We start from the raw sequence: 63,213 nt of genomic DNA on the forward strand, positions 1-63,213 counted from the left end.
CTCCATCTCCTTTTCTTGACAGGGTTAAGCTCTAATTAAATTATTCTAGTGTATCTCAATAAAGAAGATTCTGTTGTTTGTCTTGACATGTTCTAAATGATTGTCTGAGTTCAAGAAAAAAAAAGATCATGGTTTCTCTTTTTTTAAATAGGATAATTGCACTGAGCTGATTTGAAGCACAGGCACTGAAACAGTCAAATCAGCCCAAACTCTGACTCAACATCCATAATACTGACAAAGTGGCTGCTTCTGTGCTCTAAGGTCAGGAAGCATTTTTAAGTCAGAAATTTATAACAAAAAAGAATTTTTAATAAAGTGACATAAAAATTAACACAACAAAAAGAAAGAAAATTAAGTAGAGAGTGACCGGTGTATCCCAGGTGTGCCAGGCTGCTAACTGCAGTGGCCCACTAGTATTCCAGACCAGAGACTTCATGTCTCTTGTATACTCATTTGCACTCTCCACTAAAATGGATAATGTGATTTTCCTGAAATTCAAACTGTTTAACAAACAAAAGACCCAATATTCCTTGAAAGTTACATGTTACCGGTTATTCTTTGTCACTGGAAACAATTCTGGGTGGTAGACAGCTTGACAATTTTTAGCTCCTGCTGTCACAGGTGACAGCTAATGGATTATGCTGGTGGGAAGATGTTGGGGTCCCTCCCCTGCCATGGAGCCCTGGGAGAGGGGCCCTGAGGGCACAGACACGGGGTTTCCCTGCCCCTGCTCAGCCTCGTTCCCATTGGTTGGTTTGTGTTCCCTGCGCGGGCAGAAGGACCCTTGGTCCCGTGACTGGAACAGTTCCTCAGCAGAGCCCCGGCCATGCGGCTGGAGAAATAAACATCTCTGAAACATCTAGCAAGAATCTGTCTGTCCATATATATTTCCTTTCCACGGGACTCCTGGTTTGATATATGCATGTTGCAGGATCCCCACTGCAACATAATGGTAGAGAATGCGGGCAGAACAATCCCCGATCCCTAAGCGACTGATTTGTGTGAGTAAACCCTGGAAACTTTGGATTCCTCTTCTTGGTTTTGCTTTGCTATTCCATATCTAAACTATGGAGGAACCGTGGGAAGACTCTTGGCTCTCAGAGCCGCATATGGACATTTATCTTAAACTTAAAATGATTCTTGAACAACGATTTGTAAATTTTAGCTTGATTCAAGCTCAAAAAGAACTGAAACACTTCCTGGCATGGTTGTTTAAGAACTTTTTCTATGTTTCTTGGGATTTAATTCTTACCAAGGGCTTTTGGAAAACCGTTTGGACACAGTTAATACTGGAGTCAAAATATATGCCGATGGAAGAATATTTTCGTGAATATTATTTAGTTACCGAGAGTGTTGAGCAATGTCAGCTGTGTCCTGGCGAAGGGAAGCCTGGCGCAGGGACCGTGCGGCCCAGGCCACGTGCACCGAGCGCTCTGCGAGCAGCAGCGAGGCAGTTCCCGCGCGCGGGCGGAGCCACGCGAGCCGCAGTGTCGGCGGCGGAGCAAGGCGCGGCGGGAGCAGCGGGACCCGGCGGTGCCCGAATGGCCCCATGCAGCGCGTGGTGGAGCGAGCCCCGGGAACGCCCGGCCGAGAGGGGCGGCATGCGGGCGGCGGCTGGCGGCGGTGGCGATGGAACGGAGCCGCGCCCAGCCGAGACGCGCGCTGGAGCAGGGCGCGGGGGGGTCGTCGCTCGGGGGCCCGGCCGAGATGTGGGTGCAGCGCCCGACAGCGGCAGCGAAGCTGCGACCAGAGGAGGCGACGCACGGAGAACTGAGCGGCGCGGCCCGGCCCGGCCCGCGCAGCCCCGAACGCGACCCCGGGAAGAGCGCGCAGGCACCAGCAGCCCCGACAATTCCAACATGGGAGCGACCAAAAGAGAGAGCAAAGATGCAGCGAGACAGAAAACAGCAGCCACTCGGAAAAAGGGAAAAGATCATAGCAACTAAGACCTTAGGGATAGTAAAATGGTATCATGTTAAGCAAAATTATGGTTTTATAACAAGGTGTGACAACCAGCAAGACATATTCGTGCATAGAACTGCTATTAAAAAGAATAACCCTGAAAAATGCATCCCAAGCTTGGGAGATGGAGAGGTGGTGGAATTCAAAATTGTACTAGGTAGAAAAGGGTTACAAGCATCGCAGGTCACTGGGCCTGATGGTGTTCCTGTAAAAGGCAGTATATATGCAAAAAATCGTAGTCATGTTAGACAATATCTCCATTGTAAGTCCCCCCTACAGTCTCCCTTTCCTAATCCCATCTTTCCCTTTTACCCTATGTCCTATTACCCCCAGTGTATTCCCAATCCGTTTTTTCATCCATGGTTTTCCTCACAAAACCATGCTTTTGCCAATTGTTTCCCCAAAAATCCCTTTCCAATGCCGAGTGGGGGATGAAAAGGGGGAGGGAAGAAGTTAAACCCTCTCCTGCCTCAGTTTCCCCAAAAAGCATGCTCAGAGTTCTGTCTCCCTTCTGTCAGCCCTAAGATGTTCCACAGAATCTGATTGGACATTTAAAGACTCAGGAGGGTGGCTTGTTTTGTCTTGAAACGGTTCTTGTTATGTTTATCCAGTTGTTTTCATTCTCCTTTTATTAAAATAAAACGAGTGAGGTGTTGGGGTCCCTCCCCTGCCGTGTAGCCCTGGGAGAGGGGCCCTGAGGGCACAGACACGGGGCTTCCCTGCCCTGCTCAGCCTCGTTCCCATTGGTTGGTTTGTGTTCCCTGCGCGGGCAGAAGGACCCTTGGTCCCGTGACTGGAACAGTTCCTGAGCAGAGCCCCGGCCATGCGGCTGGAGAAATAAACATCTCTGAAACAGCTAGCAAGAATCTGTCTGTCCATATATATTTCCTTTCCACGGGACTCCTGGTTTGATATATGCGTGTTGCAGGATCCCCACTGCAACAGGAAGACCCCTTTTCACAAATGTCAGATTTTTTTGACCATGATGCTTTCAGATAGAAAAAAATTTCTTCCCTGCCTAGAACTTTAAATACTACTGGAAAATAAAATAAAGAGTGAAGGCTTTGGAGAAACTTTTCTTTGTTAACTGATATGGAATTTAGTATAAGAGAATATCAGAAAAGATTTAAATATATACTTTAAAAATAACAAAGAATATCTTGAATGTGAAAATTACAAATGCGTGCCTTAAAAGCTATCTACTGAGTTCAAAACTTTATATTCTTTCTTGAAATGTGGCTACTGGACTTTGATAAGAGAAGTCACAAGGGGTCGTTCTACAAATAAGATATCTTTGCATTAACAATTTATTGAGTCGAGACCTTTCCATCACAAACAAGAGTCTATTTGCTGTACCTGTTGGAATCCGAAAGAATAATGCAAGTGATGCCTTTGAAACTGAAATGTGCTTATTAACACCATCTCACAAAGTCCCTGAGTGTTGTTAGGGAGAAATGACAGTGTATGGCTCAACTGCACATACTTCACTGCTGTGAAATTGCTCAGTATATTGGGCACCCAGCTAAGTGAATTCTTTGATTTGATTGGACTTTCACTGTTTGTTATTTCTGAGGCTTTTTGCATCATGATCCAAATCTTGTTAAATTCAGCAGAAATGCTGCTGAAATTTTCATCCAGCCTCAGAAGCCAATGAAAATGAAGAGCAGGAAACACATAGATGGGTTCTGATCCAAATAATAGTACAGTAAATTATACTAATTGATCTTTTCAATTACCTACCTAATTTGGCAAGAGGGTTGATTACTATTTGCTTTTAAGATAAATCTCCTGTGTAAATGGTCAGCAACCTTTTGATTAATGCTTTTCTGAGAAGAAAAAAAAATAGTTATCCATTTTCACAATTGCAATTAGTCAAAATTCTGGGGACTTGCAGATTATCCCAGCTTGGAAGATAATCGCTGTGATTCTTGGCAAACAGCTCACACTCTGGATTCCTTCTAGGTTAATAGAAGTGAAACAAGAGACTTTGCTTAAAAGTGTAAACTCCATCTTAAGACAGAATCTAGCCCAAAAGCTTCCACTGCACGTGGAATGGTACAATACCACCATGACCAGGCCATGTAATATCTTTCTGGTGATTTTTATGGTTTCTGTAGTCTCTATGCTGAAAATCAAGAAAAGTAGACCATTTTTCCCAGCAGGGTCAGAGAAATAATACATAAATAGCATAACTTATCTGTCAACTTTCAAACTAACAAAAATACATTAAGTCTGGCAAATATCATTATGGTGGTTTCTTGGGTTTATTGGGCCACTCTGGATCTGAGAAGTATCTTCATGTCTTCTCTTTCTCACTCATTGGCATTGTTTTGCTTTCATAAAAAAAGGAAAAAAAAGAGGGGAAAAAACCCACACCTCTGGAAATACTGACATTTTTGCTCGATGTAAATTCTTGTTTTCTATCAAGCCCTTGTCCTCCATCATTTGGAATGAGAACTTTTAGGACTACATAATAGATTACATTCTAGACTTAAAGAACTTTTGAAAAGTTTGCATTGGCTAATGCCTTGTAAAAAAAATGCACACACAAAAAAACCCTAAACAAACAAACAGAAAAAAAAGAGGAAAAAGAAGAAAAAAAAAAAAAAAGAAGAAAAAAACCCACAAAAACCAAACAAAGTAAAAAAAAAAATCTTTAAAGAGCAATAAAAGAACAATTTGTAAGCACTGTTTTGAAACGTGCAAATAGTAATGTCAGTAGGTAAGGGGGTTTTTTTCATTTTGAACATTTATATTTTCCAACTGCAGTTTTAGAATATTTCACTGTATGCTGCTATCAATCATCCTTAACCTAGGAATGTACTGTACATTAGTAATGCTTAATTGGCATATTTTAAAGTAAATAGGTACTTAGTTTTGCTGTAAAATCTTTGGGAAAAATTTTATAATACCACATGGCATTGTTTGTTCCAAAAGCAAATAGTCAAGTTCTGAATGTTAACTCTGCTGGGAGACAATTATGAGTTTTGAAATACTTGTCTTGCCATACAGGCTACATTGTTAAATACAGGTCATTGGGATATTGCCTGACAATGAAATAAATATGTCTCCTACTGTATGGTATTACCTTATTTGGTAATTAAGAAGAAAAGGTTAGATTAAAGGAAAAATAGTAATTAAACAATCTTTGACATGACAATATTTGACATGACAGTGAAAAAGAGAAAATAAACATTTATAAAAATCAGAAATTAAAAACAAAAAGAGAAATGAAAAGAGAGGCAGTAAGAACATCAAGTTGCAGAGCAGGAGGAGGATAACAATGGCATGAGGCCAGATCCTGCTCCCTGTTACACCCAGGCAGCATTGCAGGCTGAAACTGCATGGGCGTAACTGAGAGCATGCTTCCATATACGCTTGTTTATACCAACTCCCAAAGGTCTATATCTGCATCAGGTATAAACACCATCCTCTCCACATAGAATTTCTGCATTTTCTTCTGTGTAACTGTAGAGAAGGAAATTTGCTGTAAATAAGCAATGTGGAATGACTTTTTAGGAGGGTATAGCCAGTCCACAATTTCTTACTAGACAGATTTTGGCCTGATTCTCCTGTATGATGTCTTGTAACTGTGCCACAGACTTTCTCCCTAACAAGTTTCCCTGCCACTCTCATCCATGCTTCCAGATAAAGGAGGAGATGCGAGGCACATGCCACACTGTGCACTGGCAGTCAGACCACTGCACGACTGGCAAAACATGGATGGCACCCTCCCTACTAAAGTGGTACATGATGTTTCATTTACATTTGCCAGCTGGCTAATAGTAGCCAAATGTTTGTTGCAAAGAGTGAGTGAGAGAGAAAAATAGCCATATCCTTTGGCACACAGAATAATAATAATCCTCCTCCAGAACAGGCTGGCAGTGCTCGAGCCAGAGCCATCTTTCCGACTCTGAGACACTATTAGATTCTCCACCCTTCTCTTCTAAATTCTGCAGCAGATTGTTTGGGCTGGAGAGAGATGGAGACAAGAGGTCCCATCTGGTACCAGTTCCTTATTTCTTTGTAGCTCTATAATAGCTCCAGGTCTTTTCACAGTTCATTTGGGAGAAAAGGGTAAGTGTTGGGTGAGGGGAAGTGGTGGTTCCAGGGATTCTACAGGCTAGTCATATTTTTATTTTCCTCTGTATTTCCTTTTTTCCCTTTCCCTCCAGACTGACAGGAGTTAACAGGCATCTGCTCTCCTGCACTTGAAGCTCTATAGTGCAGACCTGTCAATAGTTTCCACACTTGCTGAGATTATTTTATGGGCAAGACATTTTACAGGGCTAGGCAGAGCTAGTGTGAAAAATAACTTTTACATTGCTTTTTTTCCACACCCCCCCCCGCCCCCCATGACTATGTGCCTTGTTTTTCTTCATAAGAGCTAGAACAAAACTTTTCATTCTTTTCTATTTCTAAGCTTGCCTTTTCCAACAATTTGCCTTCAGAGAGGACTAACTGTATATCTCCAAAACCTTAATTCCAGACACAGATTCTGCCAAATGACAGTCAATTTCTCCTGTTTGGTTGGATGAGAGTAGTTTTTGTTCTGTAGGTCTATGTTTCAATACCATGTGTTACCCCACAGACAGAGATGATGAAGTAGGCTTGTAAGATGCCCAATACTCATTGGCTTTTTCATCCCTCTCTGTTCAAGCACTGACATTCACTGGGTGAATCCAGAGCCTCAGTAACACTGAGTCCTGTCACTGCAATTTGTCAAGAAACATCAGCAGAGTGAAAAACCTTTCTTGAAGACTGCTCTGGTTTAGACATTGAGATGTGGGCTTGCAGGCTCTGCTGGGAAGGCAAGAGCCAAACACCACTATCTCAGATTTCACAGATGAATTTGCAGACATTGCTAAATGCAGACGACTTTCTAGGCTCAACAGTCTCTTTTTTCATTATTTCCCCTTTTCAATGAGCTGAGAGTGTCTTGCTGTTCAGAGGAAGATGCTAGGCACAGACTGTGAATTAGCAGGACTGAATGGCAGATTGCTTGTTGGGCTAAAGATGTTGAATTTGGCTTGTAGTCCTGTCTCCAGACCAAAGAGCAGGAAGGGAGAAAGTCTTGACTGTTCTTCAGCCTGCTTCTTGTTTTTTTTTTTTCTTAAAATTTCTTTGTGTGGGGGGAAAAAATGGTCAGAACCTATTTAATGCAGCAGTATTTAATTACAGCAAGGGGTAGCTTTGGTCTGATTTCTTTATCAGTTAATATTGTGCACTAATTATTCATGGAGGTCCTGAGATATCACTTAGATACATTTAAATTAAAAGATGAAAGGCCAACAGCTTATTTTATGAACAGGAAATCTAAAACTTTATCCTGCTCTCACAACTGTATCCTTGAAAAATAGAGGTTTAATTATTTATGAGATCGATAACAAATATTTTGGAAGAGCAATCCATTGCTGCAGGAAGGAAGGAAATAGGAACAAAATAAACAGAATTATGTTACAATTAAAGGAACTAATCTGAAAGATTCTGACTGCATTCTGAGTAAAACTGAATGCCCTAAGGGTTGATTGGATTGGACAGGACTTGAAGTTGTTTACCACACTGAAAGATCAGAGTCCAAAAACACACTAAAGCAATTTTTTTTTTTTAACTTGAGTTGGAAAAAGTTTACATTGGACCCACAGTAATTTCCCCTTAACGCAATGTTCAGGTGCATGTATGACTGCCTGAAAGAGGGAGTACAATGATGACTCAAAATTCAGATTTTCAACTCCATGTTTTACTATATTTTTGGCTATAAAGTGTCTGAAGAAAAAAAATAAGATCTTTATTGCAGTTTTAATTTGCAGCATGCAAGTGATTACACCTTATCAAAACCTTGGAGGGCAGTGGGAGAAGCAATAAATCCATTGACTAAATTTAGGATGCGTATACCTTGACTCGTAGCTAAATTTGCCCTGTTGAGCCACTAGCACTGATTTGTACATGGTTTTAGTGCTGATGTTTAATTCTGAACTTAAATGCCAATTAAACACTCACTGACCATCCAGTAGTTCTATTTTGACTATTAAATTGTAGTGCATTGTGAATACTAAGAAACTAGGAACATAAATACCATGCAAATGGTAAGAGGAAGTGGAGGTGAGAAGTGAATGAATCTATATTGGTCTCCCAAGCCAGTTGCTCTCTGATTTGTAGGCACTTTTCCCGTATGCTTAATATTCCATAGAACATACCCAATCTAATGTATCTGAAAATATTTCTGAAGTGACAAGGCCAGTTATTGATTATTGAGTCTGCTGTAATGCTGTAACCCACTGAGACAAAACATTGCTGGGAAGCAATAAGAGCTGGAGGGCACCTGGTTTTTTCAGGGAACAGAGGAAAAGCATGACTTCTGCTGCTATCTGATTTAAATTGACCACTTTAAAACAAGGTTTTGAATGTGGCTTTTTGGGAGGAAGTGTGAAAGAGCTCCGGGGAGACCAGGGAAGGTGAAAAGCAAGTATATGTAACTCTAATGCTCAAAGAGAATGAACCTCTTGTAACTGTATGATAAGTATAAATATTTTGAAATCACTTCATTATATCTGAAGAATTATTTTCTGCAAACATCTGCCAGATCAGATAAAACTACACTGAGATATTTCACTTCAAATAAAACTTTATGATGAGAAGCTTTTTGGAGAAAATACTTCTTATTTTGATCAACCTGTATTCATGCATCCTACCTTACTGCCTCCCAAAATTAGTGAAAAGTAAAAATTATTCTTCCTTTTACAAAAATATATTTTTTTACTGAAAGAGGTATGTTTGTACAAATTGGCATAAAATACTGATACCTAAACAGTTAAAACTGAGTGTTTTGATGTAGCTGTTGGAAATCTTCAAAACCTCTTCAGATCAAAAGAAACATTTGTTCTGCTACAGAAAATTGTTACCACGAACTGGTCCTTTTAATAATATTTCATATCTACAGCCCCTTTTTTTTTTTTCACTGCTCACTCTCACTCTAGACAATACATGTTCAATTCCTTGAAACACCCAGCAATGTGAAGAGTGCCAAAGTAGGCTAAACTGCAGAAAAGGACACTCACAGGAGGAATGTGAGGCAGGAGTACAATTGTCTAAACTTGTAATTGCTCAGCAGATAGTGGAGACCTATATTTCTGTGCACACAAACACATTTTAGCTCTAGCACTTCTGGCCTCTTTTTGCCTCTAGCCTCTGTCAGGAAGATTTGCTAACTGTATCCTATGGGAAAACTCATATGAGTTTGACTCAACTCCAGCTCTGACAACTGGGATTCCTTGCAGTCACAACTCCTGTCACTCAAGTCCAGTGCTCTGTCTGCCCTAAGGAAAAGATTCGCATCTTGCAGAAGTTTGAAAATTGCTGACTGATTATGTTTGAACCTTAAATGGTACCCAGAGAGCCAGTTAGCAATTCAAAGTGGGTGTTAAAGCATATATAAAGGGCATGTGCATTAATTCTATTATTTCAGATGGACAACTGAAGGTAGAAAGGAAAAACAAGTCTCCAGCAATGGAGAGCAAGCACTTCCAAATCTTAATTACCTTTTCTAGACAATGTCTTATTTAGGTCTTTGTTTAGAATGGGTATCTTTTTATCCTTTTCAAGTAATCAGGTAATTGTATCCATCTTTTCTAGACAAAACAAGGTTAGGGTGTGCTGTTGGGTTCTTTTAAGCTGATAGTAAGAATGTGCTCAGAATTTTTCTGCAGCTATAACCAGACACTTCTATTAACTATGTGTTTTAAACCCTGATTTGTATAACGCATAGATTTTCAGATCTTTCCAGACTTCAGTTGTGTAACATCAGTCCTTAAGTGACTCTACAGTAGTGTCTGGTGCAGCTGTTAGGATCATTAGGATTTCAAATATATTTCCAAATTAAAGCAAGAAAAAGATTTAAAGAGAAAAGAACTCTTGGCCTAATTAAGAAGAGTGAACTAGATTTAATGATGAACAATTTATTGGCAGTTAATAGAGCTCATACATGGTAGCCAGGAGCTAGATAATTTATCATTAAAAAGAATCTCCATTACATATAAAATCCCTTCTCTCTTGATACAGTTAGCAACTGCACTTCACAATTACCATTTTTATAAGCCTGACTCACTGGCAAATGAAGCTGTATTTCACAGAGTAGCAGCAAAACTTGTAGGTGCTGTGAATATTTAAATATGCACAATTCAAGTTCTTTGTCAAGAAGTTTATTTTCTCTTCAGTAAATGACCCTTTGCAATCATGACCTTGATTTTCAAAGCTTCGTAGCCCAGCCTCTTGTTACTTTATTATGCATCTGGAAAAGTCCTTAAAATGCTTCTGGTTAATGCAGTCAATAAAGTACATGGTAGGAAAGTGCTTTGTAGGAAATATGCCCCAGATATTTCAGCACCCTGTGCTTGCACAAGAGGCAAACTGCTGCTCTCATGATCAAAGTGACCACCTCCACCAAGCTGGTGGGAATGGTGCTTGTGTCATTCAGGATAGTTTATGACAAGAATTAATTTGGCTTCCTGTTTTGCCTTTAGGATTCAGAAGTGAAGGAATATGTGCTCCACACGTTGGCTGTTAAGATGTGAAGATGTATCAGTGTCCCTGAGTCCACACCTCTGAGGCTGCCTGTGGGCAGCCATGTAGAACCAGACCTGAGGCTTTCTTTTTGGTAAATAGCACCTCTGAATGTACAACATTTTCCAGCATTGTTTCTTCCAGCACTGTTCCCCTCCAGGTAAGGGAGAAGGTAATTTCACTCTGCAATAAGGTAACCTACGTAGAGCAGTGTTGAAAGCAGCAATTTTGTCCTCTTTGGAGTTTTGGAGGCAATGATGAGGACAGCAGCATTACCCATCAACTTGATGAGTACAGGCATTCTCCTTCACTCACAGGCAACAGGAGAAGATGGAGTACTTTGAAGAAAACTGCATTTCCTGATAAAGACATCAACTCCTTTTTGACATTGCTCCAGCGCTTGAAGCATGTGTGAGGCACCTCAAAGTTAAACTCAGCTGGAAAGCCTTGATGATCAGGACATGCAAGACCTGTTTTTTGGTTGCTTCTCTGATTCTTTTTGCCCTACTGTTTTCTTCCAAGAAGATCTTTGAGGTCTGTAAGTGCAAATGTGCAATGCCACTGCTCAATGTTACTACTCGATGGTGAGAAGGGTACAAAATCTAACCGTATGAAATCTAGGATCAGACTTAGGAATTAGTGGCTTGAGCCATTTTTTAAAGAGAGGGGTTCCAAATTGCAGGACAGTTTTCAGTTAAAAGCTCTCCTGATAGTTGGCTTCTTGCTTGCCCGAAGACTGCAGTCTAGCAAATTCAGCAACGGTATCCTGGTGTCATTGTCGACCAATGAGAATATTTTCAGAGCTTCATCAGAAAGACCAACAGAAGGTGGGAAGAAAGTCCCATGCATACAGAAACAGACAGATAAAGGCAGTTTTTTCATACCATCTAATGGGAAGAGTGAAGCACACTTGCTAAGTACAGGTTTTTGATCCCCAACATGAATGGAAGGTCGTTGATGCAATGGGGTCTGTCTTTGTGGAGACCTTCAGATTTGGGGCACCTACATTGGCACCTTTTTTTACACAATGCAAGATGAAGACAAGAAGGTCAGAAGTTCCTTTGGCCACCTGACAGCACTGGACACCTCATCACCTACCACATTCTTCATAATTTGTTTGAACTCACGTTAGCATCTCTTCAACAAAGCTGTTCACCTGACAGTCTCCTTCATGGAGAAAAATCTTTGACCTAAAATCCTGTGACAATTCTTTGAGTATGGTAAGGGATATCTCATCACCCCTGTCACATCTGCAGTACAAAAAAATAGAGTTCTGGGAGAAGAGCTTAAGTATTCAGGCTCCTAAGCATCTGAAATGTCACCTTTCTATCAGCTGTTTGGTATTTATAAGGAGGTTTGCAAGACTAAGTTGTATTTTAAACATATTTTCCTTCATTATATTTAATTGAGGGGAAAAATGTTCTTCAAATTAAAAAAATACAATTTTTCTTCATTTAAGTATTATCTTTAAAAAATTAGTATCTGCCAACAGGCTGCAAGCTTGTTTTCAAACAGTAACAATTCTAACTTTCTCTGTTATACAGTACTGGCAGAATACATATTTTAAAGGTCTAACAAAATTGGAGATAATTAATCTAGTCAAGGTAATAATGAATAGCTGCATCAATCTGCACAGAGATGACTGGTGCAAAAAATGATGTGAACATGGGTCAGCCACAAAAACAGTCACTTGGAGCAGCAGCCCATAAAAATTCAGATCTTGAGAGACTATCTGAATCTAGAATTTCAAACAGACTGCATTTTCCCCTTTCCTCTAAATTTGAAGAACTCATTCTTTTAATATATAATTTTACAATAATTTATGAAAATGAAGAGCAATGTAGAATGCAATCAATCATTCATACTTCTGAATGGGAACCCAAAAATAGCAATGCTGTTCTGCAACTTTGTCAAGAACTGCTGCTGACATCATGTTCGTCCTGCCATACTGGTGAACTTTTTGTCTCATCAGCAACTAAAATAAACTTTTACTTCCCAAAAGCTTTACATTTAATTGTGGGTTTCAGCCATTTGCAGGAAGGGAGGGGTAAAATATGATTTGCAAACTTATCACAAGCCTGTGTTCATTCTTTCCTTTGCTCCACTTCAACATTGTTTTCATGGCAATGGAAGAAGAAAAAAAAATATAATATTTATAACAAAAGTAACTGAAGGAAATTTAAACGCCAAAAAATTCAGGTTTCCCTGTCAAAAATAGGAGGTAGAGTTTCAAGAAAAATTATTTCAGCATCTTCTCAACCTAGAGATATTGTTTTTGAAAAGTCCAGCATGTTTCATTCTGACATTCTTAACTTGGGATATGTTTCATTGTGAATTCAAAAAGGTCTAAGGAAAATTACTACAGGTCACAATATTTAACATTAAAGCAAACTGTTCATGAGTGTAGCCAACAAAAAATTTCACTTAAAAAAAAAGAGAAAACCTTAATTTTTTTTCACTTCCTTCCTGAGTTTTTTCCTAGTTCTGTATCAGCCAGAAATTATTTACCCAGTTTCATATATAACAGTGCAGCACAGATGCCTTATTCCTTATAAGTTTCCCAACACAAGGAGAAGGATGCCATAGTGAAATCCTACATGAACACAACTTACATGAAGTGCAGGGAAAGGCATGTCCCTATCAGCTGTGAGACAAGAACGTCATCTGGCCAGCATCAAGTAAATCAGACAACAAAGGGCATTTCCTGATCACACATGTCCCAGAGAAGTATAATTTGTGGACAGCTTGAACAAGGGTGGATTTTTAGTGCTATTAATGAGACTTTAGTTCAAGCAAGAGATATTGTCTGTACAGAGTGACTGCATGGACCAAGTCCCAAAATAAAGCAATATTTTTCAACAATAGTGTTCTCTGCTTTAACGTGTTCTGTGACTCTGAAGCTAATAAAGATTTTTCCACTGGCAGGGAGATGTTTGGAATCAGGCCCTGAATGTGAGTGGAGAAATCAAATTCTGGTCAATTCAAGACAAGGCAGTCTGCATGAAAAATATTGCACTCCCATTTCAAGAAGCACTTTAATCTTTTCACAGCTTGTTTGGACTCATGCCATTTCATTTCACTTAAGAAAATCTACCATTAAATAGGTGTTACTCAAATAGAGAGAAGTTTATTTTGTTTTGTTTTCCTGAATATTACTATTGATACTTTCCAATCACAATTTTCAAATCCTCTTAAATGAGTAAATTGCTTTCAAAAGTTTAAATTATCCTGATGTTTCCTCTACTCTACAGAGATTTGGCAGCTCAGTTCTTCATAAGATCAGTGTCTTGCCCTAACAGATTTCCAGCTTTATGTATAAAGTTAGTGAATGCCAAAAAAGAAACATTCACAGAACTGCTTTGTTGATGCTCTCTATTCTGGAGATTGGTGGAATGAAGATGTAACACAAACTTGCAGTCAAGCTCTATCAAAGTAAGCAAATGTATATGCTTTTGATGGCTGGCTTGATGATGTAATTGCAAAGCATTTGTCATTATTTTCAGACAATTCTTACAGAAGAGAAGTCTTGTCTTCTTGGGAAAGGAGAAAATAAGGGTATTCTAATTTTAAAAAAAGTTTGTAGCTAGCTAGAACTTTAAATACCAAGCCCAGGTACATAAATGGAGTTGGAAGAAATTTTTCCATTAAATATATTGATTTCCTTATAAAATTTTTCAGTTTTCAGAGTCTTCGTCAAAAATTCCTGTTATCTAAACATATGTGAAATCAAGATGAGAACAAAGTAATTGTATTATAGCAGGATCACTGGTAAATTGTAGAAAGAAAAAGAAAATGTTTTTTGCCAGATTTTGATATGAAATTGTCTATCTCCTACCATTTTCTGAAGGAGCAAAATAACCCTCTGACCGACTCTAACTGCTATATTATCTTCACAGTAAGGACTCCTCATGAAATTGGGAATACATGTAATGATTTGGAGGCAAGAGTGTATATTCAGTCTATTTTTAAAAAGTAGCCTGAAAAATCTTTGCCACTGAGCAAAACAACTGATTTCTGAGGTTGTTATAAATCGCCAGCTACAGTTTCTTTTCTAGCACTATCATTAGACATGTGGCACACATGTAACTTGCTGACCTTGGAGAAAATAAATTTTGCAACACTCTACAGTCACAGAGAAAACTAGACTGCAAGATGGGAAAAGCTATGAAGTGGGTGCATGGGGTTTGACTACTTGCCCTCAGAAGAGAGTTCTGTTGGAAACGGAGATATCGAAGCTGTCGTATCTGACTGAGCATCTGGTCTGTTTCCTCCATTCTCTTTGTAAGACTTTGGAAGTCTAACATGCTGAGGCAATAAAACCTCTCATTCTATCAGCTTCTGTGTAGGAAAGCTGAAACATTTCAGCATGAAGGAGAGTAATGAGCAGATCAAAGGGTGATCTGTTAGGAACAGGATGGAAATACAAGACATGTATCACACACATGGAGTCTCTGTGTGTAAACTTTCACTGTACTTCACTGTCATGGGCTGGCCTGCTGCATAGCATGGATTCCAGGGAAAGCTTTTGATGTGAATCATTTCCTCACAGACTTGTACACAGTGGTCACCTGCTGAAAAAAGAAAAAAGAAAAAAGGAATTATATTCATTTACGCACATGCATCAAGAAAATGCAAAGCTCAGACTTGGCAATCACCTACTGCTGATTTCACCCAAATTTTACTGAGTCAATGCGCAGGAAGTTGTGCATTCCCTGTTAACTGCAAATTAATCCTTTCAGCTAATGCTTTTTGAACAGTGTCTTACACAGTAAAGAGCCAGGATGAAACAGCTATCTGCCTGAATAGTGTCAAAGGGGAAAGTGAGCAGCTCTGGCTTTCACACAGGAATTGGGGCATTTACCAGGAATGATGCATCCTGCCACTCAGTTTTATTCTCAAACTTTTCAGCAGCAGGTCCTGGTCAGTGGTATGAAATACTGAATGTAAAAGAATCATTATGTCTTATTCCACAGCCAAAAGGAGATAAGTCAGCAAAACAAGTCCAGTGCAGAAAATGAATGTGAATATTGCAAAGGACATGGGTCAAAACTTAGTCAACTTTTGAAAGAAGAGCTCAAAGTAAGTGGCACTTGGAAGTTTCAAGCAATCATTTCTTGTTCAGGCCATCAGCAATCATTTTCCTTATGGAAGCTGTTCTATTCTGATGCAGCATTTAAGTGTCAGAACCAGGCATTAAGTCACTGCCAGTACAGATGCCAGTGTATCTCTACGGACAGGACCAGGAGATCATGACTCCTGACTCCACCAGTCACCCAGGAGGTCCACAAGCAACACTGGTTAATATTCTTGGTGAGAAACCTGTTCTTCTCACAAGCAGAAATGTCTCGGGTACCATAGACATGCAATTCCAGACTGTCCTTCTTTAAGTATTTCAAAAACCCAGGGAAAACAACATAATTATATATATATATAACAACATAATTTATATATATATAAAAATATTATCTTTGTTTATTGCCCGCTTGTCAACCTATGCTCCAGCTGATGAAACTGATATACAAGGAATCTCCTTTCATGAATAACTAGCAGTTAGGTTTGTTTGCTCCTTCTTGGGAGCATCACTGAGCTGCATTACAACTTCATTCAGCTCTCCCCTCCAGTCTGCTGCAGCAGCTGCAAAAAACTAGCTTCTCATGCTTTCCAAATACCAACCTTGGATTATGGACACTTTCACTTTTTTTCTGTAGGTCTTGAGGTTCTTTCACCTTATGTCCATTCAAATGGTAAATAACAATGATATGTTTTATTTTGGATGCTGTGGATGTTCAACATGTTCAGGTCATGACTGGATGAGATCATATGAATTCTTCGTCTAGCTGGGTAAGCCATCCAGTGGAGACCAAACACAGCTTTGACTTTTCAGTCCAGCCTGCTAATGTTGCAGGTGCATTTTATTCTCAGAGTTTATGCACATTTTGCATCAGAAAAATGGGAAAAATATGCAGCTGATTCCTGAACTAGCCAATATCTGAGTCTGCTGTCTGGTCCTCTAATGCCTTGCTCTTTTAGTCTTTTTGGATTTATCAATAAAAACACGTGAAATAATCGTAGCTCTGACCCTACCAGCTACCTCTGCTTCCACTAGAACAAAAAGTCCTCTAGGAATCAATGAAGCACACACAGAGGGACTAATTAAACCCCTGTGTCATTTCCTTTGAAATGGTCATACTGCACTTCTTATCTTGTATTCATTCAACCCCAGTGGTGGTGCAGTAGTTTTAGCAGGGTTGTACTTAAGCAATAATACAGGGCAGCATGACAGTCATGATGAGATCACACTACATTAAATTGCTAGTTTGAAAACTGAAGACCAGGAACACCAGACAGTCAAGATATTCTTGTGAGTGTATAAGAAATACTGGAGTGCCTGAAGGATATTATAAATTAGTCTTGTGTGTTATGGGAAGAAGCTGAAATCATGAAGAATAATGAAATCAAATAACATGGGGTTTATATGTTTTATACCAACATTAGATCTCCATATTACAAAAGAGGTCACCCTGGCTCTGAGCACAGGCATATCCAGCTTTTACCTGCTTTCCACTAGTGATGGGAAATCAGTGTCTGCAGACAAGTTACAGAAAGGGGCATGTGGCCAAGACTTCCTCAAATATTCCTGCAGCTGCTGGTGATTCAAAGATAATATCCTCATAACTAATAGTCTGGATCCTAAAGCCCTCAGAATAGATGAATGCAATAGAAATGCTCTGAAATTATTGCTTGAGACTAAGAAACCCCAAACTGCCTGCAATAATTCACATTTAATTTTACTATTTATCTAGGAAATGCACATACACCCACATGCCACTTCTGCATTTGAGCTTTTGAGGAGTATCTCCATGCTGACTGTGCTATGTGAGTTTACCACTACTCTATACTCACATCAGCACAACCACAATGTGTTTTTTAATGAATTGAATGTTACAGAGCCAGAAGTAGTCACTTTGTTTTTTCCTTCCTTTTTCTCCTTTCAGGAGGATTGTTTATAATCATCCTGTGCAATATAAACACTGAGAACGGGTCTTTTACTCTCTTCCTCCTTGTGAGAGACTGGAATATCAATGGTTAATCACTCAAAACAGTCAGATGTTTTCAAAAGCAGTGGTGCTGTGCTGACCATATACAAAGCAACCATGCAGGTGCAAAGGGGTTGCACACCTGCCCACCACAAGGCTACAAGCTGGGTTTTGAGCCAGGTAAGGGGAGAGGCCGAAAAGCAGATCCCGAGAGACTGGAAAATGCTTTTCATCATGCCACTGTCCTCCCTTCCACAGGTGTCAAAACTTCCCTCCGGAGGACATACTGGGGCATTCTAGGTAGGCCTGAGGGTATTCATCCCTTCTGATGGAACAAAATTGCTCAGCAACACTAACATGAGAGGCAGTTGTCATATCTTAGAAGGGACCATGAACCATCAAAGACCCCAGAGTGTGCTCATGATCCACAGTGTTAAATCAGACACTGTAAAACTCCCTATCCCAGGGAGTGTACCTGGGCATTCCCACAGAGCCTGAGCATATATCAACCCATTGAACTTTGTGTTTCATGGGCTTCCTCTATCCCTGACAGATCAAGACTCTGACCATCACTTCAACCAATATGTTGTCGCTGGATCCACAGGTGGTATCTTTCTACTCTTATCCTTTCTATTTATTTCTTTCTTTTCTGCTTATAAATTTTCTTAAGTGTTATTTTTATGCTTTATATTGTTGCATTTCTAACCAAAATGGCTACATCTTAAAATTTGCTGAGTACCTTATTCTACCTTAACGTTCTAAAGTTTGCAAGTAAGAGTTTGTTACTGAACCTCCTGAGAATTTCATTGTTTCTCTCATGCACCATCCAGAGTGAAACAAACAACCTCCCCTAAACTCACTGTCGTAACCAATTTCTGTAACATTAGAACAAATCTGTGGCTATTCTTTTATCTGTTTCTCATGAATACAGATGCCTCTTGCTGATAACCTGCTTCTATTAATTGCTGTCCTTTAGATTACCTGTTTTACAGTTTTAATGATGAACTTTTACAAGGATCTGGTATACAACACTGAAAAGTTTTCTTATACCATCAGAAGGTCATGAATTGCAGTGTATTAAATACCATCCACAAACTGCTCTCACCTGCTTTGAATGCTCTTAGGACACCATAAAGAGTAATCAGTAAATTATTTAACCATGTGCATAAACTGAAAATACCATATACTAAGGACTCAGAAATTTATTTTTGTGAATTTTACTGATAGCCAAAAATTATGAATCAGTTTTAAAGATGCAACCTAAGCTATAGAATTCCTAGGATTAGCAAACCTGAAAAATTCTACTTTTGAATGTTTAATCAAGTTGCTTTATAATTTTTGCCTCAGTTTCCTGCTGTATAAAATGAACTTATCGTTTTTTGTGTATACAGGGCCATTCTGAAAGCACTAGATCAGAACTGTTTGAACTTCTGAGTATCACTCTGTTTCCAGTAAAGTCAGTGACCGATTTCAATATGAAGATACTACTGAGGATATTTGTGTATTCAGCTTTGGAAAATAGAAACCAGTTTTGAAATCCTTATAAGGAGAAAATAATAATTCTGCAATTGTGCAGCCATCTCTCGTTAGGGTTGGACAGATCATGGCATTGTATGGAATCCCACTGCAAAGAGCCATTTGCGAACAGACTTACTGTGCATTGGCCATATCCAAGGCATTTTACAAGTCTGTGCATGGATAACTATGGAGTCCTACTGGCTGTCATGGCTTTGCAACAGTCCAAATGTATCTGGATAAATTAGCAAAGAAAGATTCAGTAACGTCCTAAAAATAAATAAGGTTACTACAGTATAAGCTGGTTTATAATTAAAAATAATTATTATTATGCAATTAGTCTCTGTTTGCATTAAATGAATGCAAGATATATGCAGATCTCAAGATAACACCTGAATTACATAGATAAAGTAATGTGAAACTTGTTAAGGGCTCTGTTCTTTTAATGAGAGTGCTGTTGAGTATTGAAATATTTTTGGTGTATTCTTGTAATTCTGGTAGCAAAAATACAGTTTCTTTGCTGAATTCCAAGTACATGTAAGTTAGAAAACAGTTGATGTTGTGTGTAACTGGACTTGAATTCAGCAAAGGATGAAAGAATTCAAATACTTAGTTTTAGGTTTGCCATATTAGTAAAGTAACAGCACTTTTCAGCATGGACAGTAAATACCTGTGTCATTGAGGACTTCTGTATCAGGATCTAGGCTGCATAAAGAAGACACAGTTTGATAAAATTACAGTTTTAAATCTTTTTGACACAGCTTCAAAAGGCCAAACTCTGACTGAGCTATTAGCTGCCTAGAGTGTTCAATCTTCAGAAGAATTATGCAAATTCCCAATATTCATTCTGTCAAAAATAAAGAAATATGTACAAAAAGACAATAACATTTCCCAACAACAACAGTAATAATGTTGTTCTAGTTAAGAATTCAACCACTACTGCCAGACACAGTAATTTTGACAAAGCAGGGTCAAACCAACACAGCTTTTTCAGAGAAACTACAAGGTGCAAAACAAAGGACAGGAAATGCTGATTCAGGTAAAAATTCTAAGTTTAAATCCAGTTGCTGGAGAAGTTTCTTTTCCTTCTTTAAGTCCTACTTCTGGTATCATAAGAGACTGGAAAGCTGGAAAGGGCTCCAGACTCTGGAACATAAAACTCATTGGACAATTGAACAACATCGTGTGGTTTGCCCCTCACTGAGGGCTGTGGTGCGAACACAGGACAGTAGGGGTAGCAGAGTTAAAGTTAGGAAACGATGGAAAATTTCCTGAACTCTGTAGGGCTCAATGTGGATGAGCCACAAGGCACAGTCAGTTCCTAGAGATGTTGCTAAAAGCCAAAAGTGCTAAGCACCTCCCAGGAAATCTTAACACCACAGATTCCACTTTTTCAAGTCAGTTGTAGGTTCTTTCACTGGGCATTGATTTAAAGTATAAATATATATGAGGTCTAACTCCTAATCATATAAATAAATCAATATCCTGGGAAATACAAGACTTCCTTGTTTTCACTTATCTTTATTTTTTCAACTGCTGTACATTATCTGAATTTAAATGCATATAATCATAATAGGAGCTAAGCATGAAGTATTGAGCCATTGCCACTCAAACAAAAGATGAATCTTCTCTCCCAAGATAAAAGCATTTACCTCAGCTATTTTATAACACTCGTCTCTGTTTTATCAAATCACTTTGAAATAATTCCTTCCAAACAAAATTGATTTCTAATCTCTCCTGTTGCCTACTAGCTGGCTCCAGGTCTAAGAGACCTTGGGATACTGTCATCCTACAGACTCTACTCTGTTTTCAATTCAGATGGTAGCAGCTCTTTAAAAGTACCTTGCTCCTAAAAAAATAATATGTGTATATGGCCCTGATTGATAGAGCTCTTATTTTACTTTCAAGTTTCTGCAGCCACACAGAATTCTTCTAATAGTAACTTCATTATTGGGGGAAAAAACAGTTGAGTAAATAAAACACCAATACATATACATTTCTTTCAGCGAGAAAATGTGTGATTTTCCATTTACAATGATTACCTGGGAAGTGAAGACCCCAATACTCCAGTTTCTTCTACCATTCAGACATAATGTCTGAGTACTACTCTACCATTCAGACATAATGTCTGAGTACTACAGTTTCACATGCTCATGAGGAAGGATTTATGGATGCATCATATTGTTTCCTTTGCTTCAGAAACACTTGAATAACAATACTTCTGGTTCTCAGATGGATGCCATGTGTGCAGCGTTCCCTCCAAACAAGTCCCCCAGGGATCTGATGCACATTTGTTTTACTGTTGATAGCATGTTCCCCATAACTTCAGATGCTCCACACTGAAAGGAAGAACTTGGTCTGCATCCTCATGGAACCCATGAATCTTGTGTCTCCACAAAATATCATCAGTGGAGAAGATTAACTTGCAGGGAGGAGGTAACAACACAAGAAGAAAACACCCTGTTGGAGACAGACTCCAGCGGGTCTCCTTTACTCGTAGAGCTCCTGTGGGACACAAACCCACAGCCTATACATCTGCAAAGGCAGAAGGAGAAAGCATCCAGTCTCCATTTTTTCATCCTCTAGAAATATTTCATCCTCTTGAATAATTTTAATTCCAAAATTTTTGAGGTATTTGTCCACTGCAGAGGGAAAAAAAAAATACAGAACAGGAAAACCATCACAGTCTCCAACTTGCTGCCAGCCATCCTTGGCTGGAGTCCTGAAGCTTCACTGAGAGCCAGCACGTGATGCTCTGCACAGAGCACAGCAGCCACTGCTGTGTATGGCAACAGCTGGGCTGTAACATCCGCCTCTCATTGTAGTAACACTTCATTAAAAAACATAGAAAATGCTCAAAATATTTCCATGCCTCACAGCCTGTATCTGGTAAACCGATTAGAAAATTAAATGATCTGTTTTCTTCAGGTTTTCTGGATTAAATATACATCATAAAGTGTGCAAGAACTACTTGAGTGACATTCAAATCCCAAATTCAACTCATGAAATGTAATTAAGTGTCATAGTTATGAGCAGTGATAACACTGCATGTTACAGCCTGCATTTGAACAGATAGGAAATAAAAAGAAAAACGTGGTTTGTGTCTTCATTTTTTTAAGATATATACAGTATCAGATTACACATCAGAAAGTGATGGGAACCGTGTGAGGGTATGAAATACCGATCGCAGCTTCATTCCATGGAGGAAAGGATGACTCCTGAAGAGCTGCTACTTGATTCACTACCAGCTGAAAGTACAGGATTAAATATCAATACACTGATATTTCATCTTTCATCCTGACTCAAATCCTATCCTGGATTGAAGGCAAAGTCCTCACTGCCATTCATGGAACTTTCTATGGACAGGGCCTCAACTTGTCACAGAAAACCTGTTTCTAAGAGTCATTTAAAATGTTATCTTTCAACAGCCTAAATGAACTCATTCACTTGAAAAATAGTTTAGAAGAGCTTTAGGAAGTCTTTTTATTTGCTATTTCAGCTAAGTAACATACGAAACCAAAGTGCATCCTCAACTCATTGTGAAGGGCTAAAGAGAACAACTGTGATAGGGACTGATCTCCTAAAATAACTAAATCAAGAGTGACTTCAATATGCCATTCAGCTTGCCGAGCAGACTGTGGCTGATCTTTCCAATTTAGATCAGAAGATCTTTTCTTGGTTATTGCTGAGATATTTACATAAAAGACGCGACATTTTCTGAGGGAATAAAGACGTACGTACCAAAAGGTTGAAAATAATTGCAGACTCAAAAACTAGAATCTCCTGTTTCTAGTGGCAGAGTTACAAAATTAGCTTGTGATGCTCCTGTTACTCCATCACTGTCAATTGTGAGGGTTAATAATGATGCAATCCCTGTGCAAACTCAGCCTGGTGGTTTGCATCAAGCAGTGCAAGATAGATTACTATCAAGTGCAGAGTCCTCTTCCTCACACACCAGATCTGGAAAATCATTGCAATTTCATTCTGGAAAATCACTGCAATTTCTGTGTCTCCAAAGAAAATTGTTTAATCATCCACATTTCAGTCAATGATATAAAGCTGACTTACTGTTACACTAATTGCACTAGTTATATAGATTAAAACAGAGTGCCTAAGAGCTTTATTTTTCTCCCCAAATGTGATACAAGAATTGAGGAGGAAAACAGCAAAAAGAAATTTTGCAGCTGATTCCCTGGAACCCATTTTGGCCTAGCCATGCAGCTCATCTGCCATCTAGTCTTGAGATTAATAGAAGCAACTGAATCTGATCACATCCCGGCAGTGTGTGGTGAGAATGAAGGGAAATGGGTGCAGATCTCCCCACACAGTTGTGGTGCTCTTCGGGGCAAAGGCACTTCCTGAACATGGAACTGTATCTCCCCACTGGACAATCTGTTTCTCCTGATAGTCTAAACCCCATGAGGACTCCAGGGTGCATTTCTGACATTTTCCATTAAGAAAAGGATGCATTACTATAGCAAGTCTTTGCACAGCAACAGCACCTTATTTTTAAGTACCCTATGACTGGGGCACACTGTGACTGATTCCAGTCTTCCACAAAGAAGTCAAATGCCATCAAGGTGTCACAAGGCTAAATGAGTGCAGGATGGATCCAGTACCCTACATTTTATTTATGGTATATCTGTGTTGCATATAAATTGGCACAAGTATGAGGAAATATGAGCATCTTAGCATCCTTCAGTGCCAAATGCAGACATGATGCAACATAGTCATTTTCTCAATTCAACACAACATACAATATGCCACTCTCCATCAAGCTAAGCAACTGAAATGCGCTTCAGGCCAATGGAAAAATCCCTAAAAATAGCTAAGCTGTTTCTGGGCAAAAGGAGAAGTATTCAAAATTTCCTTGAAATGGTTCCCACCTGGATTTGCTGGAACAGCAACATGAACGCTCAGTGACAGGAAGCTCACTGGTAAGGAATTGTCCCCTGAGTATTACCCTGCTTTTCCAAAAGCAGTGCAAACATGGCTTGTAGCAGTTCTTTAAAGCACTGTACATGAAAGCTGCTCTCTAAACTGTTTAAATGCTCCATTGTGAAGCACTGTAATAGCAGCTTTCTGCTGCTCAAACACCTTCAGATTGTAATATATTATAATAGTGCTATTCTCATAGAGATCATTTTACAAATACAACACAAAAGACTGTCACATGAGAATCGACTAAACTGTATCAAGGAAAATAAACACTCACTGCAGAGGGACTTGCTTATTTTGCTAAGACATTTTATAGTGCATTAGCATAAAAATACTACTTCTGTCTTTCAGGTTCACCCACAGCAATGCTTAAGAGCATTAGATGTGTTACAAATACAATTATTTTGGCATCATGATTATTTATTAATACATATTTGCAAACTTTCTAGGCCACTATTCAGCCCTGACATGCAACCTGAGTAAATTACAGAATTTTCATAATTGAAAGCAGAGGGAGAGATGGTTCTTCCACTTCTCATACTTGTCACTGGCATGCAGGTACAAGAAAGCATGTTCTGCCAGATCTCGTCTTCCCAGAAGCTCATGGAGGTCCTGAAGAGGCTGGAGGTGTCTAGTTTTCCTGATGGATATACATAGAAGCATAGCATTGATCATGTCAACCCTCCCTGGAAACCGTGTTATCTGGTATGGGATAGTCTTATCCCACATCCTTCCTTCCTTTTTTTTGCAAATGTCCTTGCTGCCATTCTCCTTGAGGCTGTTCTCCCCATTATATGGTCAACCACCATGAGTAAGAGATACGCCCAGGGCTTCACCAGAAACCAACAGCAGAAGAGAAACTACAACACAGATTGCCCATATTTTAAACAGTTGCATTTATCTACTGAGCCATTCTTGTCCTCATCCTCTTCGGTGCCACTTAACCCACCATCCTTCAATACAGAGCCATCCTATCATGAAAGCTTCTGCAGGCTTTTGTAGGTCCCTGGATGGAGCAAGGTCTCCTTGCAAAGATCCTTTCATGAGCAGGACTCATGGGTTCAACCAGTGTGGATGAGAGGATTGCTGCAAAACTCCTCAATTTTCAGTCATAGTCTCTTTCAGGTTCAGATAGCTTCACTGCAGAATGTAAAAACCTTACACAAGATTAAGGATAAAAATTTCCATTTTTATGGTATTTTTAGCTTATATTTCATTTTCCAGGCTCCAGTTGGCTTGAACTGGAGCCACAATGCTTGTGACGCTTCAAACACAAAAAGGAATTAAAAAATGTGACAATTCTTAAAATGTGTTTCTTGTTGTATAACAAATTCCCAGAGTTGTAGATTAAACTAAAGGGAACAGGAGTCATAATGTGGGGATTATATAGAATTTCACTTTGTGCTGTGGCAAAAAGTTAATGCTTGCCTTTTTCTAGTCAGTAAGTACAAAAGATATTTTGCAAGAGCACAACACATAGCTTAGCTGATTGGAAAATTCAGGCATATATGAATCAAATATTTTCCTGCACAATTTAGTGAAAACTAATAACAAAAAAGTGTGAGGTACTTCTGCTCCTCATCTGCTCAGCAGAATTTAGGGCAGAACTACGGGCACAACTCCTTATAATTTTATCAATATTTTTCTATTTGATGTCCCTCCAGATAGCTCATCCTAAGGAATCTACCTGCACACCTTAGACATACAAAATTCAATACCTTGGTTATTAGCTTTTTCTTTTCTTTTGTGCTAGTTTCTTAAAATTATACCTTGACCAAGTTCTTATGTGTGTCTCATAGAATTCTGTTAACAAGAAAATGGATCAATAGCTGGAAATCACACTTTTTCTTATTACAAACCCAGTCATTTCTGTTTAAAAGACAGAAGCATAAGTAGGAAAGCTGAAATCAAAGGGAAAGAAACGAGGTTTATTTCATTTGGGCTTTTTGGATTTTTTACTGCAATTCACTTTTAATCACATCCTGAAGTAGGGTAATAGCTTAAAATCTAAAAGAGCTGTTGAACCCAAACTTTGCCATGAAGGCCTTCAAGCTTTTCCATGCTTGTTTACGCGTGAATGGATTCATCTGCCCATCTTGCTCTCAGCGGCTGCCCTTTAGTTGCCTGTTTAAGTCTTCGGAGCCTAAATCGCATTTGGAGTCTAAATTGATTGAATCAAACAACTTACACTAAAAATTGTATTAAATTGTCATGTACATTGTCTGTTGTCTGAGACTGCAAAGGCTTTGGAGCTGGGGTGTTCTTTTTATGTTTAACCATCATTTTGATTCAAGCAATTCTCTAGCTTGTATGTGCATTCAAAACAAACGTAATATATGTTACTGATTGTCAAAAGTACCTGAATCCTCTGTCTTACACCAGCAATATGAAATGAAGAACAATAAACAGTTGTTCAACTGCAGGCAACGAGCCTAAAAAAGTAGTGTTTTGTATACTTATACTGGCAGCTAAATGGGCAGGGAGTGAATTAGCAGAACCCCACCTGAAGGAATGCACGTAGAAAAACAAACATTTATGATAATTTTTTTCTTTTATTTTTTTTCTCCTCAAGTCTAGGAAAAATCAGACTGCTATGAAATGAGGTAGAAGTCCAATTCCCATTTCCCCATGCTTATCAACAACAAAAGTTGGATTTATCTCTTTTTTTTTGATAAATCTTTCATTAGGTGGCATACATGTGCATTTTCTTTAGGAGACTGACTTTCCCCTCCCTCTTTAAAGGCAATCCCTGTGAAGGAAATTCCTTGGGCAGAAAGATATGGCTTCTTGGTGAATGCCAGAGGACAGTATGAGCAACTTTGGAGTTGGTCTGACCTGTGGTTAGGCTGTGGATGGACTGTCTGGGCCATCCATCTAGTTTTGGATCCAGGTGCTAGTTTTGTGGGCACCTTACTGCCCTTGAAATGTTGAAAGTTTGTTTGATTTCATATGGCCTCCTATCAAGACTATCTCTGAAGTTAAAAGGCTGTTCCACCTCTCATATGCAGCATGCAGTGACAGAAAAGCAAATTAAGTAGTGGAAGGAAAGGGAAAGGGGTTTAACTTTTGAAGTGTCAGTGTACACTGGCTTACCGGAAAAGAAAAAAGGAATTACACAGAGAAGCCTCACTAGGACAGAGAAAACATAAAGTCCCCAAGGCAGGCAGTCACAGTGATACTGGCTTTCTAAGAAGCTGCATTTAAGTGTTTGTTTTCTAAAGTCACTCAAGTACTTCTTCCACGTGGGGAGTGGACGTGCCTTTTCCTGCAGGTAGGATGGGTCGTTGCAGTTTTAACAGATGAGGCTTTAGTTGCTTTATTCTGTGGGACCATTGAAAAGCTGTATTCTTTAAGGAGAGCCAGTCACTGATTTAATCTATCATTTTAATAATAATAGGATGATGCAATTTATTAGCACCATAATATTGATAGTGGGTTAGAACTGGCTGTTACTTGATGGAAATATTTAGGCATATATTTTCAGTTTTGTTACTATTCCTCTAGCAAGTTCATCTATTGCATTATTTTCTAATACCAAAAAACACCTGAAGACTAGATATAAAGGCTGGTTTTTATTACAAAGAACTTAACTGCAGCTTTTAGAAGTTATTGAGTTAACTCACATATGTCTGAATATACTCAAAAGGTGGATGTGTGGGTTCAATACTTGTCAAGAATGGTAAGACTCAGTCTGTGTTTGCTGTATTTTGTCATCCAGGTTTTCTTATCTCTAATTCCATTCTCTCTCCCAAAAGCTGAGAAACATTCATATTTTTTCAACAATATCTGGATGCTGGGATTTCTGGATGTCTGACAGTTGGAACAGAGCTGAAGTGCAGAGGCACACAGCAACGTGGAGGGAATGCAATCCTCCTAGGAATGGGTCACTACACCTGCACAGAGACATGATAGAGTTAAATTAGGTGCTACACACTCATAGGATGATACAGAAAATGGTGTCCCTGTGGGTATGTTTGAGTACCTTGTTTTAGGAGTAACCTTTAAGAATTTAGTAGGAAAGTTTCCAAAATGTTCTTCCAAAATAAGTGTAAAAATGTAGAAAGCTTCGAACAGGAATTGTTATGCATATATGCCTTTGTCAAAATACAGGTTACTCTGGATCTTGTACAATAAGACGATATTTCTTCAAGAAAGACAAGTTCTTTTTGAGTATTAGCAGTTTTTCCATTGCAGAACAGTCAGACAGTTCCTCCATCTAAACAATTTCCTGTATAAGTTTTTTATACTTCCTGTACATTTGAAAGTAGTGGAAAACAAAATATATTATTTTGTTAAAGGAAAGCATTAACCTAGAACTTGCTGACACCGTCTTGTGGTTTATACAATATCCCCAGCCTTTAGCTGATTTGCAAAGTTCAAATAGGAGCAATAAAAGATGACCCTTGCTTGGACAACTAGTGTACTACAGAAACTGATCATGTGGCTATGTAAGCAGCTTGGTATGAGGGGGAGGGGAGAGGCTGAGTTTACCAAAGCAAAACAAGAGAAAGCACAGTCAATTCTGAGTTAAATATACTTCCTTGTGTCTTGCCCTGAAGGCCTTCAAACTTTAGCATCAATGAGCTCCAGTGCAGGAACTTGGTATTGTTTGTGGCTGACAATGTTTCTGGAGAAGCCTGTCTCACAGAACACTCTGCTGACATTGTCCTTAAGAAGTCAATAACATTATCAAAGGAGTCTTTACCAGAAGTTAGATGATTAGCTTCTAACAACCCTAATTTCTCTATTCATAGGTTTGCTAAAGGTGCTTGGAGGACTCTTTGAGAAGTATGATGCTATTAATTAGTTATTATTTCTTACATGAAACTGATGGAAAAAGCCAAAATTCAGTCCATTGTTTTTAATCAGATGTGCTAGTGATCAAGATCTGACTGAAACAATAAATTTCAAGAGCTGCATATGTTAAAGAGTTATTAAATTTGTATAATGAGTCTCAGTGAATGGGCTGTCTCCTAAGGAGAATCACTTCCACATCTCATGAACATTGCTATGATTTTTTCTGTGTGATCTCTAGTCTGCCAGTCCCTCCAAGGTCTTAGAGTTTGTTTCTGCTCTTCAAAGCCAATAACACAATGTTTTAATATCACCTCTAGTATCAATGGTGACTGTTAGTCCAAGTAGATGTGGGACCTGTCCTGTAAACCAACCATGTTTATCAGTGTCCTGGAAGAGTTGCTGGAGTACTCTTCCATGAAATTTGCAGATGTCACCAATTGAGGGTGACCACTGCACCAGGGGCCCATTTAAGAGATGGAGACAGGTCCTCCAAAATAGTATATGTTGGGAGGACAAGAGATAATCAGAAAGTTTTGGGCTGGATATTGGAAGAAAATTGCTCCTCATGAGGATATTGGGGAGTGGGATAGATAACCAAGGGAGGCTGGCTGGTATCCAGAAGCGCAGCCAGAAGTTTTAAAAAGAGCTTAGAAAAATCCTGAAACATTCCCCTCTAATTTTCAAGCTGGCACTACTTTGAGAATGAAGTGAGGCAGGAGACCCATTTGCTCAATTTGCTTTGATGTTGCATCTTCTGTGTATCTATCAGATATAATTTGGTTTTATTCCACTGTAAAGTATGCTAAGAGCTTTGAGATGTGAAGAATAACAGGGCTGAATGATTTCAACAGTTGTTGAGTCTTTTTTTACCCTTAGTCTTGTTTATGTACTTGGTACCTCTAATGAACATACAACCCATTGCTGGATCCTGAGTGGGTCCTCCTATTCTTCATTGACAAAACCCATTTTCAGCAGTTTTCTAATTTTTTGAAGATTGAGCACAGAAATATCACCATTCCCAGTAGCACAGAGTGATATGAAAATATCACAGAAACAGAGTTCATGTTACACAGGGACAGCACCATTGAAAACAGTGTCTTATTTCAAAAGTATATTTAAAATGGCCTGAAACACTTACCCTGTTGAGAAAATAAGACTCTTTAGAGTAGTGAGCTACCTTGTGAAAATTCTAACACATAGCTTTTGAAAAATCCTTGCTCCTGACACAGTTATTTCTCACTATACGCCTCCAGGGCCCAGCTGCTGCTCTCGGGAGTCACAGGTTTCTGTGTGGTCCTCTCCCACCTCTTCTGCGGTATCTGGACCTTCCTCAGAAAGGCATCTGTCCATGATTACAGATCTTCCTCATGTCATGGGTCACATCACCAGGAAAGTGGGAAGGTTCAAGATGACAAACTGAGAATCATCTTTCGCTGTCAACTCCATGGGATCAAAGGAAAAACAAACCCTATCTGTTCTGGCAAATGATGAAGGAAAGAGGAAAAGCACAGGCTATTAGGTTAATGTAGGCAGACAGGGCTGACCTCTGACATCTAGATTAGTTTGTTTTGCTGCAGTGTTTTGCGTACTGAAATCACTTTTATCAGGGAACCTCCGAGCACTTTGAAGAACATGTAATTAAGATCTGTGACAGCTCTGTGAGATACAATTGCAGTTGTCCCACAGTGGGGCAACCCTCACAGAGATACTAAGTTGCTCAGGTAAGTACCTAAAAGTAACTGAAGTATATTGGCTACAGTAGCCGCCAGATGTAAGAGTAACAACAGCACAGGGATTTGGTGACAGCACTACTTATACTCGGTCCAAGTGCCGTGAATGCACAGGTCAGAACTGAGAAGAAAGTTCACTATTGGTAAAGCAGTCTGGAGGATGATGACCTCAATCCAAGAGTGGAAAGTGAGGAACTTCTGACACCAGTTTTCACCAGGTAAACCTGCACAGAAAGAAACGGGAGTCATTAACCGTTGGAAACTTTATTGTGCTACAAAGTGCTTCTGAATTAGAAGTGATAATGAAACTGCCACTGCTGAAAGTAGACTTTGCTAACTGAGGTATGTAGTGAGAAAGGGGGCTATATAACCCACAAAAATAATAACTGTGTTCATTTTTAATATGCCTCATTCATCTTTGCTTAAATTAGCAGAACACCAAATTAGAGTTTAAGATGTTCCTTTTAATTTTCATTAATTAAAATAAATAGATGTTTAACCATTTCCGCTAGACTCTATTAAATCCAGTATATTTGACAAAATTTCTTTTAGGACCAAACTAAGTAACATTTCTAATGCTCTTTGGAGAGCATGAAATTATTTAGTCCTACAAATCCAGGTTCTGATCTGCAAAGGCAGCTTACCACTAAATTACTTGGACTTCCGTGACAGATACTGATGTTACTAGCTGAGATTTTCTGTTTTCCCCTAGCAGCTAAGTAATGATGAGCAGGAAGAGCTTAAATGAGGAAGACTGATAAAGTTAGTGTCCTTGGCTCTCCATTCAATGCCCATTCAATGACTTGGGCTGGGAATCAAGAGGCTTCCATATTCACAAAGCAGCCCCACTTCACAAGCTAGCATCAGAGGTTCTTGCAGGTATGAACTCCTATAGGGTTTTTTTTAAATCTTACAGGTCCTTTTATTGAAAATTATTTTCAGGTCCTACATGGTGGACCCAGCACTTCAGTCAATGAGAGATCAATAGATGAATTCAGAGGAAACCATACTTAGCCCAGAAGGACTCACTATACAAATATATAACTATTTCCACAGAGGTTTTCAACATAACACTGAGAAATTGTGTCATAACTTACCTACTGTCAAAACACAGCAAATTCTCTGTTTTGGTCCAAAGTCTCTTTTTCTGTGACAAAAACATTTAACTGAAAATATTTGCTTCATTTCACCAAAGAAAATAACCTGAGAGGTATGGTTGCTATTTCCATTCTCATTAGAAAAATTTGGAAGAGTCTTCTAAACCAGTAGCAATTTGAGAAGGCAATTTTGATTTTGACATGGATTCCAAAATGTCTAATGAAATAAAATGTTGGTATTTGTTATGGGAACACAAAAGTAAATCACAATAATCATAATAAGAGTGAAAGGTAAAAAAAGATAAGAGGGGGGAAAAAAACTAAAGAAAAGACAGCTTCGCTTAGAGGAGGAGAACTTTCCAAAAAACAGCATTAGAAGTAAGAAGTGACAGTTACATGAGAAAAAAAATGGAAATTAGGGAAGAGAGAGACAGAAAACATGGGCAAAATGGCAGAGGTGCATTGCACAAACTCTGGTCCTGAGGAATGGTCACTGAGGAAATGAGGTAGCCAAAAAATACAGAAAAGAGAGGACTTAATAGTCAATTTGATGAAGCATCTTGTAAAGGAAAAGAAACGGGCAACTGAGAAAAAAGCTAACAGATAAATAGTTCTATGAAATCAAAGAAAATATGGCATGCACATGAAATACTAACAGAAGAGAGAAAGCCAAAGCACAGACCTTTGCCAAGGGATCAAACCCTGGAAGATTCATCTCATCAACAATTGTGAGGAGCCTTTTTATTTTTATTTTCTTATTCCTGCAAGAAGATATAAACCACATGTTTTATATAAGAAGCAGAGAGGGAAATATATTACAACATTCAATTTCTCCTGGGGAAGAAAGGATGCTATAAAAAAAAATGCCTGAACAGTTTTTTTCCCAGTATATACAGGGGTGCTGGAAGTGCTCTGTAGAACTAAAAGTACAAAGCCTCTCTACCAGGCTGATCTACTGAAAAGGTTGTGTCACCATGGGCCAGATTCAAATATGCCTGTGAAGCCTGAATAGTTGTGATGGACTCAGAATCACTGAAATCAATGAAGCTATTCCCAATAATGAATTTTAATCAGGAAATTGTAATCTGATTCCAAAAAGAGCTGTAAAGTTGACAATATACCTCTTTCTTTTTCACAGTCTTAAGTTAACTTTGCAACTGTCAATGTTTTACAGACCCTCACAAAAAAGGTAAAGCAAGAAGAACAGATATACTCTTTTGGGATACATTTGGTTGCTAGCTGCTCATCAGGATCTAGGTGGGCACTGTTTGCTGATATTCCAGCTCTAACAAAATACTGGAGAAATTAATTTGTTTCTAGGATTAAAATTAAAGAAACAAATGAACAGACTCAAAACAAACAGAACAAAAAAAAAAAAAAAGCAAAACCAAAACAAAAGCTGTCTGCCATGGTCTGTACAGTACTCAAGTACAAACACTGTACTCAGTCTGAGCTCTGAGCGCTCACAGGGGTTAACAAGTTCAGCTGACGTGCAGAATTGAGGCCAAGTGGCACACAGAGTCAAGCCCCTCTCCCACATCCAATCCTGCGAGATTTCATCTGGCAATGCTTTCCCTTGCCTCCACCTTCTTTCATGTCCTCAAAGTACAAGAGGAAGCAGAAGGGATTGCGCCAAATAAATCTCATTACAGTCTAAGCAAAGTGCTGGCAGGGCATGGGAGCTGCTTGTCACAGCTTGGAGTTTTGCTCATTTTCAAAGCAGTCCCTTCCCTTTCTGCCCTCCCCATTCACTTTTTAAGCACTGACTGATCTGTGATTGGACACAAAATCTTTGAAACTGGAATGAAGCTTTTGTTCGTGCCTTATTTTAAGTATCCATATTTATGAAGCCACTTAATCTACATTTTTTAGAAACTAACCCCATTGCCATAACTGAATGCTTCATTTGAGGAAGCTGTAAATTTTCCAGAAGCAAGAGATATTGCACTTTTTCCTCATTGTAGCCCTCTCTTTTGTGTCCTACTCTCTTCTCCTATAACTATATGACATGGATGTGAACTTTACCTTCACATCACACTATACAACATTGCCACAGTACACAGAGGTATTTTCTACATAGTATTTTGCTCTAATCCAGCTCCCCTTTTCCAGCTACCTATTAAACTACATCATTATTGTGTTTCTGACTTGATCTTGAACAAAGTGATGCCAAAGTATGTGGAAATACAGGCTAGAGATGCATTGCCTTTAGGCAGAATCTCCAAAAGCAGTAAGATCCAATCTCAACTATTCTCAAATTTATTTTGCAAGCAAATTGCCACAAATAAATAGGAGCATTTTAATGGAATACTTCCATAGTATACTTTAAAGAGATGGAGAGCCTAAGGAGATTGACCATAACAGAACCCCGATAGCTGAGAGGAGGAGGACATTCCTGGGAAAGCTGTCGCTTAACCTTTGTGTACTCTTCCTTGTATAGTGTAAGTGTTGGTCTTAAGATAAGGATAGGATCGATTGGAAGTGAGTCCTGACCAGGAACAGTGTCACATCTTACTCTGTTCTTGTAGGTATTGTACATATGTTACTTCCTGTAAATGCAAATAGGGAAGCACAATTTTACAAACCTAGAAAAACAAAACCCTAACACACTGCTGGATTTCCCAAAGACTCAGACACAAATATCCACATGAGAATTTTCACTACTTTTTGGTTTTTTATCATTCCTGTTCCAAAGATTGAAGTTAAACATGACACTGTAATTGTATGGGCATTTGAACAAAGAGTGGCTCTGAAATTTGGCTTCACCTCATATATGTACACATATATATGTATATGTATATGTCAGAGCCAATGTACAGGGTACAGGAAGGGTATATACTCAGATGTAGAAGAGGAAAGCAGAGAACAGTCTGTTACTTTCCCAGGCCAGTGAAACCTGCTCCCAAGAGAAATTTAAATTTGTTCAAAGTGAAGCACTGCCAACATATGCTGGCATATCAGAAATCAAGGGCTGGGAACTGCCTTCACTGCTGTAGCTTGGGGCAGGGGGAGGGGACCTAGGCTTAGGAGGTATGCAGTTGTTGCGCACACAGGGATGGATATCTGAGAGCTGCAAGCTTGATAATTTTCCATGACCTAAGCAATGATTAAAGATTTCCATTCCTCTTAGATTCAAGTGTCACCCTAAGGCTAACCTTCGTTGTGTCAATGGCTGTGTATACATGCCAGAACTCCTGAAATCCCTGTAATTTTAAGAAAGATGTACATAACATTATTCATGGGAATGGGTGAGTACCTTCATTTATCAGACCAGAACTGATTTCCATTGAAATAGCATTTCTCCCTTTTAACCCAGTTAGTAAATAAACACTAACTAATAAGTTAAGTAACATTAAACTATATTAATAGCAACCTTTTTCTTTTCTTCACAATAGCAATTTGTAGGCTCAGAAAGGGAACGGTGAAGTATTACATTACACAGCATGTGTTTCTATGGAATTCTTTGGAATTCTTAAGGGAACACAGAGCCATATCACCTGCCAGGAGGTCTGCTAGGGGCCAGCAGACACATGCAGTACCCAAGTCACTCCAACTGGATTAACTAAGGACTGCAAGAAGTTTGAATAATGTACATTTGCAGGCCATTTTTTTTCATGTAATGAACAATGATAATCAGTGAAGAGGTTCATAGTAATATTTACTGTTCTGTTGCAATAGATTTACCATGAAAACTTGGAATTGCGATTTACTCAGGGCTTAAAATAATCTTTAGTTTTGCAATACCCAGGTATCCAGGAACAGCAATATTTTAACCATAAGAAGGCCTGTAGGTTGTGTTTGTCATGTCAAGCTCATGATATGTGCTAATGACCATTACCTCTGATATTCCTTTCGTCAACAATTGTGAGGAGCCTTTTTATTTTTTCTTTCTTATTCCTTCAAGAAGGTATAAACCACATGTTATACAGGGTTCCCTGTATTGATACCAGTACAATGTAAACAGAGCGTGAGTTATACCTGTCTCCTTTTCTTTCAGCATGTGTGAAAAGGAAAATCATGGAAGGGTTTTTCTTCCCTAAATTAGTCGACTGCCTCTATGCACCCATCACATAGCCTCCATTCAGACTCATATATCCCTGGCAGTGGCAGAATCAGGAAGTAACCTCAGATCAACAAGAACAGAGCAAATTTCTTAAATACTTACTCCAAGACTATTACAAACTGGGTTGACACTGTATGAAGGAGGAATACCATCACACATGTTGACAAAACAGCGAGGAAACATGACTACCCTCTGTACAGCTGTCCTCAGATCTGCTCAAAGGCTCAATTCTCCCAGCATGATGAAATGCAGATGAAACACCAGTGAAAATGGACCATGCATCAGAGTTAAACTATTCACACCCCATTTGAGAGCTAAATGGGGACAGTAAGCTAATCATTGTAGTACAGTATAACTCAGTTCATGGGGGAGCCCAACAAAAAAAATAGAAATACAGCATCTGAAGCTTCATCTGCAGCCCATGACAGGCATCACATTTGTCTTCTGGACATACGTGTTTATTGAGGAGTTTTTTTCTTGCATGTTATGTTAAGTACTGTCACAGCTCAACACTTTTATTTAGAAGCCATTTTGACTAGCCTTGTTCTGTGGAGAGGCACCTGCTGTTCAGCTGTACTGCCTCAACACGTAGCAGTGCAATCTCCTGCCTCTTCCAAAAGGGCATGGTGATCCTACACAACCACGTGTTAGTGTGTTCTTCTGTGTGCCAAGCCCACAAAGACAAGCAAGAAACAGCAAATGACACACCTTCCACTGCTCTTGGAGGTAAGATCTGGCTCGCAACTGACTTCAGAGTAGACAACCCACCCAAAATCCTGCCTGCAGACGAGAACATTACCAGTCCACAATGGTGTGAAGAGTCCTAAAACAATGTCATGGCTTTGGGTCACACCAGCCAGCAGTGTTCAGCTTCAGAAGAACTCCCCTAAACATAAAGTGCTTGATTAGAGGTGCTTCAGCCTCAGGTGAAACATGCTGCCCTCATTCAATCCTGTCCTGCTTGTACTTCTGCATGGGGTCATCAAAAGCTTTTTTTGATGGGTCATAACCCTCTGTTGACTCATTTTCAGTTCATGGTGGAGCAGCACTCAGCTTTCTATTCTATAGTCTGGGAGTATCAATATAACCAAGGCTGTGCACTCATTTCAGGTCTTTTAAAATTGTGGGATGAGTCATTAAAGTGGCAAATTTCCTTTTTCTTTGGTGCCAATGCTCCTAACCAAGAAAATGGCTGGATATTTTTCGTTTTTTCCTTCACGCATGTTCTCCACTCCCTCAGACTCAAATGACTCAAATATATTCTCTGTCTGCTGGACAACGGTGATTTTCTGGTAAAGGTGCTGACATTGTCCTGCCCCTGGTAAGATTTTGCTGCCCAGAAATTACTAATTCTCTGTGTTCTAATTCTGGAAAATTGCACAGGGTACTTACTTGTATGTGCTGAAGATGTGAAAAAACATTACTTAACCCTCTCTCTGAGCTAACATGAGGAATTACAACACCTTTACTTGTGTGAAGGTCTAAAAATGGAATTAACAGCAAAGAAGTGTGATTTTGGCTGGTTCCAAATATTGCTATTATTTCTTTTTTGTCATTTCCATAAATTTGCTTTGCAGTATTTACTGCACTGTATCACAGCGACGTTATGAATCCTCATTCTTTCCTTATTAGTACAACTTGAATGTTTTGAGAAGTTCAGATGAGAAGGACAGCAAAAGGATGTCCTGAAATGTCATTTTAATGGAATGGTTTGGAAAGTATTACTATTGTATAATTTAGAGGCCATTCTGGTATTGAACTGCTGGTATAACTGTTAGGCATTGTGAATTTTGCTTAATTATGGCAGTATCTCACCACATACAGCTTATATCTTCAAGTACAGTAGAAAAATATTAGATACTAGTAGATCTTTCCATTTAGGAGATTATATGGAGATTAAGCTACAACGAGATTTAAAATTCAGATCATCTCTGATCCAACCAAGACAAAATACCACTAAAATAAAATTGTGTATGACATCTGTAATTCCCCTTTAAGGACTTTTGGTGATTTCTATCTTTTATATACAGCCATTTTAAAGTCTCATGAATAATTTTAAAGATTTTCTCATCTCTCAGATTAACTCTCCACCCCCTGGAGGGGACAGGGCAACCTGCCTTTTCTAAATATTTTCCTGTCTTCTTCCTTTTTGCCTCCCAAAACCACCTTTCTGCTTCTCCTTCCTACCTCTCCTGTACTCTTTGTGCACTCACCCCACATATATTCTCATTTCTTTGTGCCAGAACTAGGTAAGTTTCAAAAAAGATACTATCTGCTTTGACGGGTGACATTTAGGCTTACAAAGTTAATCTGCAAACAATTTTTGGACAAGGGTGAGTGGGTTTGTGCTCTGTGATGCCTCAGAGCCAGCCCTCATAGATTCCCAGCTATCCCACCAAGCCATGGCCAGGGTCAGAGCAAACACATGAATATCATACACAGGGACACAAAAGGCTCGGTTACTCTCCCTATGAAGTGAATTGCACTTTCAGGAACTGCACTGGGATTTCAGTAATATGGCCCCACGCAGCTAGGAAGTCACATCCTCCATGGTTCCCTGATCAGTGATGCCCCATCCCAGCAGAGCTTCTCATGGCTCCAGTTACCACATCTTGAACCTCATTATTAACCAGAGTTCATCAAGCAGACCATATCTTGTTCTCCCTTCGAGCAAAACAGAGTTAAAAGTGAAAAAAACATTGGAGAGAGTGAGGTAAGTGACAAAAATTCTTTCTCCATTTTTGCCAACCTGGCATCAGAAGAGCTGTCACCACCACTCACATTGTGTCCAGGATATGGGATATGCACACAGGCTGAGACACGTTACTGAGCATTCCCCAGGCAACCTTGAATCTGACAGGCCTTTTTTGGCCATTCTTGTGGTCTAAGTGTGCATGGAATGATGGAAGGACACATGCAATGACACAAAAGATGGTGAGTGAATGTTTTAATTTTATAGAATATTGATTTGCCATATTTTATTTTTATAAAACATTTAATTATTTTTTGCCTTCTAGCACAACTGCACTCAGATGTAGCAGTGCCCAGTACCAGAAGTGTATCCAGTGTGAGCTGTCTTCTGAAAGAAAAGTGCGCATGAGAATTCAAGTTATTTCATCTACCACAGATGCTGCTTGTACTCTTAAAGGACAACTGCAGCTGATGACAAGGTGGTGTGGAGTGTGACACCTCTGCTGGTCCCCCTTCAGGAACACCAAGGTGGTCTGTGACATGTGATAAGTTTCTTAATTTTTGATAGCATGTAATTAGGGCAACCTAACCCTTGTTTAAAGATTGCAGTATATAAAATCAAAATGCTTGGATGGCTTTTTCTGGTATTAGAGCAGGCAGCTGCAGAGTGAGGTGGTATCAACCATGTAAAACAGAATTCCTCCTCAGTAAACCACAGGACAGGAACTATAGCTGGACTTGTCCTTTGTGTGCTTCTTTCATCATCATAACCTTTGGCCTTATTTTGGTTGGTAATAAATAATATTCAGATTCAGCCCTCAATAGAGATTTGATGTACGCTGGACACATATGCTGAAACCACAAGTGATTGGCAAAGATGCCTTCAATACCTCAATATCATCAATTACTTTGACCTTCTCACAGTCTACTTTGCAAATAGTAGTAGCTTAAATACTCACATGATTCAGAATGAATGATTTTAGCCACATTTTTACAAAATCTTTCAAGATATTGCCATTTGCAAGACAAAGATATTTGTTTACAGCACAACAAAGTAGAAAAGAGGTGAAAAAGACTATATAAGGAGTAAAGATCTCTTTATTTATTCATCACATACTTTCTAGGGAGTTTTGATCTTTAAATTTGCTCTAATATTATGAGAATTGATTTCTAGTCTCTCTGATCCCAGAGGAAATGTTTTCAGTGAAGCTCTCAGTGGATTAACTGTAATGAAGAATCAGGTTGCAGAGCTGTTACTATGGTGCTCTTAAGTGTAGAGCTTCTAAAAAATTAACTGATAAGAAAATTCCAATGCACTATATTTAGAAGCATTTCATTTTCTAGCTTTTGACATAAAATAATTTAGTAATTGAAAGTCTACATAGAAATTGTTTATTTTTTATTAGATCATGATATCCTAATTCTCTTTTCTGGCTTTATTGGCTTTTAAATAAACACCAAATTTAGAAAAAAAATTTTAAAATATTCTCAAAAAATAAAATTCAAAGAGTTATGTTATTAGTTTCTCTGAGGTTTTTTTGGGTTTGGTTTTGGTGGTTTTGTTTGGGGATATTTTTTTGTCATTCTGAGAACCAAATCCTTTGGGCTCTATTAGAAAATATTTCTTTATAAACAGCTCCACTTGAATGTTTACCTTTACTTTACAGTCTAGAAAGACATTTTAAACATACTACTTTCTGACTCTTGGAAAAAGCCCGGGTCTATTTTTAGATGCCAGCATCCTAAATTGTTTACTGTATCACACAGCACAGTGCAAGAAAAAAGGTTAAATTCTGCTTCCTGTTTTTTTTTAGCACAAGCCACCTCTGGCCCATTTCAGCAGGACAGCCCAACTAAAAGTTCTCTACAGTCACCACTGAAACCATTACGAGGATTGTTACAGGCGCAACTGTTATTTCACATATGCAGTTTAACACCACCTGAAGAAGAGTGAATGGAAAATAGCTGAAAATAATACCAATACACACATACACGTGTGCAGAAATCCCTGTACTGTTATAACGAATCCGTTTATATTAACACTGATGTTCAAATAGTTCCTACTAAAAAAAAAGAAACAAAAACAAAACCAACAACAAAAAATCCCCAAATCAAACCAAAAAAATGAAAGGTTAAAAAAAAGGAAAAAGTCACCCCTTTTCACACTGCTTATAACGAATTACCTGCCAGCTCATAATTAATTTCCTGAAAACCTGCTCGGTGGTGCTGTCCCCACTTTGTGGGCCCAACAGCTGAGTGATTTGTTGCCATAATGGCTTTCTTGTACCACTTATAAATGAGGTAAAATGCTTGACAATGACATTTTTTTAGTGCTGACCACCTGCACTTGTCTGCAAACACTTCAAACTCTACTCACAGTTCTGGCAATAAGATTCTACCCTAGTGATGTTTCATAAATGCACAGATTCCCAAGCAGTGCAAGCAAATGGATATTAATAAAGCTACTGCTAATAATTAGACTGAAAAGATAATTTGAAGGAAAAAAGCTACCATCCAAATGACACTCTCTGTGTCTTTTCATCTTTGCAATACATCTGACAATAATTTTACATTCAGCAGTCTCACCAAAAGAGGACATCTCATCATAAATAAAGGTTTTGCACTTCTGCAAAGGTTTTGTATTTTCAAAGTCATTTGAAAACAAAAATCAACTGCATGGCTTTGTAGCAGCCAAGGGAGGCAAGCACTAGCAAGACAGGAATGTCCTGTAAAAAGCTAAAAGGCATCTAATTGGTGGTTTGGATAGTATTACCTTCCTCCTCTGCAGAGACCTGGAAAACAAGAAATTAAAAGGTCCTATATAAAAGATTATCAGTCGAGTATATTGCCACCATGAGTATTTTTACCTTGTTATGAGTTATGAATTATTCCATGCTGTTTTCCCTTCACTAACTATTCAATAAGAGAACTGAACTGCCATTTGTAATTATGTAATTATACTCTTCATGAACAAAATTCACCTATTCTCCCCTCTGCCTACCCTGAAAGAGATACAGTTTTTGAGGTGCACACAGAGCAGATCACAGAGGCCCTGCTTCAGCCCTCTCCATGCTCCCAGCCTGGATAAAACTGTATTGTGTTACAGCACGTTTTGCATGGTTCAGAAGCACCAACGCTGTCTGTGTGACCACCCTGCTCTATAGCCCGTGCTATAAAGATCATACCGCATTTTCCAAGCTCACTTCCTCTTCCTACTCATTAGCCTAAAATATTGGACCTTCTGAAAAGACCGCTTTAACAAGCTGTGGTTTTTGTTTCCAGTTTCTAGTGCTTTGCATAAAGAAAAGATATGAAGGACAGTTATTTGAATGTGGAGAACATAGTAGGGTGAATCACAAGGTTTTATGGCTAGTACTCATTTATATTTATGTGTGTGTATATATATATGTGCATACGTATGTTGGCATGTATTTGCATGCAAGAATTTACTTTCTGTCAATTTTTATTATCTTAAAATGTCTTTCTTTCTTTAAATATCTTTTCTTTGGTATCAGAGAAAAGAGGTTGACTTTCTCCTTCCAACTTTTTGTCAAGCTTTAAACTGGTCTTGCACTAAAACCGATCCAATTTATGTGGAATTGATTGTAGTAAATATCACTGAGAGTATAAGGTTTCAAAAGGTTGGAATCCTAGAAACTACAGCACAGGATAGAGAATCAGGAGTGCTTGATCAATCTACTGTTGATTTCTTAACTGAACTTCTGAGTAAAGAGTAGTTATTTCACCCATTTCTCTGTTATTTCACAAGTCTGTTGTAAAAATTGAGTTTTGTAGTCTCATGAGAAAGAGGGTTATGAGTTTGCCAAGCACTTTTATGGTTTTTGTAACTTTCAAGAAGACCAAAAAAACAAATCCTTAACAAGTACTTTTCCTTCATTATTTTTCCACATTGTTTAATTATTCCGGGGAGTGCTGAGATGTATACACCAGTGGCTTTCTAAACCAAAGTTTTGAAAGTTTAGTGCTTTTGCAAGGGGAGAAAGACAACAAAAAAAAATACATAGGTTCATACAAAAACACAAACCAACTTTTTTAGGGCAAGTTTTGCCTTCATAAAATGTAGCTTTTGTTCCTGTAGACATAAAGAAATCTGTGTGCTCCATACATGTTGCTGTTCATTCTGCTAGCCATGGAAAATGGGCACCAAGCCCAAGTGCTCAGGTCATAATATCTATCTATATGAAGATTTTTTATTTTTTGAAAAAAATAATACTTCCTCCTTCCCTACAACAAGCCTGAAAGCTTTTACTAGAAAGTGGAAGATATTTTTCGCCGGCTAGTTTTGAAGATTTTTTTGAAAGCCACTTTTGGATCAGCTGTTTTCAGTGGCTGAGCAAGAGTCTTTTTTTCTTTTATTTTGTGCACTTCATTTTGTTCTCTTTATTTTCCTCAGAGTTCAATGCAAGACCTGTGCTTACCAATGGACCACAGAGTATCCCATCAGATCTGTCTTTGACATGGGAGCACAGTGATCCAAGATTCCAAGCCTACCTTCCCTGATCAGCCTGGTGGATTTTTGTAGGAAGTCTGCAGATGATGGTTTTTGATGAACCATAATTGCAGAAACACAGATGTATACACTCTGCCTCACAGGCCTGGCTCCTTCATCAGCAACGTGCACAGTTCCCATCACATCCGGGGAGAGAATAGACTCCCGGGTGTATAAATTCATTGTCTGCTTCCTCTTCTTTGAAATCTTACATTTTTAGAATCTTGGTCTTAAACATGCACTATAAATCTGACAAAAAGTGTTACTGAAGTTCCATCTCTAAATAAATAGTTTAAAATAAAAGTTGTATAAATACTCGTCTGTGCCAACAATACAGTTTAAAAAGGAGCATGGTAAACACAAAGTAAATTAAATGGGATTCACTTTCATGAGGTGGATGGCTACTTAAACCAGTTATTATAGAGAAGATTTTGTTGTGTGGTACGACAGCACGTACCCATGTGGCTAACCAAGAGCTGGTTGAAAAACAAACCCCACCCATACCTAGGAGCAGTGCCATGACCAAACCACAATTCCTGTGAGGAATAAATTTAATTTGCTGAAAATGAAGTACAGGCACTATTGAGCTCATTAGTCAGTAACAGACATATTGCAAGAGAAGAAAGTGGAATTTGGTGGAAGCTCCAAGTTCTACATATGCTATGAATAAACCAGACTATTGTTTTTTGATAAAGGAGTATTGTTTTGAATGTGCTAGGTAACTAAGTAAAGCCAGCAGAGTTTTTTTGCCAAATATAGTCTCTTGCTCACTGCTAAAAATCCTAGCTTTTAAATTAGGAGCTGAAGTCATTGAAAAAAAAGTTTACATTCCTGCAGCCTGCTGCAGCAAAGCCAACCAAATGTTTGGCTTAATATTCATCTCTTTAATGAACTTTTCTTAAACATCTAAGACAAAAAATACCATTTCTAATTTTTAGTAATTTGATGCTTAAAACTTTGGGTTTCTTCCCTTCTTTTTCTGTTTTTGTATTATCTTTTCTAACTTGTTTAGAAAAGACCCAGCAGGGTCACTGCTGTGGTATTAGGCTATGTGAAGCATTTAATAACTTAAAGAAATCATGCTTTCAGCTTCGGGCACCAGCTCCAATTGTAGGACACAGTTACTAGCAGTATATTTTTTGTTGGTTCTTTTTAGTGGTTTTTTTGGTCATAGACCAAGCCAGTGTAGAGGAAAAGAAGGTTTTGTTTTTCACAGTAGCTCAATGCAGTGGTGATATGGGCCTAGAAAACCAGCTGATCTTAGGAGACCTGACTGTTAAAAACAGCCCAAACTGCTACAGTTCTTTAGGGCAATGCTGTGCAAATGATACACTGAAAAATTATTAAAATGGATAGAGCAACTGCTGGAAGATTGCATTATCTTCCAGTCATTGGATATATTTGGTGCTCGTTGCTTTTAGCCATTCCAGCAGGCCAGCATGGGGTTTTTGGATCCTGAATCTGGGTCTGAATGGGCCAGCCCCTTCATGTCCCAGCAGCAGTGCCAGAACCAAGAGGGAGGGATGCAGCCTGTGCTTTGTGCCTTCAGGAGACATAAGGGAGTGTTTGGCCCCATGAGGTTTGCCCCCACAAACTGTAAGAGCTGGCATCCCTCACTTCCTTCTTCCCACCCACAGGCTGAGGACATCACTCAGAAAAACAAACTCTGAAGTAAGTTCGGTTTGGGGTACATTTCTATCCACACAAACAATAATCAACTTATCTGTTAATAATTTCATCTACTTTCTCTACACACTATTTCACATCTGTAATACCTATTTGTTCTACCATTGTTTCCCCCAGAAACAAGATGTGGTGGGACATTCAGGGTCAACCCCACAAGGATCACCAGTGCAAACACAAAGGCAAAACCAAGACCATGCTGGGGTCCAGCTGCTGAATTTAGCTTCCCTAAACTGCCAGAAGCATGACTGCCACATGGAGGAAGAGATCAGCTGAAAGTAGCCAGCTTTTGAGGCATTTTGGATGGTGTATTAAGGCAATATGCACATAAACATGTTGGTACTTTCTAATATAATTGGGTACTGGTGTACCTCAATTGGTGTCTTGCTTTTCTTCTTTCTTAACCATACTATTTTTTTTGTTTGATGTCCAGGTGATGGGTACTTCTCCACACGCAGTGATGGATGAGAAAGGGAATAGAAAAGGTGGATGTACATGACTAATCCTGTTGATGGGATCCAGTTTAGTAGGGAACACAGGGATTATCTCAGAGGATTCACATGGCAGCAGGCAGACCTGTTTTCTAAAACAGGCAGGTGCAATCAGAGCAGAATCATCTTTTTTCAGCTTTTTCTGATGTGGCCATACCTCAAAAGGGTGGAGTGACTCAGCCAAGCCCTCTGATCCCCTGTCACCTTCTATTGCCTGTTGTAACAGAGGATAACTTGTCTTCTCATGTCTATCAACTAATTTATCTACGACTGAGATGCCCAAGTATGAGGGACACTTATAGTGAACATTTTCATAAAATAACATAATAACATTCTTAATAACATAAGAACTCTTTAAAAATTTTAACTGACATATTTAGTAGGAATATTTAGTACATATTTATCTAAATGTGTATTGTAAGTAGGGAAATCTACTTCAGCAGATAAAGTTGGGATATCATTTTATTTACATGAATTTCCAAAAAGTATACAGTTGACTCCCCTTTGTTTCCTCTTCTCCCATTTACTTTCCTTTTCAAGATGCATGAGGTACAAAAACATGCCTGAAAATACTGTGTCAAAAGCCCACCTTATAAGCTTATATCTTCTAAAACACCTTTTACTCCAGGCTTGGCATGTGTATTGTTAAGTCTCCCTTACCTCATGTGCTTGATTGCCAGATTTGAAGTCTTGAACTTATCAGGTTTTGAAGATGTTCTTCAACGTATAATAGTTTAGGTGGTTTTAACAAAATTACTTCAATATGTAAAGAAAAGTATCTGCATAAAATATTTCAAAAATTAAATTTTTAATAGACACCACAAAAGAGACACTGCACATGCTGAACAGTTTAATTTTTTTCTGCTGTAGGGAATAGCTTTTTTCCTGGACCCTTTATGTCATCTGTAGAAGGTAGGATCATTTAAACACCCATATCTTTCTCTCTTCAAATGATACAAGGGTTACTAATCATGACTTTGACTGAGAATCACACTGAGTATAAAAAATTTTCCTTCCAGTTATATTCAACACTAATCAAAGAAAACAAAATACCCAATGTAATGAATTAACTAAATTAATAGAATAAGTTTAACCTAATCAGTATTGACAGCACTTGGATATTTATGACCAGGCACTGAATATTAGGAGGATTACATAAAATGAAACCTTGGAGAATTAGATCCAGCATCTTTAAGTCTCAGCCCCTTATAACTATTGAAAAATCATGAGTACTAACAAGTGAAAAACTAGAAGACAAATTTAAAAAATGATGAATGCATGGAACAAAACACTGTCATTTCCGGCTTTGACTAGCACATCATAAGGTTTCTCTCTCTATCTCTCTTTTTAATCTGGTCATTACTTTTTTTTTTTTATTCTAAAGCCAACCTCACATTTGAGGATCTAGTCTACCATTTCTGAAAAACTGGGAATTGCAATGCCAGTAATTTAATACCATTTCACTGGTTTCCAGCCTCCTTTTATTATTTTGTTTTAATTTTCTCCCTTTGATCCTTCTCTCCCTCTCTGTCTGCCCCATTTCCAGGGCCAGCACTGAAGCTTCCCTTCTATTCCTGCAATGTCTGATCAAAGACCCAGCGAAAAGCACCAGTGTCTTAAAAGCTCGAGTCACGTCAGATTACAAGTGGCACCAAGGTAAAACCAAATGCTTCCTGTGCCACCCACAGCCACTGTCACTCATGTCAAACTTTCACTGACAACAGCTGATCTATGACAGGCAATGGAAAATTCAGAGAATTCAGAAAGAAACCCAAGCCAACAACAAAAAATCCCTCCTAAAAACTAAAAAACCCCAATCCACCATTGTAAAGATCAAAAAAAATGATAGTGACATGGATCACTCGTGTTGATTTAGTATATTGCCCTAGTTTTTTAGCATGGATGACTTTATAGCCACTGCTATCCCAGAATAGCTATTATTGATCATCTGCTCTGCACTTTAAGAAAAGTAGGACTTCAGAAAGAGGAGTGGTGGAAATTTCCAGAATGTGGATTATCTGTTTGGATAAAGACAGGCTTTTTATACCTAATTGCTAGGCCTGGGAAGCTTAGTTGCCCTGCCTACTCTCTCTGCCTGAATACACTCAAACGGATTCATGCAGGTGGGATTCCACGTGAATAGGAGCATTTCCTTCCACTACTGCCACTTGCTTCTTTCTTCTTGCTGTACAACTACTGAAAAGAAAAAAAAATTCCATCAGCTTTGTTGCTAACACTTCTGGTCTTCTTAGTTCTCAGTGAGGAATGGTTTTTTTGTCTTTTGAGGAAGGCAAGACAAAGAATCAGCAAAATCAACACATCTCACATCATTTTAGAAATTAGCTCTATTAAATATTTAGGTGCTTTTCAAGTGTTGTCTGAAGAAAATAATTTCTGTGGCATAAACAGGACTTGTCTTAAATGTTCTGCAGAGATAAAGGACCTTCATCCATCAGCAATTAAATATGACAGGAAACAGTCTCCTGAAGGCCATGGCATATTTGCATGCAAAGGATTATTCCAAAATGTATTAATCATGTATTTTCAAATATGCTTGAGGATTTTCATGAATGCAGTAGGTAACACAGTTGCAAGGTTCCAACCTATAACAGCTCTGGATTATCTAAGAATAGACCGTCAGGTTCTATTTGTAACAACAGTGATGCAAATCCGAAGAAAACTCACTTAGTTCAGACTAGAGGTTTTGTATTTACACTTGAATTAAAGATGTCAAGTCATCCTCTCTTTTATTGCTGCACACTACTAGATGCAAATCTCTGATTCTGCAAACAAAATCTGTATTAATTCACAAGACTGGAAATTCATTAATTCTGTACATCAATATAATAATATTAACATTCTCAGGTAAAAAAAGGTGAATGTTCTTTATGACTAGTCTGTTTTAATAGTATCTTGTGGATTGGGACAGCTGAAACAGCAATTGCTCAGAATGCTCTTCAAGCCACAATGTTTTGGTTATCTCATTTACCTCAGAATATTTTCTTCTGTGAATTAGAAACTGACTTATTCCTTATGTAGTTTTCAACTATTTCAAAGATTCCTTTGCAATGGCAAGGTGCAATAAAATCCAGTGTAATGTAAATCACTCTCTAATCTTATTTTTCCCTTCTCTTTCTGGATAAAGCTATAAATGCAATGAAAAAAATATTATTTTGAATGGCACCAGTGGAGAAATTGGTATCACAGATGGAGTTTAAAAGTCATATCATCTTGCTAACAGCTAAATAAGGTATTTTCTAAGTTGGATTTTGGCTATGCTACTTTGAATATTTGAAAATTTTTAATTTTAATAAGGAGAATATTTTGACTGCTGCAACTGGGGATAATGTAACATTATCGTCTTGACACATTCAATAATACATACTAATGCAGCCTGTATTTCCAATACAACCCCTCTTCCTTGTCTAGTATTATTGCTTCAACTTGACATATTTTTCTGAGCAGCAAACCCAAACAATAATGTGGTCATGGGAAACTGGAACAAATGACCACTTGCTCTGGAAAGCAGCACACCACAAGTTTGAAGTCCTTCATGTTTATATAGTGGCTTGACTCTCAGCAACAGGTCATAGCCACGAAACAAGAGCTGCATGAAATATCATGTAGAGCCTGTAAACTCAGGAATGTGCTACGTGATGCCAGCTGTGCCGTACAGGATCTCAAGCAGCCTGTCCCACACACCTGGGAGGACTGCAAATATTTCTGACCAGACCTGCTGGGCTAAGCTGGCTTTGGCAGAAGTCAGCTCATTAAGCTAACAGGGAAGCCTGTTTTTAAGTCTTTCAACTGCTAAATATTGTAGTAACTCCAAGACAAAGATGTTTTGCACAACAATAATTCCACTAACACTGTTTCCCATGTAAGAGTTAATTAAAAATTAATGCATTTTGTTTTGATGTCTTTTTTTTGGAAAGCAAATAACTTGCTCAAACTTCAACCATGTTGATGCTTAAATAAACCAAGATACCAGTCTGTGCTTTCTCACCAAATGGAAAGGCAAAAAAATCACCAGATTGTATCCAGTGAGATATGTGTAATAACACAGACAGAAGGTGCTATATTGAGACTTTGAATCAAAACTCCCCTTTCCTAGACTTCCCATGTACCTTTATTTCCTGTTTAGAAAGCAAAAGAATGACAGGCAATGCAATACTGATGAAGAGTGATTCCCTTGCAATATGAGTACCCCCAAGACATCATCTCTGTAGAGCTGGTTTACCTGTAGATGTAGCCAATCATCTCAAGCATTCCTGCATCTGTTCCCAAAAAACCCTGCCAGAAACCTTGTCAATGGCCTCAAAAACTACGTCTTAGGTGCTTTGGAAAACATCATTTCTAGTTCCATGGTCTGTCCTAAGCATATCAGTAGATCCATTTTACTTTACATAGATACTTCTACCCTCTCCACTCACACATAAATCTGACTTTTTATGGTTAGCTACCAATTGGCATTTTCAAGTGCACCCATCTCCACCCACCCACAAAGTAGTCCAGGATAGTAGGGTACCTATTATGCAAGCCAAACCAGTCAATCTGTTCTAGGGTGTGAAATCCTGAGCTGGCACAGATTAGTAGCAAGGAATTATTCAGAAGCACCCCAATATACACATTTTAAATAAATTTAAATTCTCACCTCTTAGAGTTGCAAAGACTACGCTGAGATATAATTAAATAAGAATACTGCTGTCCGTAATTATAAATTACTCTTTTAAAGATTTTCATTTAAAGCATAACTGTGGTGGCCTTAAAACAACCAACAGTAGTGTGCATGGATTGGTTTCAAACTTCTATAATTACACAAACAGAGATCAGAAGAAACAAGGAATCTTGCCCCTCTTTTTGTGCCAGGTGAAGAATGTCCAATCTCATTTCTACAATAAAATCAAAAAGGTACATTAAATTCCTTTCCATACGGGGGCTTGAAAGAACAAACTAGATGGCAAGGGTAAGCCCAGAACGTGTTAATTTTCCTCAGTAATGTAATGGAAGAAAGCAGTACTCTTTATCCACTGAAATTAATTTTGCTGACACGTGTTTGAAGAACTTGGCCATTAGGTTTTAGTCCTTGGTTTTCCAAACTGCGCTTGATCCTCTGAGAAAAAAAAAGACTGTAACTCAGTAAACTAAGTACTTTCAAATAGTTGACGTCAGCCTAGTTTTCTATCAGCTTATTATCTTAAATGAAAATATAGGTTTTGCCATTGCTACAGGATCCCTTGTACCCTTAAAGCGCTACCTATTACAGTTCAAGGTACACTATTTAGATTTAACAAACAGATAAATTGTATTCTCCTTAACAAAATGCATTAGGCTACACATTAATAAAATACATAAATAATAATAAAAACACCTTACTATGGACCAGCAAATCTTCCACTAAAATTAAAGGATATCTGTACTGCAGAGCCATAAAATACGCATTTTGTACGGGATTCCTTCAAACCACAGCCCAGTGAAATGCATGGATAAACTTCCATTGGCTTTAGTGACTTTTACATCAGGAACTATGGCACTGCATATATTACATCCTCTTAATGAAGAATCACAGAGAAAGAAAAAATCAGATTTATTATAAATGAAGACGTTCTGAAAGCGTTTTTTTACCTATATTAGAAATTAGCAAGTGAAAAGTAGGTTCAGCATAATGTGTAATACTTTATCTTACCCCAATCAACTGCTAACCTGATTCTCCATAGTTTTGTCAGTCGCCTGAAGATTTGAAAACTTAAGTGAGGGCACAAGGTCTTGAATTGCCAACAAAGACAAATTTGTAGCATGCCATTTTTAACAAAGAAAAAAGTCATTATCAAACCTTTCAGACAATTGAAATAAAAAATCATTTCCATTTCAATTAGCATTTCTGTTCTTTGTAAGGCATGTCTTTGAAAATAGTTAATGCTAAGTTTCCCTACCAAAACTGGGTGCACTGGGACCCACTGCTCCATGTCCAGCTCTGCATACAGGCAACAATGATGGAACATAACAGCAACACTCAGACACATCATTAGTGCCCAGGTGCAAAATTAATACAACAGTGTGAAAGAGCAAAGGGTTGGAGCCTTAGAAAACTTCATTTCCAACTTGCCACACTTGGGGGAAAAGGAAAAAGTCATAAAAATTGTTTAATAATACAGCTTTCTGAGGTCTGAGGCTTATGAGTAAAGTTTAGGCTTCCACCTATAATCCTTCTGGTACTTATTGCCCACTCAGCTAACACATAAACCACTCTGTGTTGTTGCTGTTACTTCAGGTGCATGTAGGGCACTTTGCTGCTAAAGAGCAATTTACATAGACCAGGGAAGTACAACATAAGTTTGCACAAAAGGCAAAACAAATCCTTTGTGTTATTGGCCCTGCCAGTTTTTTTGCCTGCAGAGGGGGCCAGTATCAGATGTAGCAAGGAGACATTCAGTAAAGGACAAGACACTCAGCACTTCATTTTTCTTAATCTTCCATCACCTGGAAGTCAGCTAAATTACTTGTCTCTGGTCCTAAAATGGCCTGAATTCTCCCTTGGATATAGTTCCTTGAAACCATGCACTGGAGCTAAGACAGTGTCTTTGAAACTACACCATCATTATTAGCACCATTCCTGGGTCTGAGGTGTTTTTCCTTTACATCAGCTAGAAAAATTGGTGTATGTATTTCTTTCCCAAATTCATATATCCCCACCCACCTGATGGACTCGGATATCCTGATATGGAGCCCGGAGTTGCCACAGCTACACCTGCAACATGGGGCACAAACCCAAGAGCACACTGTGTTCTGCAGCTCTGCCCCAAACACCCTCTTCCAAGCATCCCAGCAGGGCTGGAAGCACCCCATGCCCCCCAAACATGTGTTTTCCCTCACTGTCCATAGCACAGTTATGTTTTTACTACCTCCCAGGACAAATACTGTGATTTAAGCAAGCTTCAACTCTGGTGCTCTCTCTGATCACAACCAAGAGATATCAGGTTTTTGGGGTACTGTCAAGATACTTAGAGGTCCTGGAACCAGCAAAGCCTACCCATTGTATTAGGCTGTGCAACAGATCTGAAACAGCTTTATAAATCAGCATACAGAAATGAAGATACTTGAGGAATAATCTTCCAAAGACATTCGTGTAAGTGTGTATTTTAAGTATGATTAGATTTCTGAGGCAGAAGAAGTTCAATTAATTATGCAACTCTCTAAACAACAACAGATAAAACAAAAAAATCATACACGCACAAACCTCTCATCTTTTCCCTGCAGAACTTATTTTTTATACTTTTTACTTGGTCACAATCACAGCTCTTGAGGTGGAGGGCAGATTCAACAAAGACTGATACACTGTTTTCCAAAGTACGTAGTTTTCAAACATGGGTAAAAACTGTGTTATTTTAAGATTCAAATGAATCAAGCAAGTCAAAGAAAATATTGAAACTTTGCCTAAAAACAGATACTTTCAAGCTTCTAAAGAACTTGTGAAAATGAAACTCATGTGCATGTACCTTCCTCTTAAAAACACAAAGGGATATTTTTAGCAGTTGCTTTGTTATTTTCACTACCAGCATATAACAAAAAATTCCAGGTGTTCTGTAAGGAGGATTCTGTTTTAGTCTATCAAACAATCTGCCCTTCAGACTGAAAACTTGCTGCATTTCCCTGACCACTTTGGGAAAGATGAGGAGTCCAAGGATCTCGAAATCCATACAAGAGTAAACCAGTATCTGACATGTCTGTAAGACCTTGATTTAGGGGTCACTTAATTTATTTATTTTTCACACTTTATCTGAATCCATTTTATCAGTGTCTTAAATCTTCCTTGAATATGTGCAAAACTTTTTTTCATTGTGCAAAAGAATCCTCAGATTCTTCTTTTTTCCGCACTGGCAAATCCAATAAGAATCTGCTAAATCTGAAAAGCTCCATCTTTCCCAATAATTTTTTCAACTAATCATTATTAGGTCTATACTGTTCAGAGACAAATATAGAGAGGTTTCTCCTGGCCCACAGGAGGTGTATATTCTGGCCTTGTTTTTCTTGGGCAAATACCACTCAGTAGAAAAAATATTTTCTGGGCATAGGTTTACAAACATATATTCATTAAATCACCGTATATCTGATAAAAGTTTGGGGGTTGGTTGTTCTACACATTTATAATTGGTAAAATGCTCATGCTGCAGAAATTTAAGTTGTATTTAGTCCTGCCTTACCTGTGCCTGTGTTTGTGTGCAGAGTTGGAAGAAGAGGCACAGAGTTGACTAAGTTCAATTATTTACTCTGTGTGGAGAAAACCCTAAAATGTAGCTCAAAATATGTAATACATTTTCAATATTTATTATTAAGCCTTAAAGTATGAGCAGCACTGATGGAAAAGGAACTCAAATGACAAGATTAGACTCCAAACTCCCCTGGTGAGAAGAATCCCATTAACTGGGTTCAAAAATGCCAGCAGTGGCTTAGCTCCTTTTCCACTGTTCCTGTTGCTTCAGCCAAAGAAAATGAACTGTAGAGGTGGAACATCTAAGCAAGCCTTTTGCAGGGATTTCTAGTGACTTCCCTGCCTTGCTTTGTAATGCAGGCTTCATCCAACATATGTTAAAAGATTTGTCCCAGAGTTTCGGAAACCTAGCTTATCCAAGGCATGGAAAGCAGAAAATCAAAGAGAAATTTCCCTTATCAGTTGTGATAAGAAATTCTTGAATATTTTGTCTTTAACTTCAGGTATGTCCAGAAAATAAATATTTTCTTCTTTGCACACTGTTTCTTCATTATTGAGTGTTATCAGTGTTATGTCTTCTAACCAGTCAGGCTTAAGTACTGAGAAAATTAAAGTCCATGGTGATACTGAAAATGCAGACTGACTGTGGTAGAGCAGAGGTCTGGAGGGCAGCTATGTCTGGTGAGGTCTGCTTACAGAATCAGGGCCCTATTTATCACCTTGTATGTTTGTATCTACAGTTGTTGTGTGTCAATCTTCAGCCCTCATCTTCCCAGTGGTATCTAGGCAGGGTAATTTGAGGGAGAACAAAACAAGGTTGTGAGCCAAAACTTGTTCATTTTGTGGCAAAGGGGGAAAGTGACCCACGAAGACTTCATGTCCTGTCCCTTGAAGCCTGTTTTTTTTTTCCCTTTGCCTTGTTAGGAAAAGAAAACAAAAAAAATTATTTGTCTAAAACTTCAGTTCTTTAAAATGTTTAGTTGACAATTGCAGGGAAGCAATGTGTTTAAATACTATTTTAATTGCATCTACTTAGATTTCCCATAAATGAAATTTTGTTAACTTTTCAAATTATTCAGTGTTACTTTGACCTATCTTTTTAGATGCCTGAAAGGAAAATAAAGGGTCTGAAAGGCAGTAATTTTGGAATTAAAGTTTTACCCTTCGATGCATTTATTTTTTAGTATATAATGTAACAGATGCTTAAAGAAGGGGGGGGAAAAGTAAACCTAGGTCAGGAATGAAAAAGTGTTGTTTTGGGAAATGCAACAATCTCTTTTGGTTTAGTTTATTGCTCATCTTGGACTTTTTTCAAGCTGCATTATTGCTTTTTTTACATTAATCATTTTGTGGCATCATTTACAGTCTGAGAAACAAAGGCAGCAATTGCTGCTAAAGTTAGTGGGATTTCATAGTCTCTTCAGATCTTGTGAATGCTCTAACTGTAGCAAAGAAAGCACACACATGTTAAAGACAACAAGCTAACATATAATGAAATAATTACTTTAAAATTCATTTTCAGAGCCATCTGACTTTCCACTCAAAGCTTGTCCCACCAGGCCAAAAATTATCTGGCTATTCTTTTGCTAGCCACTTGAGAAATATTTGGGATACAGGAGACGATTCAGGAGACAGAAGACATGCAAAGTTCTTGGAAACTATGTGTCAGCCTCCATGTCTCCAAATGGAAAAAAAAGTCTGCAGAGAAACCTGACCAACACCAAGCAACTGTTCTGAAGAATGTGGCTTTAGTTTTTCAAAGTGCAGTCAGCCTGGTAATGCTTGCAGCTGTAGTGAAGGAAAACACAAAACAGAGAGCACAGCGGGTACAGGGAGAAGCTCCCCTGTTTCACCAATTCTGCATGAAAGATTTCCTTTAGTAATAAGTCCAGATTGAAAAGTTCTTCATTCTAATTGACCTTAAATAATAACTGCTGAGAGAGAGATTTACTAGCTGATAATTACAGCCCTTCTTTTATGAGATTTAGGTTTTCAACCTGAGAACAAAATATAAGTCAAACTGCTGCTCTCTGAGCTCAGAATATTGGGGTAAAAATATTTATCCAAAACAGTAGGGAAAAAGAAGTGTATTGTCACCCTGAATTTCACAGGGGGCACAAAAATGAATACATCTTCCTGCAATGTGGCTTTTACTGCACCACATCCTTTTACCCTAATGATGCAAAAGGCTAAACTAATATTGGTTTCTGTTAAGACAAAAGCCCTTCTTGTTACACTTGCTATTACTTTTATTTTAAACATGATAATTATAGGAGGCATAGATGGTGCTGCCTATGGTTTACCGCAATAAGATTTTTTTTTATAAAGATGTTTACATTATAGCATCAAGTCTTAAAATACAGGGAAATACTAGAATTAAGATGAGGAGTGAATCTTTAAATTATCTCCTTCCCCCCTTTGTTGCATGTATTATGTCACGCTCTTCAAATACCTTGTCAAAAACTTCTGTTTCTATCACAGTTCAGCCTCATTCTGTATAGAATAGACCATTTTCTAGGCTTGAGTTGGGCTTGTTTTTTGAAGAAGACTTTTTTCCAAGGCATTTTTTTAGAATTCTGTTGGAGAACAGAGAATGTGTTACTGGGTTGCAAGAAGAGGAAACATAGTTTTGTAATTAGACACTATCAAATGCTACACTATCAGATGCTGCCCTTCAGTACCACACTCTGTCACTGTACGACCTTCAGTTCATAGCTTCAGTTCACAGATATTTCCATATCACCTCCCTGAAACATAGGCTTATCTAGATTGCCCATGATGTGCAGAGCATCACACAGAGCATCTGAGAAATCTTGAACTGGTCACCCTGAGTCTACCTGAAATCTGTGCCTTTCTCTCCCTCAGGGTATTTTCAGAAATCCAGATTTTTACAAAGTGTTTTTAGTAGATACAAAGTGGAAATCTGAGTGTGTTTAGACTAACAAAGTCTACACTAATTTATATGAGAAAATCCCCCTGGGTTTGTTACGAGATTATGTTGTTGAAACTGGCTTCTTCCCGCTATTTCCACACCCAAATTTATTGCATGGCAACAAATCTGCTGAGTCCCATGGCTTTGACATCTTACATAAAGAATTCAGAGTCAACAGGATGGAAGATATGACTGTGTTAATTCAGGCCCATTTCCCTTGACAAATGCTAAAGAACTGAGTTTTTCACTCTTTTTATCTGGTTGATAGTGAAAAAAAAATGTGGAAAAGATGACTGATGTTCTAGATAGATCACAGGCATTGATTTTCATGTATAAATATGAAATATTCTCAGAATAGAATACAATATAGATTATTTGTCCAAATTAAATTCAACATAAGGTGGACATAAATTGCAGTGGCAAGTGACACTAGAGGAATAATGGCATTTCACTACTGTAACGCTTAACAGAAGTATATCATGCTTTAGACCGTTGTCTAGACAAGTATCTTCTTACAAAAATACTTTGTTATATCCTTGGAAGTGCATCATCTAAACCAAGGAATATGAATTTGAGTTACAAATACGAGCTGCTCTTATCTAGAATTTAAGGTCAGTAGCAGATGTTACACATTCCTATAGACGTATGCCCAAAGACAAGGATTTTTTATTTTAATGGCAGAAATCTGCCAGCTATTCTTGCCTTGTCTGCAACAGCTGAGCAATCTTTCAGTGCCATGAGGAGATTGAAAACTTGGCTCATATCTAGCATGGACAAGCTTGCCTTAATCACATTGCTCTTTTACATGTGCACAAGGACATCAACATTGACAGTGCTACAGTAAAGCAGCCATTTGCTGAAAACAACTGTCAACATTGTCAAGTTTTTTGGAACCTTTTACAATGTGATTTCGGTGACAAAGCTTGTATAATTCTCTTTATCAGCTGCAGTAACAAATTTCCATAAAAGAGGTAGAGTAGAAAAGTAGAAAAGAGTAGAAACATACTGGAGCGGGATTTTCTATTACTAGTTTCCACCTGACATTCTAAAGCAAATGGATTAGAACACATTACAAGATAAATGAATTGCAACATCCAGAGATTCCAGTCTTACTTAAACCAATTTCAAGATTTTACACAAAAAGTTGCAAAAACAAAGTAAAAGATTTTGTCTATGGCTCACAAGTCAGGCTTATTCTAAATTCTTCATGCATTTTTATTTCTATACTAATCTTGTCATTGAACCTGTAAAAATATGCTTGAAAAAAAGAAACATAATTACATTATGTTGTGGTGCTGACTGATATCTGGAATTTTAAAAATCCCAGCATGTAAGACTCAGAATAGTCACAGAATAGGTAAATACTACAAAGTGCATAGTAGAATGCTACAGAGGGTAGGAGAGAAATATTATTTAAGATTAGATTAATTTAGGCTTGGGACTGGTGCCTAACCTGTGCCTATACCAGCTATTGGGAGTTCTGGCTCTTCCAGCACCTCTCAAGACCAGTCTCTCAGTATATGCCACTCTTTAAGTTACTGGACCGTTATCACAAGTCTGCAAATAGGTCTTGGTATTCTTGGCACTATGACAGCTTCAGCATATTGTATTCTGCTTTCATGCTTTTCTAGGAGCAAGTATGACTTAAATAAATCATAAAATAAACAGTATTAAATAAACAGTATTAAATAGATAGTATTTTGTTGATTACAAAAATACTTACATGAAAGCATATGAAGTTATTTCCAGCCAAATTTCATCCCACAGTGGTCTTTCAGATTACCCAAAGTCATAATTCCTCTAGCTTGCCTTACAGAAGTGGGATTTTTCTCAGTTTCAGTCAATCATTCTTCCTAGTGACCCATAAAGAAGAACAGGGTACGTTTGCTCAAGATCCTGTCTCACATCTGAGATAGGTTATGAGTACAGCTCTGTGTTTGTTCCTGCAGTTCTCTTCAGACTGAGCACTAATGCTGGAATTTACAAGCCCGTGAATTACCAAACTGTCCTTGTTGAATGCTAATGAGGGCTCTGAATGATGCTGTCAACAACAAAATTTCTTTGTATCATCTTAATCACAATTTCTAAAGAAGATTTTTATATATGTGTTAGCTGCCAATACTCTTAGTTGTTCCAGTTCATTTTTCTAATATGTACTTGCAATGCCTGGGAGATATCTCAGCACAAATGTTAAAATTACTGGTATTTATCTTAAATTAAAGAGAAGGGGGGGGAGGGGGGGGGAAGAGGATGGATTGTGGAAACAGTATGCATCAGACCCTGAGAGTTTCATAACTCCCAAGAGAACCTAGTCCAATGTCAAAGTGAAGGGTGACTCGCAGTTAATTTGGTTGGTGGCCTGAGGCTACAAATAATACTCTTGCCCACAGCCCAGGTTATTCAACTGTATAATAAGGCTTTCATCCTTATTATGGCTTCGGCAAAGACTCAAAATCATTGATATGGTTTTGCCATGCAGGGGAAGCGTTAAGTGATACAGAATTGTATATGTGTTGCTCTGTGCTTAGGATGTGTTTCTAACTGTTCGTAAAGTTTAGGAACACTAAAATAGTTAATTTTCATGATTCCAAAAGGAAGCAGGAAAATAAAGTGACACCCTTGAATGAACTGTGAGGAAATAAAATACACAACATGTGATAATGCCATTACTCTCTGTTACCATGTATTTCTGGGCTGAAAAGATATGGCTTGATGGGTAATTTATCATGCTGTGCAATAGAGAACAACAGTAAAGAGACTTCAGACAGAAGAAAATTACACAAATAGTAGGGTGGAAAGGTATAATTGAAGATGGCAAGAATCTGAAAGAAAGACATTTAAAATTATTGCACTGACCTACTAAATGCAGTTGGGCGTGGAATACTGGCCTCACAAGAAGAGGCATTAAATGACTGCAGGCTGTGACACTACTGCAGGATAATGTCAATCTTATGGAGCTCTTATAAAACTTTTTTTAAAAATTATTAGATTAAATAAATTAAATCCTTGTTTTACACTTGCATGCACAGCCTGAACAAATAGCAAACTTACAACAAGGATAAAGTTCCCTATGGTCAAGCTGGCAACTGGCACCCAGATGCATGGAACCAAGACCTCATCTTCTTCTCATGAACTGCACTAGGATTCATTTTCCACCACTAGATCTGTGTCTGTAGACAGTCCTAGATGTAAGTGAGCATCTGCTGCTACTTCAGATGATTTTTTCACTTGTCTCTGAAGAGAGAAATTATACCCAGTGATTTCAATGCTCCAGAGAAGCCAGCAGAGGCAAGGACCACCAGAAGTGTGTCATTTTCTGCTCAACAGGTCCACTGTTGCCCAAACTCTTGGTTCTTTATCAAAAGCTGTTGAGAATCAGAAATTCAGAGAATCAGAGAAAAAGAGAAGGGACCTGTAAGGATCATGGAGTCCAAATTGTGGCCCTGCACAGGACACTACAAGAATCACACCATAGGTCTGAGAGCATTGTCCAAGAACTTCTAGAACTCAGGCTTGGTGCTGTCACCACTTCTTTGGGGACCCTGTTACAGCTCTGGGTGAAAAACTTTTCCCTTTTACCTAAACTTACTCCAACTCAGCTTCATGCTATTTAGTCAAATCCTGTCAGTGGTCATGACAGTGAAGGTATCTGTACCTGCTCCCCTTCTTTCCTTCAAGAGGAATTTCCCCTCAGTCTTCTTCAGGCTGAACAGACCAAGTGACCTCAAACACTCCTTATATGGCTTCCCCTCCAAACCCTTCATCATCCCCATGGGACTCCTTTGGACACTCTGTAATGGCTTTATATCTTTCCTATATTAAGGCACCCAAAACTGCACACAGGATTCGAGGTGAGGCCACACCAGTGCAAAATAAAGTAGGACAAACACCTCCTTTGGCCAGCAGGCAATGCTGTGCCTGATGCACCCCATTAAGAAGTGTTTGAGTCTCTCGCTCAGACATGGAATCTTGTGCTATAGAGACAAAATCAGATGCCTTCCCATAAGGTATCTACAAATGACCTTCCTTTCATCCTTCTTTCTCTTCTGCTTCCCATACCATCCCAGCACATCAGTGAAAGTACTCTAAAGGAAGCAGAAGGAGACTTTGCTTTTCCTTTTGATTTATTATGTGTTACTTATTCATCTCAGAGAGATGCTGTGATCTGAACCCTTCAGAAATATTAGGGTGAAGTAGGCTACCAAAGATTGATATGACATCTATTACTGACTGCTCTGTGTCTCCATGAATGTGAAATGTTCATATTACTAGCCAGCTTCTTACCTTCATTGATGCACTTCTGTGCTTCACAAAGAATACCACTAGCACACTAATAGCTTTGTCTCCTCTTCAGGATACTTTTGAATTCTGTTTCATATCTGCATACTCTTTTATTCAAGACAAATCACAGAATACATCTCTTTCTCCCCTCAGGCCTACGTGAAATACCAGAAAATCATCCTGAAATGAGCTTCAAAAGATTCCCTCATTGTGGATACAGCATACAAGGAGAAAATGGAAAACGCTGCTGAGTCAACAGTTTCCCAGCTTCCTGAAGCACCCACTCTGCATGAAGCCTCAACTACAGAGAGCCAGAGCAATCGCAGAATGAGGCACCATTCCATTGCAGATACAATAAAACATTTTACTACAATACAAGCATTTTGGCCATAAAAATAATCAAAGTTGTGAAACTGCAGGTAGTCTGCTTTCAAGTTAAATAAACAATGAAGCAATCCAGATACTCCAATAGCAATTGTTCCATGATCTATGATATTCAAAAGGCTACTTCCCAGGGCATTTAAGTACTAAATGAAGATAATACTTAAGTGAAATAAGTTTCTGTGTTTGTTCATCACACATCATTTGGTAATAGTCAAGGGCTTGTGTGATTCTGTGGCAATTAAATTTGCCAGAGAATCCACCCACTGCTGCAGGGTGCTGCAGGATGCAGATTGTCATTTTTAAAACTAAAATAGGGCTTGCTAGAAAAGAAAATCTTCCAGATGTTAGCTGAAAAAAAAGTCATGGAGAGACACTTGCCCAAGTTTTCAGCAGTTACATAGTATCTCTAATACGCATGAATTGCCCTTTGATTTTAATTTTTATTAAACCAAAAACTTCATAGCCATTATTTTAATAGTCAGTGATGGTAAGTATTTCTTATCTAGTTTCTTATCTGTATCTGTACTTCCCAGACCATATTCATATTCTTGACAAATTTGATAAATTTCCCCATATCCACTCCTCAAGCCTTCTGTTTATTGTGTTGACAACTCTTGGTAACAACATTGCAGTCTGCAGCTTGCTTAAAATGAAAAGTTAAATCTGGCATAAAATCAATAGGATGCAATATAAGATAAAATGCCATACAATGCTGAACTCATGGTAACATTTTTTGTAAAGACTTCAATTTTTTTACCTTGTTTACAGCAGTGACTGAAATCTCAAACTTTTGCAAAAGAAGACTGCAGCAGAATTTAGGGCAAGTGAACTGCAGCATAAGATGGGGTTGTAAAGAAAGAATATCATAGAATGCCAGTCATAAGCAACAATTCTGATCAAAGTCTTGTGTAAAATGGGTACATTTCACGCATATATTATCTCATCCATTTCAAAGCCCATGTGCTTTATTAACATTTGCCAAGCTATGGTATAAGAACATTTTCATTTTGTTGAAGAAAACTCCTTGTAGTCCAATGGAACTGTGCATGAGATGTGCCCTCATGAGATGTGCAGCTGTGTCATCAACACGTATTTTCTCCCAATTTGTTGTTGTGGGTTGCAGCCATGCTTGAAATAAGAGGAACTGAGGACTCTTCATCAAATATGTGACCTTTCTCACTCAAAAAAAATAATCTAAACTCCTCAGAGTCTGCATGTGTGATCTGTACTGTACTTCTATGAACACACCTGCAAGATGAGGACAGCTTTGCCACCCCCATTTGTAATCTCAACCTGAACTCTTCCAAAACACATCACTCCTTAGGACCACCATGAAGAAAGTGAGAGGCAGATGCATTTGGTGAACCCTGTGTGTGTGAGCATTGATACAGGAAAGAGAAAGGAAGAAGCTGTCAAGGCTCTGATTGTCCTGACAGGCTGTATTATGAAGATAAACTTCCCTTTCACTCATGGTCCCAGACATAGGAGCTCCCTTTAAGTTCAGTCCAGGGCCTTAATTAATCAGAGCTATGTTTTAAGTGTAGTAGTCTCTGAATGGACTAGTAGGCTTTGCTCTGGGTAGCTGTTTCCTGGATAAACAGACCCCTGCTTTTTTACCAGTCCAACTTCACTGTTCCCTGAATGGGTTAATGAGCCATGGTGTAGCCTCATCTCAGCCCTGTCCCTGGTCCACCTCCTCGTAGTCCTGACTGTGCTCTCAGAGTGATCCGTGGACCTGAATGATTACTTCACCCTGTGAAGACTCTCTGGACTACTTACAGTCTTCATCTGAACCATGTGACATTCCCTTAAAATCTAGTCAGAGCAGCTCATCAGAAACCTGGAAGCTTTAATAGCGAAGCAATATTCACCCAAAGTAAAGTCATTGAATGACCAAGTAAGATGATCACAGTAAACACCTGTTTCCATTTTATGCATCTTATCTAATGTATTTCAACTGCAGTAAATAATCACTCCAGCTTCATGCCAGGTGATGTGCCCTATATGTTTGAGAGAGTGATATCAATTAACTATGTTATCTATAATGCCCTATCAGCAATTACTACTACTTCACAACTTATCATTAATGCATTTGATCAGGGTTTTTCCAAAGTAGCACTTATTTAACACTTATTTAGAGGTTAATCAAAATTCCTAAAACTGCTGTTTATTATAATCTGATTTTGGATAATTGTTCAAATCCGTGTTCTTAGAGGCATCAGTTTTATTCCAGTCTCAATGAATACGGTACATTAATGCCAAGAAACAACAGAGGATTAGAATTATATTTTTGTACATACAAGTGCCTGTTGCAGAACTCAATTCTTCAGAATG

At 38.5% G+C, this 63,213-nt stretch overlaps 1 long non-coding RNA gene across 2 annotated transcripts; it reads right to left on the reverse strand.

Moving 5' to 3' along the window:
* Window positions 1-20,574: 20,574 nt before the first annotated feature.
* LOC125320306 lies at window positions 20,575-58,179 on the reverse strand. 2 transcript variants are annotated; one of them, XR_007201067.1, is made up of 5 exons: window positions 57,938-58,179; window positions 45,734-45,852; window positions 32,318-32,396; window positions 31,636-31,852; window positions 20,575-30,762 (listed from the first exon to the last, which is right to left on the reverse strand). It is a non-coding gene; the product is annotated as an uncharacterized LOC125320306 (long non-coding RNA). The 2 variants fall into 2 exon arrangements; XR_007201066.1 differs by lacking the exon at window positions 45,734-45,852.
* Window positions 58,180-63,213: the final 5,034 nt, after the last annotated feature.

Source organism: Corvus hawaiiensis, chromosome Z (assembly GCF_020740725.1).
Source record: "Corvus hawaiiensis isolate bCorHaw1 chromosome Z, bCorHaw1.pri.cur, whole genome shotgun sequence".
Taxonomy (NCBI): Eukaryota; Metazoa; Chordata; class Aves; order Passeriformes; family Corvidae; genus Corvus; species Corvus hawaiiensis.